Raw genomic sequence first — 54,252 nt, forward strand, 5'->3', positions numbered from 1 at the left:
TTGAACTGTTTCATATAATCATATCTTTCTTTGAAGATACTCCAATATCCGCTTCATTGATGGCTGCAAGGTGCGATATCTCTTTCTTTGTGATATATTCACAAAATTAAATGATTTGAATAAGTTATTGCAAGGAAACAGAAAGACTCTTGTTGATTGTAAATCATTTATCACTACCTTCATTTCGAAATTGGTGTTGTATAAGACTAACATTCCAAAATGTCGATTCCATCAATTTCCACGACTTGATTTTTTGAAAGATGAATTAGTTGATGAGGATTTAACTACATACCGCACCTATTTACTATCATTGCACAATAACATGGTGGAGCAATTTCAAGATGTTATTGCGCTGAATATTCCAAATTGGTATAGCAATCCGTTTGAGGTCGATGCAGTTGATTGCGAGGAAGACATTCAGGAGGAATTGATAGAATTACAAAATGACAATGATGCCACAATGCGATATCGCCGTAATGGCAAAGAAGGTTTGTGGTGCCATCAGAGTATATTGAATTCCTACCCCAGTCTGTGAAAACATCTGAAACTACTTTTGCTTGCCTTCCCTACCTCGTACCTGGTTGAATCTGGTTTTAATCATGCTGAAACTTTACTTTCCTATAAAAGAATTGGACTGGATGTGACACAACAAGGAGACTTGCAGCTAAATTTGACAAGTTTGAAACCGAATGTATCTGCACTAGCTACATCGCACCAGACACATGGTTCTCATTAAAAAGTTTTATTCTGTTCCTTTATAATACAATCATTGATTATTTTTGCATCGATAGTTCTGATCAATGGTTCATTTGAAGAAAATGAAAATCAGCATAAAAGAAAGCGCAAGTTTCCAGAAGTTAATCTGTCTGAACAAACGCATATTTAGTACAAATGGCACTAACAGGGCAAGGAGTCTACGATATAGTATGTATGTCAAATGATACAAGCGAGGTCCTGGGGGATTTTGAGGAGGTGGGGGGTGTCAGGTTTTTTTTTTACATAGGTGGGCGATGGAGCATTTTTTGGCCGATATGTGGGCGATAGTGCAATTTGCCGCAAAAAGTTTAGGAAACACTGTATTACAGTTAGTCAAAGTCCCACAACCACTAGTGAGTGCTATTAATCCTTTAGCATTCAAACCAGCCATATCTGGCCAAAATATTTAACCTGGTGAAACTAACCAGATCTAACCTCTAACCACAACCCTACAATGTCATTCTAAAACTAAACAATCACATCAGTAAAATCTCTAAACTACAAGATTATGCATAATTATTTTAAAACAATATGAATAAACAAATATTATATTTGACAGATTAATCTGAACATTAAAGGATTAAATACCTGACCAAGACTTGGTATACCACTTTGCTCCTTAGGACTAATAAAGAGCAAATTGAATTTGATAGCATTCACTACCAAAAAGGTGATGCCTGTTAGTGTTGCTCTTTATCCTCTCTCATTAAACCCACTACCACACCTGCTCACAAAAAATAGTGGCCATAGAAAGGGATCCAGAAGTATTTCCCATCTTTTTTTTGTCAATGACCTGAAACTGTATGGACCAAATATCACCATATAAAAGTAATTGAATCCCATTACTTAATTTTCTACAGATATTGGAATGAGTTTTGACAAGTCCAGACGTACATTTTTGACAATAAAATGTGGAATAATTAAGCTCTTTTCTGAAAACCTAAAAATGAATGGCTGGACAATACAATCCCTACAGTCAGGTGACAATTATAGGTATATTGGACAAGATGAGAATGTCGGATATGATGGACCCATAAATAAGGAGAGGACCAGGAATAAATGTCTCAGAAGAGTAAAGAGAATGTGGTCATCAGACTCACAGCTTACAACAAAGATATTGCCTACAACACCTTTACAGTGCCTGTCCTCACACCTACATTTGGCCTTCTGAACTAATCACTACAAGAACTTGATGAGATTGATGTTTGAACTTGCAAGCTGCTCAGTGTTACAGGAAACTTCAACATCAATGGAGATGTAGACAGGCTACACTTCTTACACAAGGATGGTGGTTATGATCTCAAATCTATTGATGTCACATGAAGTAGATATTGTAACAATAAAACATCTGCAGCAGAGAAAAGACCAGTAACTATCATTACCTAGGTTTGTGACCCTGAAATCAATAACATAATTAAGATAGCTACTGAACTTGAGGAAAGGTATGAAATAAGAGTTTATACAGATCTCTCTCCAAGGAACATTGGTAAAATCTATTTATCAGAAGAACCAAATAAAACAAATTGGACCTGTTCCCTGAGAAGATAGTACAAGGGTTGTTGTATTTGTTGTTAGCACTCCGTCGCTGGTTCCAGTCGATCCGATCAACGGAACAGCCTGCTCGTGAAATTAACGTGCAAGTAGCTGAGCACTCCACAGACACGTGTACCCTTAACGTAGTTCTCAGGGATATTCAGTGTGACATAGTGTGACAAGGCTGGCCCTTTGAAATACAGGTACAACAGAAACAGGAAGTAAGAGTGAGAGAAAGTCGTGTTGGAAAAGTACAGCAGGGTTCGCCACCATCCCCTGCCAGAGCCTCGTTGAGCTTTAGGTGTTTTCGCTCAATAAAAACTCACAACACCCGGTCTGGGAATCGAAACCGCGATCCTATGACCGCGAGTCTGCTGCCCTAACCACTGGGTCATTGCGCCTCCACAGTACATGGGTACTTGGCACTAAAAACACAAACTATAGAAGAGATTGATCATATCAAATACTCGGCATGATGTACCAACAAGATAATGACATCCCACTTTGAAGGCTACTTCTATGCAATTCAAGAACAAGAGATCCCCACCAAATACCTACAGCAAAAGAGGCAGAAAATGTTGACAGACAACAAATGTAGGCTATGCAGAACCAAGCCTAAAGGCATGAACCATATTATTGCCAGTTGTAAGAAAATGTCTTCAAGATATTATCTTCCTATGAGGTGTGATGTAGTGACCAGAATTGTCTGGAACAGGATAACAAAAAAAAAAAACACCTATAGACGAAATTGACTATATTGAGATCAATGGGTCAAAAGAATATTGGTGGAACTTGAAAATTAAACAACCACTAAATTAAAACATGACTGACCAGATATTGTTCTGTGAAACAACAAAGAAAAGCTATGTTATGTTGTGGAAATCAGTTACCTTCTGGACAGCAATGTAGTTAGAAAAATACAAGAGAAAGAGGACATCTATGGACCATAGACAAAAAGTTTGTAAATCCAGAACCCAAGATACATTTTCAGCCTCATACCTATTATTATGGGAGCAACACAACACATACCAACCAGTCTGGAGCAAAGTATGGCTGAACTTGGATTCTTGGGGAGAGAACGCAAATCCTTAATTCATACACTACAAATGATTGCGATATCTGGGGCTATAGAAATCTGCAAGACCTTCAGATTTAAAGAATGATGAACAAAACAACATGCTATCTTTCATGACCTTGCTACCGAGTATGTGGCCAGTCAAAATTTGCTCCAGATCAATAGAAAGAGAATATACATAAACCGAATCGGGGGAAAAAAAAAAGATAAGCCATTTTCAGTTTATTGAGGTGGTGTGAGTGAAGAACGAACCGCTGCGCTGAGTGGTAAAGAGGGTTTTACGGAAATTGCCAAACTAGGAGATAAAACGTGGTTTTCATTTTGACATGTGGGAGACCTTTTCCGGGGAAAAAACGTCACATAGGCGTTCATATGTCATTCTCTCTCTCTCTCTCTCTCTAATGTCTTACCAAAAAAAAAAAAAAACATACTCAAGTACAAAAACAAGAGGACACGTAAGAAGTATAATAATTATTAACAACTTCCACTTGTTGATATGACAAAGAAGGATGGCAGTTTCACCGCTCCTCTCTCCTGAATTGCTCACCCCTACATCTTTCAGCGTGTTTTGTTTGCATTGCATTCCTTTCGTTAAATGCTATTTTGTCTCTCTATCATTAATCTCATTGTAGGCCTATTCTATTTTACGGTAAAAAGCGGATGTAAAAATGATGGTGGTGGTGGTGATGGAGTTTGGGATGTATATTATCTACATTTGAGTTACTTCTGATTATTATTGTATATTATGTTGTATATTTTATAAATAATTGTGCGTTTGTTTGTGTCTTGTATCAATGCTTGTGGAGTGTTAAGAAAGACATTATTTCCGTGTAACCTTTCGAAGCGCCTCCCCCTATTGGGAGTTTTGTTTGTTATACTTTTTCTGTTTTCCTCACTGTTTACACGAACGTTTTCCTTTCGGACAAAACCCTTTGTAACCTTCGTCCTGTCTTTGTCCTTACATGTTTTTAATTTATATTATCCCTTGTGGCCAATAAAACCAGAATTAATTATTATTAGTATCTTTTTTTTTTTTAATTAAGACCCTCTATTGACATGGTCAGCTTTGCTTGGAAACTTACTACGGATTTACTTTCTCTATTCTCATATATATATAGCGAGAGAGAGCGAGAATGTTAGTTATGGCCGGTTCATAGGGTTATACGGGGTTTCGCGTCCATAACCCTTTGAACCAGCCTTAACTAGCATTCTCTAAATAGCTCTATAACTTAGAGCATGTTTCTCTTTCTGGATCTGATTTATGACAATGGGTATATATAGATTTACTGACAATGTATATTATGTGGCAGTTGGGGGTGGGGACGAAGACAAACATAAAGACCACACATATACATACATTGGGGGTTGTCTTCGTCCCCACCCCCAACTGCCAGAGAGCAATATATTGTTATCTTTTACTTGTTTCAGTCATTAGACTGCGGCCATACAGGGACGCCGGCTCAATGAGTTTTTGTCCAACGAATTGCCCCAGTACTTATTTCTTAAGTATTTATTCGATCGACCTCTTTAGAGGACCCGTCAAATTACGGAGTCATAAACTGGGGGCGATTCGTTGGACTAAAACTCATTGAGCCGGGGTCCCTGTATGACAGCAGTCTAATGACTGAAACAAGTAAAAGATAAAAATTTATTGCTCTACCTTAGTCTTAGCTAACCTTAACTATTACTAACTTTTTCTAACACTTTGCCTTCGTATCACTCTATCACTCTCTTCTCTTATCATTCTACCTGTATAACAAAGGATGGCGTTGTAATGGATCTGCCCACATTCAGTGCTTCCTGTTATTGTCATTTCTTGCTCACCGCCATTTCCTCTTATTTTACTCACACTTTTTTTAAAATTCTATAACAGTCTGTTGTTTACCTTCACCGTTGCTATCCATCATTCTCTCATATTTCTCCCTCTCTCATTTCCACTAATTCCTTTCACTATCACACTCTCATCTTCGTCACTACTATCTATCAATCTCATATTACTCTCCTCTTTATTATTCATTGTTGACACCCTTCACACATGTGTCCGGACTCAAACATACATACACTCCCACTTCTATACCTGTAACTTACCTATCATTCTCTCTTCACATGGTATTCAGTCTCATTACTAACAATCGCTATCCGTCTCTTTCATTTCCTTTACGTTCTTCTTGATCACACCTGACGCTCCTCTTACAACGTATCTCTTCCCATCACTTTCTCTCCCTTCTATCTCCTGGTGACGTGGCAACCCTCTATGCTGTTAGACAAACTATCAACGTAAGGTTGCGAGACGCTATCATAGTAGCGGTACTACAATAAAATGTACCCAGCCTTAAGTAGTTAGTCAACGAAGGGAAACAACCTTAGGTATTCTTTTCTACTCTAGGCATAAAGTCCGAAATTTTGGGGGAGGGGGCCAGTCGATTAAATTGACTCAGTACGCAACTGGTACTTAATTTATCGAACCCGAAAGGATGAACGGCAAAGTCGACTTCGGCGGAATTTGAACTCAGAACGTAAAGACAGACAAAATGCCGCTACACATTTCGCCCGGCGTGCTAACGTTTCCGCCAGCTCGCCGCCTTTGGGAAACAACCTAAGGTAGAATGAATTCATTAGTCTCGCCAGGGACTGCGCAACCTCTCTTCTTTCGGTGTCACGATAAGATGCACTCAGTACTTTCGGTAAAGTATTTACTGACAGGAACGACATCCTGTAGTAGAAACCATGCTAAAGTAGAACATTCAAGTGAGGTATGGTCCCTGACCTCTAACCTTTCTGCACAGGTCAGGAACTGACTTAGTCGGGTTTTCCATACCAGCACGAAAAAGTCAAGTTGGTAGCATTGTACTTAATCCAATAAAGGAAATTTCTAATTTTTTAATTACAGAAGTGTAACCCCCACCATGAAATTGCTTCTTCAAAACTTTCAGAAAAATGTATATTCTAAATGAAATTTTCGGCAAAAACCTTTCAGATTGTGTAGATTCCAATTATATGAGAATTTGTGAAACATTTTTTTTTTTTTTAGCCTTGTGGGAGAGACAGAGAATAATATTGTAAGCTACATTTGTAGGTATTTGTAGAAAATTTCATTTAATACATACTGCAATGCGAAGAAAACAGCTCAAATGGCTAATGTTTTTTCATTTGATTTTGGTAAGTATGGTTGATTACCTCAGACATGTTCTAACCTTATTGGATCTCATCAGTGAAGTTTAGCATTCTCCATAGTTATCAAATTAGTGATAAGAGACTTCTTGTACAATAACTTGCATGAGGAGGCATAAAAATGATCATGATGATGAATAGAAAACAACTTAATCATTAAAATAATATTTCCTTCTCCACAAGGGGAGTGAACTAGCATACCAGACAAAATACTTAGTTTCATCTCTTCCAATTTTGCATTCTGAGTTCAAATTCCTCTGATGTCTTCTTTACATTTTATCCTTTCAAGGTCAATAAAATAAGTACCAGTTGAGCACTGAGGTTGATGTGATTGACTATTCTATAATTATATTCTTTATATATATTCTTTAATTCTTCCAGAATTAAATGCCTTGTGCCCCTAGTAGAAAGAATTATTAATTAACTAGATTTTTGTCTCTCACTATATTAAGCATGATGTCTATTGTTTTTCTTATAGATCAGGTATCTACATAATTCTCTATTAACACTAACTCAATGACAGTTTGCTTATCCAGCTACCTAGGGAGTCTTAATGCAGTCGCTTAAACTGCAAGAAATAGCAGCCAAATTTCCTTCAAATCATACCTCATTGTCTAATAAAAGAATGAACACATTGAATATTATTGTCCACTGTGTGTGTGTGTCTGTGTATGTAAAAGGAGAGAGCAATAGAGAGTGAGGCTTACAGGGTCAGCAAGAATCAGAATTAGACTTTGAACAAGAAAGATCAATAATTTCAGTGAAAAAAATAACAGGCTTTGTACTTGAAAATATGTGGACAGATACATGTACAGTAGCTGTGGCCTTAAACTTTCAGTGATAACAGTTAAAATACTATTAAGTTGAAGTAATAACATATGACATGATTGCATGCCTTTGTGTTTGTTTAAAGTTGAAGATCTCTATCACTGTCACAAGTTTCTCACTACTGTTGGCTTGTTCAGACATGTATACAATCACAAGTGGTAGGCTTGAAATAAATATGGACTGATCAATCAGCTTGAGTCATCAGCATCATCAGACGCTGCTGTAGCCCACACCTCCCACATGGACCCACACTCTCAGGGTTGGCACACTTAATGTTGACACACTGAAAGGTAGATCTGGTGAGATTGTTGAGATGCTTGAACGGAGGCGTGTAGATTTGAGGTGCATCCAAGAAGTAAGATATAGAAAGGAAATTCTGCTAGGTTTCTTACAGGCAAAGAACATAGGTATAAGATTTTCTGGGTAGGGAACACTGATGGGGTCAGGGGCATGGGTATACTTCTTGCAGAGAAATGGGTTGATAAGGTAATCAGAGTCTATGATAGAATACTTAAGATTAGATTAGTACTGCAACATGGGATAGCAACCATTATCGTGGCGTGTATGGAAGTGAAGCCTTACAGCTGGGACATAAGAGATGACAGGCATAGAGAGGAATATAAATGTTGCATGGATGGTAGTTGAACCAAGAAAGAAAGGTCAGGCTTGGCCGAACACCAGTCATGTGGAGAGAGGTAGAAGCAGAGGGATAGAAGAATTAGGGAGGGACGAGAAAAAAGAAAAGGGACAGAGTGAAATCCATACATACACACATACACAACTGGCTTCTCTCAGCTTCTGTCTACCAAATCCACTCACAATATATGCATATGACAGGCTTATTTCTGTTTCCACTTACCATATCCTGCTCACAAGGTTTTGGTCACCATGGACTAAAGTAGAAGATACTTGCTCAAGGTGCTGCACAGTGGGACTGGACCCTAGCTACATAACTGGCAAGTTTATCCATCACACAGCTATACCTACGCCTTGGATGAATAAACTTTAGTGCATGTTGAGTACTTCTCTCCTCTTTACACACACATACATTATATATATTGCATTATATATTTTGCATACATATACATTATATATATTCTTTTTTTTCTGTTACTTGTTTCAGTCATTTGACTGTGGCCATGCTGGAGAACCACCTTAAAGAGTTTTAGTCAAACAAATCAACCCCAGGCCTTATTTCTTAAGCCTAGTACTTATTCTGTCAGTCTCTTTTGCTAAACCATTAAGTTATGGGGATGTGAACATGCCAACGCCAGTTGTCAAGCAGTGATGGAGGGGGAAAAACACATACATAAAGACACACACACACACACGCAGATAAATACAGATATATGTGTGTGTGTGTGTGTGTGTGTGTGTGTGTGTGTGTGTGTGTGTGTGTGTGTGTGTGTGTGTGTGTGTGTGTGTGTGTGTGTGTGTGTGTGTGTGTGTGTGTGTGTGTGTGTGTGTGTGTGTGTGTGTGTGTGTGTGTGTGTGTGTGTGTGTGTGTGTGTGTGTGTGTGTGTGTGTGTGTGTGTGTGTGTGTGTGTGTGTGTGTGTGTGTGTGTGTGTGTGTGTGTGTGTGTGTGTGTGTGTGTGTGTGTGTGTGTATATATATATATATATATATATATATATATATGACGAGCATCTTTCAGTTTCCTTCTACCAAATCCACTTACAAGGATTTGGTCAGCCTGAGGCTATAATAGAAGACACTTGCCAAAGGTATCAAGGTACCATGCAGTTGGACTAAACCTGGAACCATGTGATTTTATTCAGTGAAATAATTTCCATTATTATTAATGACCTTTGCCCATCTATCAGGCAATTCAAATATTCCATCAGCATAGAATTGACCGGTTTAGAAGAAAAAAGTTATTTAGATGCATTTTGACTCCATCTGAATGTTTTCCCTTACAATGAGTTCTGTAGAGTGAAAAACAAGTGGTAGTTGGATGGCACAATATCATAATATGGTGGATGGGGTAAGAGATCCTAGCCAAGTTCATATAACTTTGTTCGGGAAGCAGAAGACATGTGGTCAGGCATTGTCTTGTTGGAACACTATCCCTTTCCTGCTGGCAATCTCCAGCCTCAATTCTTTGAGTTTTTGGTTCAAATAAGCCAGCTGACGACAGCACACATCAGAATTAATGGTCTGGTTTTGTGGGAGAAGCTCATAATAAATAATACCTTTATGATCCCATCAAACACAAAGCATAGCTTTTTTGGCTTGGATACTTGTCTTTGAATTGCCGTTTTTGGTGATCCTTATGCAAACTCCAGGATCTTTTTTGCACTATGTTTTCGAACACAATCCATTTTTCATCTTCAGTCACAAGTTTTAAAAAAAAGCACGCTTTCATTCCATTTCAAAAGCATATCACAAACAGAATACCGGTCCAAGCAATTCTTTTCTGAGAGTTTGTGAGGGACCCATACATTATAGCGGGAAATGTATCCTAGCTTCACTAGGTGTTCATGAGCTGTCCTTTTAGAAATTTTCAACTCTTCTGCAAGTTCCCTAGTCATGGTATTTGAGTTTTCTTCAGTGTTTGCCTTCAAAACATCTTCATCCAATTTTGAAGGTCTTCCACTGTGACTGTCATCTTCCAAGCTAAACTCTCCAGTTTTAAATCTTGCAAGCCACCTTTGAACAGTTGATTCACCTACAGTTTCACAAATGTTTTTGCAAGTCTTTACATTATTTCCATTTTTTAAAAAACGAAAAGCATTGCAACACAAATATGAAATTTTTGGTTATCCACTTCAAATGTCAATAAAGGGTAACTGGAATCAAAGTTAAATCTATTTTTAGTAAGGAATGAAGAAGAGATGCACTACCACTTCAAGCAATGCCAAAGTTTTAACTATGTTACATTTCAGGTGTGTTCAATGAAGTGTTAGAAGATTTAGCTTAATAACGCTCAAAACTTTCCAGATGACCTAATAGAAATACCATACTATGTACTAATGCAAACTATGGATACATAGTTACTGGTTCGAGTGAGGGATAATATTGATTTCCTTTGTAAACACAAGCCACAAATTTGGGAGCAGAGTGAAAAGAATTATGGGGAAACTTGAATTTGGTGAGATTTTGAGCAATTCTTCTAATCTTACATAGAAAGAAATAATATTAGATGAGGAATATTAATAATTTAGTTGAAGCTTTGCAGTTCAGAGAGTAATTACCTCTGTTAGTAAGAAAAGATTTCTCTCTCAGAGTGAAAGATAAAGTGTATGACGCTTGTGTATGAATGACAATGCTAATGGTAGTGAAACGTGAGCCTGGAACGTAGAGGATTCACAAAACTAAAAAGAAATGAAGTTGACATGCTCAGCTGGATGTGCAACAACACTATGCATAACATAAATAGGCTGAGAGAAAAAGTGGGCATAAGAGATATATGATGGGTATGGATGAGAACAGCTATATATATAGAAGTGCTGATTGCTTAAAATGGATGGAATTCATGGAAGAGGGAGACCCAGAAAAACGTGATGAAGTGGTGAAAGTTGATCTCAAGATTTTCAGTCACATGGAGATGATAAATTACCAAGATGACTGGTGATATGCAGTGCCTGACTCACCCATCACAATGAAACTGAAGTTCTGGAAGCATAATGTGAATACACACAACTAAGCACCTAATCCAATTTGCAAGTCATGCATGGTACATTGGGCAAGTGTCTTCTATAGCTTTGGGCCTTGCAGGTGGATTTATGTTCCATCATGGGGAAATAATTACCTCATTTGGAAATGGGTGAAGATTGGTGACAGGAAGGCCATTGAGCTGTAGAAAATCTGCCTCAATGAATTCCATCTGACCCATGTAATCATGGAAAAGTGGATGCAAAAAACAATGGTGTAAATGATCATCCTAATCCTAAATACAGAGTGAAGAAAGCAAAGAAAAACAAATCATTATAAATCCATATAAAGGATATATTGGTAGGAATTTTACTACCAGTTTCTAATCACAGTTACTTGATGAAAATAACAAAGTTAGTTTAGATATAAATAAATCTGTACAGTTGGTGATCCAAGTAAGGAATAAAACTGATTTCCTTTGTAGGCACAAGCAACAAATTTAGGAGTGGAGTGAAAAGAATGATGAAGGGAAAACTTCAATTTGGTGAGACTTTGAGCCATTCTTCCAATCTCACAAAGAAATGATATTAGATTAGGAATATTAAAAATTTAACTGAAACTTCAGTTCTTTTGCCAAGGAGAAAAGCCAATTTCTGTCTAAGAGAGGACACCTTGGATAACAAAGTCTATTAGATGGAAAAAAAAACTGCAAAAAAGACAGAATAGTGATGACTGGAATGCTTTTGACTGTAGTTCTCAGCCAGGGCCAATCAGTGGATAAGCAACATTAGAAGTTACTTTGGCTTTCTGGTAGTAACCAAACTGGTTGAGATAATATGATTATCATGGTCTAAGTCCTGTCTTGAACTTATTGCATGTTAATCACAAAGCTTATTTACCATGCATATTTTCATCATACCTACTTATAATCAAGCTAATGAGTGGACCTTCTGTATGGTCACTTGAGGTGCTAGAAATAGAAGCCAATTGTTCTCCAAATTGCATGCTATTCTTGAAATAGGACAGGTGTATTGGATAATGTAATTCTTTAGATGCAAAGTCAAAGATAAGGTTGTGATGATCTAGACTCAATAGCTTCTGATCATACATCTTCTCTGTCAAAGTTGACTTAGGGTTTAACAACATCAACCTACAGAATAAAGTAAACTTTATAGTATATTGAGCCAGTATACTATAAGAGTTCTGCCAAGGGCACTGACTAGCAGTAGCAGTAGTAGCTGGCTAAAAATCAAGTCTTCTAGCAAATATTCTAAGGGTTTACCAACTCAGTGTTTTTTTCCATTAAATAAATGGTCAACAACACATTTGAAATAATAATAATAATATAAGATCAATCCAGAAGTATGATTTGCATCAATGTGGAAATGATATCCCAAAAAGATTTCGAGAATTAAAAAAAAAAAAAAACAAACAAGGGCATGAAGTAATTAATTTTACACTGTAAGGGAAGAAACTACTGAGAGTTCAATATTTCAGACTATAGTTTGTCAATGCATGAGAGAGAGAGGGAGAGAGAGGGAGAGAGAGAGGGAGAGAGAGAGAGAGAGAGAGAGAGAGAGAAAGAGAAAGAGAGAGAGAAGAGAAAGGAGAGAAAGAAGCAAATGTTTGGTGATGCTTCTAAAGTGGATAAATATTTAATTCCGTGTTGTTATGGAAGGAATGCAGCAGAAGCCAATCAGAAGAATTAGTCTTAGAAGAAACGATAATTGTTTTAATTTACCTCAAAAGGATGAAAAGGTAAAAGCTGGCTGTGGTGAGATTTGAACTCAGAATGTAAAAAGCCAGAACAAATACACCAAGGCATTTTATCTGATGCTCTAGCATTTCTGCAAATTTGTTTCCCTTAGGAGAAGCAATAATACATTAGCAATAATTATTTTGTTAGCTTTCCATGTTAACTTTACGAGACATAGTACTGGAGAAAGTAACAGAAATCTATTCCAAGATATTCTTGCCTTTAACACAGGTGAAACATAGATGTTTCATCTACAAGCTAATCAAGGATTATGTTGGATTCATTAGAGATGTAATTATTATTCTTTTATAATTTAATCACTTTAAAAATATCTTACACTGATTCACTTAAATATTACTGTCTGAGAAAATATATAATAATACAGTTAAGTGAAAAGATTAAAGGAGAAATTCAATAAAGTTCTTACATTAGTATAAAACATTAAATTCATGAGAAAGTATAATAGGAAATTGTGGTATTTGCACAGGTGTAGCTGCATGGTAAGAAGTTTGCTTCCCAACCACATGATTTTGGATTCAGCCTCACTGCATAGCACCTTGAGTGTCTTCTACTATAACCCAGGGTTCACCAAAGTTTGTGAATAGATTGGGTAGACAAAATTGCCCCAAATCATATATATATCATCATCATCATCGTTTAACATCTGCTTTCCATGCTAGCATGGGTTGGACGATTTGACTGAGGACTGGCGAACCAGATGGCTGCACCAGGCTCCAATCTGATTTGGCAGAGTTTCTACAGCTGGATGCCCTTCCTAACGCCAACCACACACAGATGAGAGAGAATGTAATAAATATAAATATAGAGGGGGAAGTTTACAATGAGAAAAGTGTAAATGAAAGAGATAAACAAATAGAGAGAGAGAGAGAGAGAGAGTAACATTTTTTCTGTTACTGTCACAGATTTTAAATTTTGTATATTGATGTACTTTTTTATGCTGAATCCGATTTTGTGATTCATTTATTCCAGAAAAATTTTAGAAATATGTTACAGAGGTTAAAAGTTTGATAGATAATTTTTACTCAATCAGAAAAACAGGATTTGGAAGCCAACATTTTCTCTGTGATAGCTGGCTATCATAAAATGAAAGTAAACATTACAACAATGAAGTTTTAAACAAAATGAAAGCAATTATATGTCCTATCAAAAGTGAGTGGTGAGGGGAGTATGCATGAGAGATATACATATACAGAGAGTGATAAAGAGTTTGGGTAATATATGGGAGGGGAAAAAGGCATAAGAGAGAGCCTGATGGAGACAAAGGGTGGTAGATTTGTCAATCTAAAAGTTGAGCCATTTCTCATAGCAAATGAAATCTTTTTTATTAATTACAACTGTAAACCTTGTTAAAATAGATTTCAAAAATCAAATCTGTTTTTCTTGAGGACACACTATTTCGGAGCCTTTCTGTGACATATTCACATACATACACTCATTTATATAGCAGATATGTGGATGTGTGCGTGTTACTGTTTCTTTGTCTTGACTTCAGATGATGGTTATAAATGAATGTCGCCATCATACAATCAGTGTCCTTCATTCTCAGTCTTCTGTGAAAACATGTCTGGTTCAGGAGAAATATTATCTTACTCGCAAAGAGGTAAGGGTTGTTGACAGGAAAGGCATCTAGCCATAGAAAATCTGCCTCAACAAAATTCTCTCCGACCCATATGAGCATGGAAAAATGGATGATGTCATTTTAAAGAGTGATAGTTTAGTAATGCATCTGAGATCATTATAGATAGAAATTAAAACTGAATCCAACAAACTCAAAAACACAAAAACAATCCATATCACTATAGAAACCGATGCAGAAAAAAAAAAGACAATCTTTTTTCTTTTTTTAACCCTTCTGCTACCAACCCAGCCGAGACTATTGCAGGCTCTCTGATATACATTGCCTGTTTCCAAGTGATTATAAATTAAAAGCTTACATCAAATTTTCATGTTAATTCATTTAATGTTCCAAATACTACTTTAATATTAAGTTAGTTTACCAAATTCTTTATCATTTTCACAACTGAAACAAAGGCAGTGTATTTCAATAGAAATATGGTAGCAAAAGGGTTAAATTAATAAATAAAAATAATAACAAGGATCAAGAGCAGGTGCATTGATGTAAACTTTATCTTGAAAGTCTGGAATCTGGTGCAGCATTTGTCCTTAATGTTTCCATCAGGTGATCAAAACATACAGCATGAAAATAAGCCATTCTAATAGAATCTATGACTGGGTTCTAATTCAAAACAGTCCTATCTATTTATGCTGAAGTAGAGAACACACGGTTATGATTTCAAGCCCTACTGGTGCTACTAACTGCTATTACTGCTACTAATCAGTTTGATTGAAATGGTATTGCACAAATATTTTTTTTCCTAATTTAGGCACCAGGCCACATAGTTGAAAGCAGAATATAGTCAATTAGATCAACTAGTACCTGTTCTCCTAATCACAAAGAATGAAAGGCAAAGTTAAACCTGGCAGGATATTTGAAAACAGTGTGAATGGACATTAAATAGCACAATGCTTTAAGTTCATTGCTCTACCAGTTCTGCCAGTCCTTCATAATAACAGCTACAATCAGCACCTTGTCACACAAGATTACCAAAACTCCCCTTGACTGATAAAACAGACCACAGGAGAGCCTTTACAGTCATTCAGTCTGGTTGTCACAGCAACCAAATATCTCTTATATCACATATTGCCATTTTAAAGAAAGGATGAGTCTGCAAAAATAAAACCCCAAAAAAATGAGATAGTCATGGCTGGAACGTCTTTGAACCTAGGTCTGACCAGGGTCTAAACAACAATAACCTACTTCATTACTGAATGGTTAGGATGAGGTAGGATACAAAAAATATTAAAAACTATTACAGTCTTATCTCAAGTGATTATTATTTCAGCTATTTTCAACTCTCTTCTATAAACATGTTTTCTTTTGAATTTGGACACTGTGCCGGTGAGCTCTTTGATAAACTGTAATAATTTCAACAAAATAGTTGACACCCAAACAGAGTTCTTTTTTGTGTTGAATAAACTAGCCGGAGTATTGTAACAGATACATTTAAGGTAAACACTAATGTAGGAAAATATAAAAGAGTGATGTCTAGAAGAAAAGTGATGCTGTAGAGTGTATAAGATGACAATGAGACAGTGCATACAGGCGGAAACAGTGTGGTAATATTATATACAGGGACTGAAACAGTAATGTTTAAGAAGACTAGGGCAGCAGTAATATACAAGGAGACAGTGAGATAATAGTAGTGCATAGTTAGACAGTTTGTAGAGGACAGTGAGACAGTAATGTTTCCAAGCCAGTAAGTAATATATATGTAAACAATGATAGCTATGTATGAGAAGCTAAAAGGAGAATGAATAGTCTTTTTGGGGCTTGAATCAAGCACACACTGTATCATATTTAGAGACTGCTGAAGACCATAACCATCCAACATTTGGACACCACCAGTGGTCTTTTTATCAAGTTTAAGGGCTTCAGTGCTTAGCACACTACTCCAGGTTTAAGGACACAAGTGGAGGAAACACTGTGACAAGTGTTTGCTAAAAACTGAAATGTTTATAATAACAATAATAAAAATGATTATAACAATATTATTAATAATAATCATATAATAATAATAATAATAATAATAATTGTTTCTAACATAGGCACAAGGCCAGAAATTTTGGGGAAAAGGGTTAGCCAATAAATTCTACCCCAGTACTTGACTGGTACTCTATTTTGTTGATCAGGAAGGGCAAAAGATAAAATCACCCTTGGCGAAATTTAAACTCAGAATGGAAAGAGCTGTGACTAGATACCACAATGCATAATGTTTGATGCTCCAAAAATTCTGTCAATACAATAATAATAATAATAATAATAAAAACATTAATTTCTAACAATAGTACAAAAGCCAGAAATGTTTTGACAGGGTATTCATTCATTTGATCAATTTTGGCCTTAGTATGTAAGTGGTACTTATCTTAAGGAGGAAAAATAAAAGTTCAACTTGGCAAGATTTGAACTCAGAATGTAAAGAGATGTAACTAAATATTATAAGGCATTTAATCTATCATTCTACGTTTCTGCCATCCATTGCCATTTGATGTCCAATTGATATCTTTGTGTTTCAAAAGGAATATTATTAATATAATAATACTAATTGGGCCATGATTTAGAAACTGTTTGCAGTAGATAAGTGAAATAGCTGTCAAATGGATATTTCATAGAGATAATAATACATCTGAAGAACAAACATACTTTGTAAAGTACTATGTGATATCAGTTGAAAAAAAAAGTGTAAAATAAGTATTTTGTAAAGACTGATATATCTGTAGTACTAATTACTTTGTAAAATCAATGTCATATCAACAGAATAAAGTACTTTGTAAATAAGTGATATTTTGTAAAGAATATCTTGTAGTTGTTGAATATTCTAAGGAGAACAATATCAAGGTAATGAAGTGGACGAACGAGCTGGTATATCATCTGCTTCATCAGTTTTACAATTGTCATTTGAATCACAGATTAGAGGCAAACGGTCCAAGAAAGTTAATAAAATCTCAATATATTCTTCAGGATATTTCTGCAAGTGGCTAACATGTTTGGTATCATTCCAAGACTTGTAAAGGACAGGAATTCCATCATTTTCCCACAAAGATATAGTACTCTCAATCACTTCAGGGTTTGCAATAGAATCTTTATATGAATATAATAACAGAGTAGGAATCCTTCGTGCATTTCGTATGAAAGCATGGTTGGCTTTAGAAAAATGGTCAGTCACAGATTTTTTGAAGATTTTCAAGTATTGGTTTAATAGATGGAAGATTAGTCTCTGAGAAAAATAATTTTTTCCAATATTTACCGACATACCATATGCCACTCGATCTTTATCTACTGGACTATCAAAAACCTGACCAACAATACGTTTACCGAGGGCTGCAAGTTTCTTTGGTTCATTATCCATTTTCACAAGCATTTCCCCATAAATGTAACCACCCACTGAGAATCCATGCACAATAATAGGTTTATTTATACAGTCTTCTTTTTCTAAAAGATCAAAAATCTTTTCAACAAAACTTTGTGCTCGACTAGGTACAAGAACTTGTAGAGGGTTTACACTGATTTGTAACACATCATAGCCTTTACTACAGTAAATGTTGCTGTATTTCGTTAGATGGTGACTGCGAGCAAACATCCAGCCAAGCATTAACACAAGAGGAGGCCCGGTTCCATGAGCAGTGTGGAATGCTAAAGGAACTTTTGATTTCTTAAATTCTATATTTGTGTCAACTTTGTAGCCAGATATGAAACTCACCAATGTAGGCCGACATAGAAGCAACTGGAAATAGAAAAACAAAAGTGTACATTAGTAAATTTACCATGTCATATCATAATATTCTTATTCTGACATATGATTAAGTAACAAAATCTTTATTAGTTATGACAATATATATATCTATGGAGGTGCAATGGACTCGCAGTTAAAAGATTGCAGTTTCGATTCCCAGACTGGGCGTTGTGAGTGTTTATTGAGAGAAAACACCTAAAAGCTCCACGAGGCTCCAGCAGGGGTGAACCCTGCTGTATTCTTTCACCACAACTTTCTCACACTCTTTCTTCCTGACTCTGTTGTACCTGCATTTCAAAGGGCTAACTTTGTCACACTGTGTGTCATGCTGAATCTCGCTGAGAACTATGTCAAGGGTACACATGTCTGTGGAGTGCTCAGCCACTTGCACATTAATTTCAGGAGCAGGCTGTTCCGTTGATCAGATTAACTGGAACCCTCATCACCATAACCGACAGAGTGCTACAATATATATAAACATACACACATACACATACTATGTAAAATAATAGTTTCTAACAGCTGCACAAGTTCATAAATATGTAGAAAGGATCTCATCAATTAAATTGATATCCATACTTGGATGGCACTTTATTTTATTGACCCCAGAAGGGCGAAAGACAAAGTTGACAGCAGTGGAATTTTGAACTCAGAACATACACAGCCAGAACAAATATTCAAATATTACAAGGTATTTTGTCTGTTACACTAACAATTCTGCCAGTCTCTTCCACAAAAAGTTTGGCTAGAGCTTCAAACAAAATGCTTAGCAGTATTTCTTTTGATGAAGGTAACAAGCTGGCAGAACCATTAGCATGTTCCAAGTTCAAATTCTGTCAGTCAACTTTGCTTTTCATTCTTTTCAATATTATTGTTTGCATTGTTGCATCACCAAACATTAACATTCTATTTATATGTGAAATAAACGGCTTAGAATGCATAAAAAAACATGACAAAATGACAATAAAATATTTCGTTGCACTAATTAATTACATCTTTTTAATCAAGAACAGATTAGTATCAATGAAAACATTTTCCCATTCCTTCCTCCTCCATTCAGGAGTTGACAGATGTACAACTATAACAGAAAGAGTAAGAAGAATTAAAATAAGAATATATCAAATGATTAACTGTCTTTTTAAAAAAAAACATCCTGTAAATACTATATCAAGTGTTTTTTGGAAAGATCAACGTTGCCTTCCTGGCACTTCCCACTACACAGTGTGGTTGGCGTTAGGAAGGGCATCCAGCTGTAGAAACTCTGCCAAATCAGATTGGAGCCTGGTGTAGTCTTCTGGTTCGCCAGTCCTCAGTCAAATCGTCTAACCCATGTTAGCATGGAAAGCGGACATTAAACGATGATGATGATGATGATATCTTAAACAACTTACCACCGCAACCACCATTCTCTTTTTCTCTCTCTCCATTCACTCTCTCTCTTGGTCATGTTTTCTTTGTAAAAACAGTGACAATATAGACTAGAGAAGACTTCAGTCTTATATGGAACAAGTAATAACATCTCTAGTGCTATTGCCATGATAAAATCCACTCGCTAGTTGACAATTGATTGGAGATAATGCAAGAAGTTTGCTTCCAAACCATATGGACCTGAGTTCAGCCCCAATATGTGGCACTTTATGGACCAACTGAAGCTTTGTGAGTGGATTTGGCAGATGGAGACAGAAAGAGGCCTGCAGTGTATATGTGTGTGAGTGAGAGAGAGAGAGAGATAGAAAGAAAGAGAGTGTGTGTGTGTGTGTGTTACTGTCTCCTTGCCTTGATTAACTTCATAAGATAGCTGTAACTGAATGTCACTGTCATGCAAGTGGTGCCTTTCACATCCCAATCTTCCATGAAGACACACATCTGGTCAAGTGAGGTTTGGCAACAGAAAGGGCATCCAGCTGTAGAAAATACACCTCAATAAAACTTCATCATACCTATGCAAGCATGGAAGAGTGAGTGTTAAAAGATGGCAATTAAAAATTATAATAGTGCAGACAGCTAAGACAGACAATCCAGACTGAATCCCCCACAGTACTCAGTTCAAGTGCTTTTGTAAAACCATTTTGCAATAATGCTCTTTTAAGTGTCATCATTACAAAAACAGGATTTAGGATTTTAAATCTTGATACTTGTTTGAATTGTAGCAATCATAGTCATATGACTTTTCTTTTTTTATTATTGTTATTATTTGTGGGTAGTACATTTGATCTGTCTGTGTTTAATCCCTCGATTATTCCCCTTATCAATCTGCCTCTCTTCCTTCACTTTTTAGCACTTTGCCTCTTTTCTGACATCATTCCTGTTACTTCACCTCTTCTAGCTTGTCTAATGAATTATGCTGACTGTTCTAACCATATTCATGTACTCTGCCTACCACACTACAATCACTCTACATTACCACCAATCATCATCATTCTCTTTCCCCTTCTGACTCCTTTTTGACATCTACCACTCTCATCTATCATGGATCACCTCTATTGCCATCCTCTCATTCGCTTTTACCATCATCAGCCTTTATTACTATCCCATTACATTGCTCATGCCAGTTTTGTCTGGTCTCTTTGCTAACCATCAACACAAAGCTATCATTGTCTCTCATCTATTACTTCCTGTGACCACTGTTATTATTCTGCTTACTTATCTCACTCATATTCAAACTCCTTGTATTCACATGCTTGGTCACCACCACCAACACCGCAACCACCATTCTCTTTTTCTCTCTCCCCATTCACCCTCTCTCATGGTCATGTTTTCTTTGAAAAAACAGTGACAATATAGACTAGAGAAGACTTCAATCTTATATGGAACAAGTAATACCATCTCTAGTGCTATTGCCATGATAAAATGCACTCGCTAGTTGACAAAATGATTGGAGATAATGCAAGAAGTTTGCTTCCAAACCATATGGACCTGAGTTCAGTCTGAAGCTCTGTGAGTGGATTTGGCAGATGGAGACAGAAAGAGGCCTGCAGTGTATATGTGTGTGAGTGAGAGAGAGAGAGAGAGAGAGATAGAAAGAAAGAGAGTGTGTGTGTGTGTGTTACTGTCTTCTTGCCTTGATTAACTTCATAAGATAGCTGTAACTGAATGTCACTGTCATGCAAGTGGTGCCTTTCACATCCCAATCTTCTATGAAGACATACGTCTAGTCAAGTGAGGTTTGACAACAGGAAGGGCATCCAGCTGTAGAAAATACACCTCAATAAAACTTCATCATACCTATGCAAGCATGGAAAACTGGGAGTTAAAAGATGGCGATTAAAAATTATAATAGTGTAGACAGCTAAGACAGACAATCCAGACTGAATCTCCCACAGTACTCAGTTTCCTCTTTTTAAGTTCTGAATTTTAATCCCACTGGTACTGGCTTTGTCTTTCATCCTCCTAGGGACAATAAAAATAAATTCTAGCAACACTGGTAACATACTGGGGGGTTGAACCTGTTCTCCATTTCTTACAAAAACTGACCTGATGCCTAACGAAATTAAATCAATATTTATTACAAAAGGAAATCTCATAAATGATTCTTGTCAGTGACACACTTCATAAAAACATACTTTGTAAGTATAATAACAATAATTGTGACAGACTTAAAGTGTTAGCAATCAAATCAACATGTGATAGTAATAATTACAGACAACTCCAAAGGATTTCCGGTTTTTTAAAGTCTACAATAGTTTCTGTTGCTATTTTAATAGGTCAATAGCTACAATATAGAATTTATATCTTAAAATTCAGGTCATTTGACTATTGACATGCTTGAAATTAAGTTGGAAATGTGTTTAAAGAGGTGGATAGTTTATGATGATGATGATGATGATGATGAGGATGATGACAACAGAAAAACAATCACTAGTCTGTGTTTATTTATCTTAAGTCCATGCTGGTATAGGTTGGGTTGAAACAGATACATAGTACTCAGGCCAAGGTCTGTAATAAGTTGATCTATCTTAGTATCTGTAATAAGTTGATATCATCATCATCATCATCATCATCATCGTTTAACGTCCGCTTTCCATGCTAGCATGGGTTGGACGATTTGACTGAGGACTGGTGAAACCGGATGGCAACACCAGGCTCCAGTCTGATTTGGCAGAGTTTCTACAGATGGATGCCCTTCCTAATGCCAACCACTCAGAGAGTGTAGTGGGTGCTTTTACGTGTCACCCGCACGAAAACGGCCACGCTCGAAATGGTGTCTTTTATGTGCCACCCGCACAAGCCAGTCCAGGGGCACTGGCAACGATCTCGCTCGAAAATCCTACAGGAGCCAGTCAGGCGGTACTGGCAACGGCCACGCTCAAAATGGTGCATCTCATGTGCCACCCGCACAAGAACCAGTCCAGGGGCACTGGCAACGATCTTACTTGGCTTGCCGGGTCTTCTCATGCACAGCCCATTTCCAAAGGTCTCGGTCCGTAGTCATCGCCTCGGTGAGGCCCAATGTACGAAGGTCTTGCCTCACCACCTCAGCCCAGGTCTTCCTGGGCCTACCTCTTCCACGGGTTCCCTCAACTGTTAGGGTGTGGCACTTTTTCACGCAGCTATCCTCCTCCATTCTCACCACATGTCCATACCAGCGCAATCGTCTCTCTTGCACGCCACAACTGATGCTTCTAATGTTCAGCTTTTCTCTCAAAGTCCGGTGTTCTTCAACATACACAACCCATGACTTTAATTTCTTTCTTTCATCTTTTCCTTGATGTGTATTTATGTATCATACACTGGCTCTGTTGAAACATGTAGTGCAGTAGAGGTGTTTTCCTTACATTGTATTACAACAAGGGTTGGCAAGAATTATAGTTAACTATGAAAATGTTAAACATAAGGTTTATTTGTCTCAAAATAGCATTACTACACTATGCTAACTGATACCTGTGCCAATGAAGGAGTCTTCACATGTGGTTGTGCTTAGACCACAATGTCTTAACCCTTTTGTTACCATATTTCTGCCAAAACACACAGCCTTTAAGTTTTAGAATAATGAAGAATTTAGAAAATAATTTTCATAATTAAGTTAATGTCTGGATAATAAATTGATATGAAATTTTGATGGAAGGTTTTAATTAATTTAGATCACTTTAACTCTTTAGCATTCAGATTGGTTTTAATTAATTGTGAATTATCGCATAGTTTTGAGATTGCAATGACATGATTGTTTATTTTTAGAATGACATTGTAGAGTAGGTGTAAGAGGCTGGACCTGGCCAGTTTGAACAAAAAAAACAAAAAACACATAGAATATTTGGGCTGGATATGGCTGGCTTGAATGCTAAAGGTTTAAAATAGAAAATTTCTATTATAGAATTAGGAATGGTCTTCGACAGGTTAGTATCAAAAGGGAACAACACATTGCACAGTAATGACTGAGATGCATTATATCTAAATATTAATGAAGGCTTGCCTCTGTTTATTTTTGCTTGATCATATGTTGACCTTGCGTTAAACAATAATTGGTACATATTTTATGAACCATCAACCCACATTTACTTGAAACAAGATTTTAAAAAGAAATGTAGAAGTAAAATAACAAATAATGAAGACAGAGAGCCTTGTAATAATGTGAAAAAGAAAAGTTAATTAACCTTAACACTCAAGCATTCAAATTTCTCTGTCAAATATAATGCTTATTTATTCACATTCGAATTAACCATGCATTGTCTCATAGCTTCAAGATTTTATTGATGTAATTGTTTATTTTTAGAATGATATTATAGGGTAGGTGAAAGAGGCTGGATATGGTCAGTTTGAACATAAGACAGGCAGAATATTTGTGCCAGATATGGCTGGTTTAAATGCTAATGAGTTAATATATTTCAGGCACAACGGCCCATCATCCTGCCAAGTTGATTCAAGCAGGAACTGCACAAACTTGTATTTCCAAGCTATTCACTTCTGATGATGGGCCTTTATGCCTGAAATATATAAACCCTTTAGCATTCAGGTTATTCTGTCTAATGCTTATTTATTCACACTGTTTTGAATTAATCATTCATTATCTTGCAGCTTTGAGATTCTCAAGATGAGATTGTTTATTTTTAGAATGACATTGTTGGGTTGGTGTGAGAGGCCACATCTGGGTAGTTTGAACAAAAAAGAAAGACTATTTTGGCTGGGTATGGTCAGTTTAAATGCTAAAAGGGTAAAGGTTGTTTCACAATCCCTTTTCATGAAGCTAGCTGTCATCATTATTTGCTATTTTACTTGTGTACCACAACACTTCAAGCAAACCACAACGCTCTTCTTAAAAAAATACAGTTCAATACTTAATTGACTCAACAAGCTGTGAATACAAAAGTAAATGAATGGTATTCTAATATTATTGATTTGGTTAACTGAAAAAAGTGAGTCTGAATATCTGTCCCAGCTGATGTAGCAGTAGACTATAGACCAAAGATCAGTTGTTCATATATTATTATTAGTGCTACTCTGTCTATGTGGCTAAGATGTTAACATCACAATAGCACAGATTCCTTAGCTATAAACTGATTGTCAGTCCATGAGATTAGACAATGTGAAAGTCTCCACATAGCTGCTTGACCTCCTAGAAATAACAATCAAATTTGCCTCGAACCACTGCCCATACCATAGAGCTTCCTAGATTTTTCACATTGATGACATGTTTAAAAAATGAAATTGTTTTGACACTTGAACTTTTATAGCAGTTCTTCTGTGGTAGACCCATTCCATCTCCTATTGGTCCACCTCTACTATTTAGGTCTCAAAGATACCAAGTAGTGAAGTCTACTTTGTTACAAGCACTTAAGTCAAGTCTCCCTCCCTCCCATCAGTCACAGAGGCCTGGTAAAGTTTCATATGCATTGCTCTTTACTTCAGGTTAAAAGATTAAAAAGAAAAATTAAATATGACTCATCACAAGCGCTGGTGAAAAAGAAAAACATCCAGTACACCTTGTAAAGTGGTTGGTAAAGCAGACAATGGAACATGACACAGTCCTTCAATTTGTCAGACCCTGTCAAACTGACCAACCATGCCAGCATGGAAGATGATGATGATGATGATGTTGATCACTTGTCACTAGTCAAATTTTTGTCTATCAAATCAAATTCATTCTCGAGGCTTTGGCTGGCTACAGTAGAAAACAGTAGCCTGGGATACTATGCAGTGGCACTAAACCAGAAACCAGGGATTGGGGTGGGGGTAGAAAGCAACCATAGCCATGCCTACACCATATATCTTATACAAATGTGATACTGATACATAAAAAAAAACTATCCACCCCCCCCCCCCCTGCTCACTACCAAAAAAAAAAACAGTAACAGGCTCACTGGAAAGCTGTAATGAATGGTGTTTATATTCAGAAATTGCACTGTAGGCACAGGAGTGGCTGTGTGGTAAGTAGCTTGCTTATCAACCACATGATTCCGGATTCAGTCCCACTGCATGGCACCTTGGGCAAGTGTCTTCTACTATAGCCTCGGGCCGACCAAAGCCTTGTGAGTGGATTTGGTAGATGGAAACTGAAGAAGCCCGTTGTATATATGTATATATATGTATGTGTGTGTATATGTTTGTGTGTCTGTGTTTGTCCCCCCAGCATCGCTTGACAACCGATGGTGGTGTGTTTGCATCCTCGTAACTTAGCGGTTCGGCAAAAGATGCCGATAGAATAAGTACTAGGCTTACAAAGAATAAGTCCCGGGTCGATTTGCTCGACTAAAGGTGGTGCTTCAGCATGGCCACAGTCAAATGACTGAAACAAGTAAAAGAGTAAAGGGAGTATAAAATATATAAATAAAATATATCAGCAAATCTTTTTCTAGGAACTATAATAATTTTATCACATAAGATGAGGGGAGAGGGGTTCTCATTCATTGTCATTAATTAGATTATCACATATCTGGGCTGCTTCTTCTTCATTTATATGTTAACACTGTTTCTCAAATTCGTTTTCAGTATCTTCTTAACACAGATGACAGGGGATAGAGATTTTCCAATAGGTGATAGACTTGACCTTTTTGTTACCATATTTCTATTGAAATACACTGCTTTTATTTTAATCTTGAAAATAATTGGTTGGAAAATATAATATTAAATTTTGATAGAAGGATTTAATTTAGATCTCTTTAATTCCATAATACAAACTTCCTATTTCAACTAATCTAAATTAAAGGCTTCCATCAAAATTTCACATTAATTTATGTTCCAAACACCATCCAATGGGTTATTAAATTATTCATTATTTTAAAAATTAATTAAAACAAAGGCAGAATATTTCAGCAGAAATTTAACAACAAAAGGGTTACAACAGGAATTTTTTAATCATAGAACTAAAGGGTTAACCCATCATATGTAACACCATTCAAAGCTCTTCAAGGCATCAAGAAGGTAACCTCCTTGGTGTTTAGAAGGGTGTCCAGCTCAGAACCCATACAAAAGCAGACACTGGAGATCAGCATTGTTATCTGGCTTATTGGATCCTGTCAAACCTTCCAACCCATGCCAGCATGGAAGATAGATGCTAAATGATGATGATGGTGAATCAGAAATTTGAATGGATTTAGTAAAATACGAGGTGGTATCAAAAGGTTCCTGGTCTACTTATGTTTAATAAAAAAAATAACTTATTTATCAAAGTTTTAATATCATCTCCTTTGAAATAATCACCTTGCACAGCAATACATCAGTCCCAGGATTCTTGCCACTTTTGGAATCCAGCCTGGAAGTCATTTTCCATAAGTGAGTTGAGGACCTGCAATTCGCTCTGGATCTCAACAATGGTGTTAAAATGGCAGCCTTTGAGCTGCATTTCCATTGTGCGGAAGAGATGGAAGTCCGCAGGTGCTAAATCTGGTGAATAGGGTGAGTGCGGAAGCAGTACCATGTTGTTTTTGGTAAGAAACTCAAGAGTGAGGAGAACTCGGTGAAGAAACCAATTCTTCATACACCCTAGATCTCTTTCTCTTTCTCTCTTTTACTTGTTTCAGTCATTTGACTGTGGCCATGCTGGAGCACCACCTTTAGTCGAGCAAATCGAACCCAGGATTTATTCTTTGTAAGCCTAGTACTTATTCTATCGGTCTCTTTTTGCTAAACCGCTAAGTTACGGGGACATAAACACACCACCATCGGTTGTCAAGCAATGCTAGGGGGACAAACACAGACACACAAACATATACACACATACATATATATATATACATATATACGACGGGCTTCTTTCAGTTTCCGTCTACCAAATCCACTCACAAGGCTTTGGTCGGCCCGAGGCTATAGTAGAAGACACTTGCCCAAGGTGCCACGCAGTGAGACTGAAACTGGAACCATGTGGTTGGGAAGCAAGCTATTTACCACACAGCCACTCCTGCGCCTATGATCTGGTCACTTTTGCTGAATGTCCTACCTCAGATGCTTCAAAACATTGCAGTAGAACTCTTGATTGATATTCTGGCCCTGGTGGATGAATCCTCAATGCACAATACCACATTTCTTTGTGGCAGGTTTTCCAAATCATTCATTGTCTTCCAGGGATGTTCTTCCACTTTTGAAGCACCTGAGCCACTCAAAACATTGTGTACGACCCATTGCCTTGTCGCCGTAAGCTTGCCAAAGCATGCTCAATGTCTCTGTGGCAGACTTCCTAAATTTAATTCAAAATTTCACATTGACTCTTTGTTCCTGTCCATGTCACAATCACAGACTGCAGCACACACATGATCACAAAAACACAAATTTCACAACTTGCACAGTAAACACAGCGATATCACTCAACACACTGCCTCATGAAGGTCACTGCTAGCTCTCACTAGACATTAACTGTGTGCTGCCATCTGGTGGCATGCTACAGGACAAGTCTGGGAACTTTTTGATACTACCTTGTACATGAATAAAATAAAGGTAATCAATAACATGCCAATGTATAGCACACACATTAAGAAATGTTATTTTTTGCAATGGAATGTACAAAACATCTTACTATTTTGAAAATAGGTCTGTTGCTGTGTCCAGCCTGTTTACACTGTGAGAATTTGACTTATTACAAAATGAGAGGCTAATTATAGAGATTAAAACTGTACAACATTTGCACTTTGATAATTGTCACAGCAAAGCTTAATAGAATAATTAAAGTAATTAAATTGTGCAGATATTTCCCTCCTGGTCAGCCTGGTGGGTTTCACAGCAAATAAATTTTATATCATACAGACATACTTTCAAACGGCTTGAGACCGAAGTATTTGGTCATTTAAACAATTTTGATTAACATTAGGAACATTTATATACCCACACCAGTCAGTGTTTCCTAATTTAGGTTCATCTTCGTTATCATGGTCAGTGGCCAGTAATAATGAATTGGATTCTTCCAAATTTAATTTTTCTGTTTCAAATCAATATGGTGCAATGTGTTGGACTTCATCATTGGTATCGTCAAAAGAAGACTCTTCAAAAGACAAATGAAGGCCGATATGCACTGAAGAAATGGATGACATGCTCTCATCGCTTGCATTATCCATTTTGAAACTGGTGTATTGCAACATCATGCACCAATTTTGCTATTGGTAGCAAAACCAGAAGTTGTGATGATTGTTTTGGGGCAGGTACTAGAATTGTTAACTTTGATGATGAATATCTCGCTTGTTAATGTGGGTATGATTGAAATCCTTTTAATTGATTGGTTGTCGCCTCCCTGGCACTTGTGCCAGTGGCACGTGAAAAGACATTCGAGCGAGATCATTGCCAGTGCCGATGGACTGGCTCCTGTGCAGGTGGCACGTAAAATACACAATTTCGAGCGTGGCCGTTGCCAATACCGCCTGATTGGCCCTCGTGCCGGTGGCACATAAAACACCCACTACACTCTTGGAGTGGTTGGCGTTAGGAAGGGCATTCAGCTGTAGAAACTCTGCCAAATCAGATTGGAGCCTGGTGTCGCCTCCTGGTCCACCAGTCCTCAGTCAAATCGTCCAACCCATGCTAGCATGGAAAGCAGATGTTAAACGACGATGATGATGATGACATATTATGAGTTCCCAAACACTTTAAAATATAAGTATTGGGATTGATTTATTTGACTAAACACTTCAAACTGGCCACAGTTCAAACACTGAAACAAGTAAAAGATGAAAATATATTTTCTAATTTTAATTCTGACTATTCAAGTAAATTCAGAAGAACTTTTTATCTATTTTAAATATAATTTGGCTTCTTTCATTTTCTTTTGGATATTGTCTGTCAACACTTAAATCAAATATACTGCAGACATGTTGCAACAAACAGCCTTCTGTATAGCATGAGGAAGTTGCTATCCAAGCCCTCAACACATTCTTAAAACATTATTAATTTATGTGAAATAATTTTTTACGTAATAGTTTTTTTTGTCTGTCTGGTCACTAACACTTTCCTCAACACGTTTCTTTAACACATAATCATCATCACCATTATCATCACCATTATCATCATCAGTTTAATGCCTACTTTCTGTTTGCATGTCTCAAACAAGATTACATTGAGGTAGAGTTATCTGTGGCCAGATGCCCTTCACAATGCCAACAGCCACATATTTCCAAACATGACAAATTTCCTTGTCCACTGAACAGCAAGAAACCCAGACACTGTTACACAGAGAACAAGAAACAATTGACATTGTATGAACAAACTTTTTGTTTATCAAGATCACACAACATGAAAATGAAGTGCCTTGTAACAAGAATTTGAATGCATTTTCAAACTGGAAAAAGTACATTAATTGAAAAAGCTCTTTCTTAGCTAGATTTTTATTATTAGGTTGAACATATTTCTATACAAAAACTTTGATGTATTTTAATTTAAATACAGCCAGGCATCATTTGCAAGTGAGCAAGGAATGATAAGATGTACTACACTTTCATTGTTTTTGATACCTGTGTAGTCACAGCTCCTAAAAATAGGCATAGGCACCCTCTAGGACTCCTCATCCTTAACCCCAGCATAACATCCAGGATGTGACAGATGGCAGACAAGATAAAGGACTGCCTCAGCACTTGGCTGATACTCATTATAGTTGAGTAGATTGGAATAATGTGAAATGAAGTACTTAGCTTAAGGATATAATGCATCACCTACCTGAATTGAACCTATGATCTTACAATCAAGACATGAACACCCTACCCCTTAGGCCACATGCCTTTGTTATATTCAATTAAACAGATATGATGACTGAAATTAATTGGATGGGTAAATTGCCCAAAAGCCATTATGTTGTCCCAGGAGCAAATTACAAAACTGTACCTTCACAGTTTGCCTGACTGAGAAAAGAAAGTTCTACATTTATACCCTTTGTCTTTTAGCCAATACAAGAGAACTTCAGTCAACAAATTTAATTTGTTCCTGAAAGCTATTCATCACCCAAAATGTTTGTGAACTGAAACTATTTTTCCCATAAAAAATACAGGAGAAAGCACAGTGAATTTGAGCAGGGATGTGCCAGGCATGGTCCCAGGAATTTATCAAAGGTAGGGCACAAGGTCAGAAGGGAATACAATTCCAGGCCCAAAAATTTTTGGGGAGGGAGCCAGTCGATTAGATTGACACCAGTATGCAACTGGTACTTAATTTATCGACCCCGAAAGGATGAAAGACAAAGATGACCTCAGTGGAATTCGAACTCAGACCATAAAGACAGACGAAATACCGCTAAGCATTTTGCCCCGTGTGCTAACGTTTCTGCCAGTTTGCTGCCTTATCATTGAAATCTCAAAGCTACAGCATAATGCATGATTAGACAATGTGAATAAATATACATTATATTTGATAGAAAAATCTGAATACTAAAGGGTTAAACATCATAACTAGAGGGGTCCACCAGAATAAAATAATCAAAGGGGTAAAAAATGGTTGAGAACCTCTAGGTTAGGGAATGAAACAAGACTACTATCAGCAATAGGATTACACCAAGTCAGGCTACCTTTCTAATGAGTGGTAGGTTGAACTCAGAACTTCCATACAAGAAAGTGATAAGCATGAAAACCAACACAAAAGATGTTTCTTTCCAATTCTTATTGGCAGCTCATTTTGTGAACACAGTCTGAATCAGTCATGAGACCAATCAGCAGGCATGGTACATAGATTGAAATGTGATTCATCAACAAATACAGAGTACAGCTGACTTTTTCTGAATACTACCTAAACATACCCTGGGATTGGTTAACCTAATATAATTAGCAGTGTCTCTCTATCCCCCTCCCCCTCTGTGTTTGTCTGTAACCTTGACATAAATATAAAAAGCATTATATGCTAGGGTACTTTCATTATGTCTGACTTTCACAGAAATATCAAGATTAAATTAGAAGAACTATGAGTTTCACTATGCATTTCTTGGAAAGTGCATGTCTCTAGTTAGTGTACTACTGAGCGGAAATTTATATAAGTTAAATTGGCTAATGTTTAAATGAGATATATATTCTTTTACTTGTTTCAGTCATTTGACTGTGGCCATGCTAGGGCACCACCTTAATATATATATATATATATATATATATATATATATATATATATATATATATAGGCACAAGTGTGGCTGTGTGGTAAGGAGCTTACTTCCCAACCACATGGTTTTGGGTTCAGTCCTGTGTGGCACCTTAGTCAAGTGTCTTCTACTATGGCCTCAGACCGACTGAAGTTTTGTGAGTGGATTTGGCAGACAGAAACCGAAAGAGGCCTGTTGTGTATCATCATCATCGTTTAACGTTTGCTTTCCATGCTAGCATGGGTTGGACGATTTGACTGAGGACTGGTGGACCAGGAGGCGACACCAGGCTCCAATTTGATTTGGCAGAGTTTCTACAGCTGGATGCCTTTCCTAACGCCAACCACTCCAAGAGTGTAGTGGGTGCTTTTATGTGCCACCGGCACGAGGGCCAGTCAGGCGGTACTGGCGATGGCCACGCTCGAAATGGTGTATTTTACGTGGCACCTGCACAGGAGCCAGTCCACTGGCAACGATCTCATTCGAATGTCTTTTCATGTACGAATATATATATTTATGCATGTGTTGTCCTCCTCCACCATCATCGCTTGACAACTGATGTTGGTGTGTTTATGTCCCCGAAACTTACCAGTTCGGCAAAAGAGACCAATAGAATAAGTACTAGGCTTACAAAGAATAAGTTCTTTGACTAAAGTTGGTGTTCCAGCATGGCCGCAGTCAAATGACTGAAAACATGTAAAAGAGTAAAAGGGTATATATGTATGTGTATATATATGTATGTGTATATATATATATATGTATATATCCTTACTTTACTAGCTTGAGAGTGGAGGCCATGCTACGACACTCATCATCATCATTTTAACATTTACTTTTCAACTTTCCCATGCTTGCATGGGTCAGATTGAATTCATTGAGGCTGATCTATTTCATGTACAGGAGGATACCTGTAGAAAATGCATGAATCATAAATATTTAGTTTAATTACTAAAGGTACTTAACATTGAAAGGGATTAATTGAATAAAAGACATGTTCCTTTTTATTACTTAATAATAATAACATAACCCATGCTAGCATGGAAAACAAACGTTAATCGATGATGATTATATATATATATATATATATATATATATATATATATATGGTTCCAGGTTCAGTCTCACTGATTGGCACCTTGAGCTTGGGCTAACCAAAGCCTTGTGAGTAGATTTGATAGACAGAAACTGAAAGAAGCCCATTCGGTGAGTGTATGTATGTGTATGTCGTGTATGTCTTTGAGTTAATGTTTGAACCTCACCACCACCACCACTATCACTTGACAACCAGTGTTGGTGTGTTTACATCCCTGTAACTTAGCAGTTTGGCAAAAGAGGCTGATAGAATAAGTTTCATTTGACTAAAATCCTTCAAGGCAATGTCCCAGCATGGTCACAGTTTAATGTGTGTGTGTGTATATATATATATATATATATATATATATATACACACACACACACACACACACACACACACACACACACAGTAATTCCTTGTTTATCGTGGGTGTTATATTCCCAAACCCCTGTGATAGGTGAAAATCTGTGATGTAGAAACAGTACTGTACTGCATATTTTTTAAAACTATTTTTATAATTAGTATATGTTTATTTTATTATAAATGCAAAACAACACCACGGTGAACCGTGATATGGCAAAGGATTACTGTGTGTATGTGTGTGTGTGTGGGTGAAATCGAAATCGAGTTAAATTCGACGACTGGCACCGATGCCAACGTCGTCTCCTTCATTGGACATGAAACTCAGCTTGCGAAGACATTGGGGCAAGCAAAAGCGAACCTGTGATGGCACCTGTGCCTAGCATCGCCTTTCTGGCACTTGTGCCCGCGGCATGTCTAAGGACTTTCGAGGGAGATCGTTGCCAGTGCCCCTGGACTGGCTCTTGTGCGGGTGGCACATAAAATACACCATTTTGAGCGTGGCCGTTGCCCGTGCCGGTGGCACGTAAAAGCACCCTCTACACTCTCTGAGTGGTTGGCGTTAGGAAGGGCATCCAGCTGTAGAAACTCTGCCAAATCAGATTGGAGCCTGGTGTAGCCATCTGGTTCACCAGTCCTCAGTCAAATCGTCCAACCCATGCTAGCATGGAAAGTGGATGTTAAACGATGATGATGATGATGATATATATATATATATATATATATATATATATATATATATATATATATATATACACACACACACACACACACACACATACACATGTATGTGCTTGACAACTGCTGTTGGCTTGTTTATGTCCCTGTAATTTAGCAGTGCTGCCAAAGAAACTTATAGTATAAGTAATGGTCTTTAAAAATAAGTACTGGAGTTGACTTGTTTTACTAAAACCCTTTAAGGTGATGTCCCAGCCACAGTCCAGGGACTGAAACAAGTAAAAGATATAGTCTTTTATTGAATATATCACTTACAATAATGTTTGCCTCAGGTAATCAACAATTAAACTGAACATTAATGATTTGTGCACTTTCCACAGGTACCCACTAGTAAATGAAATAAATTCTGCATACAGCTGTAGCCATGGACAGTCACTATTGATCACACAGAGGCCAGCAATTCAGAAGCCATTTAAACATGGTAATTAGTTCATAAATCATAACAATGTGATTTCTACATGTACGTTACTGAAAAGACAATATGACACAACATAATAACAGGGACATTTTATAAGAAGAAACCATAAATCCAATGCTTCAGTCCGAAGACTTGTTTATAATTTATGTAACTCCAACATTCCTGTGAAGGTGGTGGTGGTGGTGGTTATAGAGTCCACTGTGGGAACCATTTTTATCTATCTACTAACACAGCACTCCAGAACTTAATTCTAAACTCACCAAACTAATTCTTCATTGTCTATGGAAGATATACTTTGACATTTGGAAGTATACCACAATGGGTCTCATTGCAAAGAAAACAACTTCTATAGTCCAGCCAACTATCTTATCATTATTCTCACTTCAACATCTCTAAGGTCATGGAGACAACCATTGACAATGATGTTCTCTTGTCAACTTAAATCTCTCTCTCTCTCTCCAGTGACCACCAGTATAGCTTCCAAAAAACCAAATTTACTAGAGTTCTACATTCACCAGTGGGTGTTTGCTTTAACCCTTTTGATACCAATCTATCAAAAACTGCTCTACGGGCATGCTGTCTTTTCTATTGCTACTATAATGGCCTCTGTTCCTTGGAACTGGCTAGTCTCATACTTCCAACATTCAGGTACCCTTGAACTACTTGTCTCTCCACATCTTGTCACACTTGTTGCACTCAACTCCTCCCTCTGGCCCTCATCCAAACACTATGATGCAAACTTCCTGTTTTAAAGGAATATAAATTAAAACTTTCCACTAAACTTTCATATTAATTTATGTTCTAAACACCAGATAAATAATGGCAAAGTTATTTCACTAAAGTCTTCATTATTTTCAAAACTAAATGAAACAAAGGCTGTATGTTTCAACAAAAATATGGTTAACAAAAGGGTTAAGAAAAATTCAATCATGGCAATATTGTAACATCAGATAGCAAAACCCTCAACAGTGTTTGGCATGCAAATCTCTTATCAGAACTTATTACATGTGGGCTTCACTGCTCTCATATCTCAGCTAATAAACATGAGTGATGCTTTGCAAGAGATCTCACATTTGGTTTGAATGCTGGATCTCACTATTACTGTGGATCTTTCTTGATGCAAGCAGATCCAAACTAGAAAACATTTCAGTCTCCAACAGACACTGATACTACAAAACACAAGTGTGGCCCATAGTGTAGTACTGCTTCCACATGTGGGACAGTGCCTTTGCTACTATACTCTTTTACTTGTTTCAGTCATTTGACTGCGGCCATGCTGAAGCACCGCCTTTTTAGTCGACCACAAATCGACCCCAGGACTTATTCTATGTAAGCCTAGTACTTATTCTATCGGTCTCTTTTGCCAAACTGCTAAGTTACGGGGGACGTAAACACACTAGCATCGGTTGTCAGGCGATGGTGGGGGGACAAACACAGACACACAAACACACATATATATATATATATATATACATATATACGACGGGCTTCTTTCAGTTTTCCATCTACCAAATCCATTCACAAGGCTTTGGTCGGCCCGAGGCTATAGTAGAAGACACTTGCCCAAGGTGCCACGCAGTGGGACTGAACCCAGAACCATGTGGTTGGTAAGCAAGCTACTTACCACACAGCCACTCCTGCAACTATGCATACAGACATCTTGTAAAACATACAGAAAAGGGTCAATCAACTGATTAACATTCAATATGTTCCAGTCTCTGGTCTACAGGCATGCTGTCTTTTCTATTGCTAATATAATGGCCTCTGTTCCTTGGAACTGGCTAGTCTCATACCCTTGAACTACTTGTCTCCCCACATCTTGTCACACTTGTTGCACTCAACTCCTCCCTCTGGCCCTCATCCAAACTCTATATTCTATTCTTCCTCCCTAGAACATCAGTCCTCTGGAATCTTCTCATTAATGTCTTTACTGCAGGAGTTGACTTGCAACAGTTTAAACATATTAACAGCAACAAGCTCACCAGTCTTGGAGGGCCTGTAAAGTTCATGGTTTCTACCTGTTCTAAGACTGAGCAAGTAAATACACACACAAACACAAAAAAAAAAAAAAAAAATGAGATATTCCTCCCAAGCCACAGACACATAAGGCTTGTTTCCTGGATCCTGTGGCATGCATATACACCTGGATGGAATGGTAGTCTGTTGCAGGGTTACTCATTTTTGCCAGCTGAGTAGACAGGAGGAATGTGAAATGTAATGTCTTTGCCCATGAACACAATGCATGATCCAGTTCAGCAATCAAAACTACAATCTGGTAATCATAAATGCAACATCCTATCCACTAAACTATGGGTTTCCCATATATATATATATATATATATATATATATATATATATATATATATATATATATAAGAAGTTTGCTTCTCAACTACGTGAATTCAGGTTTGGCTTCACTACATGGCACCTTGGGCAAGTATCTTCTACTATAACATTGGGTCAACCAAAGCTTTGGGTATTTGAAACAGAAAGAAGCCCATTACTTTGTGTGTGTGTGAGTGCGTATGTGTGTTAGTGCATCCGCAAACTAGTTTCCCAGTCGTACAAGCGGTGTAATTCGTTTCCAATCTTCCATGAAAACGTGTCCAGTCATGGGGTATTATCACCTTGCCTGAAAACAAGTGAGGGTTTGCGACAGAGAGGGTATCCGATTTTACTAAATCTGTCTCAACGAATTCTGTCTGATCCATGCAAGCATGCAAAAGTGGAGGTTAAACCGACATATGTATGTATGTAAATAGGAATTCTAACCACGTTTCATGGTTTGCTATCTATCTATCTATATGTAGCAAACCACGAAACGTGGCTGGAATTCCTATTTACAACCACGTTACATGGTTTGCTACCTATATATACACACACACACACATATACATATATATATATATATATATATATATATATATATATATATATATATATCAGTGGCCGGTTTATACGTTTCAGGTGTCAATATAGTATCTAGTTCCACTCTCACGTTGTTCCTAATGGAATTAGAAACCTAAGTCGCTGATGTAACAGTTTCGATCTGCTTCATCTTTAGTCCCACTGATTTGAACTCTCTTCTTTGTGTCCTATAAATCTATTCGTGTCCTTGAGGGTTACTCAGTTCTGAATTCTGTAGTTAAGATTTTCAATAATTAAGATAGAAATAGACACTGAAAGTTAGCTCCCTCATTCACGAATCTATAAATAAGTACCATAAAACGAGACAATATGGAATGCTCGAAAGCTGTCCTCTGATTTACTAGAAACAATAGCCAACTTTAGTCAACTGCCAGTCATCGTCTTAAAAAGTGAAGGAGACTTTCGATAATGTAGTTCAAGAGAGCCCCCTCCCCCCCAAAAAACGGAATGTAAGTTACAATGAACAAATTCTACACAATGCTAGTATATAATTATCGAGTGTTTCCTTGGTTAATCGTATGAATTTATTATCTTGCCAATATGTATTTTTTTTAGAAACAGATGGGTTCCCTTGGGTTTACTTGCTCCACATATATAAGAAAAACTAACATACATTTTACTAATAAGCAAGACATACGTTTTTTGATTATCATCAATGGAATTATTATTATCGATCTTAAATTAATATTTATAAATGTGTGGAGGTTATATTGAAATCTTAGGCGTTATATACATATGTGTGTATATAAATGTACGTATGTAAATACACACACACACACACACACACACTCATATATATATGAGATATCAGTATATATCATATATTATGAGATATCAGTATAAACGGCAATCACTCGTATACAAGTGATTGTCGTATGAACCGTATCACGTATTTTAAAAATTATGTTACCATTCGGGATTTCCCTCCCATGGGATCAATAATCATAAACATGATACAATTTTATAAGGTAATAGTGTTACAAAACCGACAGAACATTCACAATTATTTATTACCCAAGTGTTCGCCGATTGATGTAAAAATACAAAAATAAATTTGACTTCAGAAAAAAACAAAGTATTGTGAAAAGATAGAATATTTTTTTCTTTAATAAATAATAAATCCGTAACCTAATAAGGTTATGGATAAACCGTTTCTATTTGAAGTTCATTCATAAACTACGAACGCAGTTTATAACTGCATACATATAAAGTAAGTATAAAGAGAGAAATTATATAATTAATATTCAACAAGTGAATTTAGCATTAAAATAAAATATTAAAAAAAATATATTTACAATTGATTAACTGATCGAAAGTATAAAATATCAGTGTGAAAGAACGAAAAAAAAAAAAAAAACGACAGCTGTCTGGTTTAGTTATCTTATATGACTATATTTGGAATAGTACCTCCCGGTCAATTACAGGGAAAAGGAAATTGAAACATAAATGAATGAATGAATAAGAATTACATGCTCACCTTTGAACGTGTTGATAATATCTGGTTGAATACTCGAAGGGTGAATAGTGCCATAATGTGTGTACTTTAAAAAGAAATTCTGAATAAATGTTCACTCTCGAAGTCCTAATATCATAATAAATAATTCATTCGGATAGAAACTCGATCACTGCTGTCTTTATTAAAATTCTTCAACAGAATTTATGGATGTAAAGAATACAGTTGTTCCCGTCATTAACAGAAAACATCTATCTGGTGTATATATCTATACACAGAAATCTTGCATATAGTAAAACCGGTGCAACAGCTGAACATCAGTTTGTGAGTGCATATAAAATGAATAATAGGTTATAAAGATAGCGATAGTGAGAGAAAGAGATGTTACCGGGTTGGTAAGGAAATTTTAATTGAAAGTCAAACACTTTACATATGTGTTTATATATATATATATTCATCTAAATAAAGAGGAAGAAATAATGAAGGGAAATAACCTTTGGCCTTTACAGGATGTCTCATCATATCAGAAAGTGGTCTGATGACAAACCACAATCAAGTGATCGCATGGACTGTCTGACTACCATATCATGTAATACTACGTAGGAGGTAACGCGTAACTGCGGTAAGCGCTCCCGACCAACCAAGTTCAATACACGATTTCGATTCCCGCTTCATTTAAAATATGTATAATAGGTTTTCACTATTTCATCGTTAAATAATATATTTTTTCTTCTTTGATAAGGCTGTCACAAAAAGTACAGTAATGTACAATTCTTTTTATGCATCTAAAGATTTGAACGTAAATAACTATGACAAATAACTTCACTTACTTTCGTGTTTCGATACGTTGATTGCATTTGAATAACAAGAAAGTAGTTCGAAAAATGAAATGCACACACACACACACACACACATGTAGGCATTCCTACAGATGCGTGCCCCACACCGACTTTGTTACCTCATAACTTCCATAAAAATGAATATTTTTAAATGAAATTTTCGGCAAATATGCTTCAGATGATGTAAATTCTGATTATATGGGAACATGTGAAAAAACTTTTCCGCTAGCGGGGTGAGGAGTTTTGGAAAATTCACACGAGACGGCTTTCTTTACTCATAACTTTAAAAAAAAAAAAAAACCGGGTAATTATTAATGAAATTTTCTGTAAATGCCTTCCAGGGTGTGTAGATTACGGTTAGATCGGAATTTAATATATAAAAAAATAAATTTGGTGGGCTCGTACACATGCATACTGATACACGTCACATATATTCAAAAATAAAACTTGAAATTTCGAAGAAAATTGTGACGCGTGTCAGTATGTATGTGTGTTCACACTGCTTTTCTTTTCACATCAAATTCCAATATAATCGCAATTTACACACTAGGAAAAATATTTGTAGAAAGTTTCATTAAAAAATACCCATTTTACCAAAAGTTATGAGGTAACAAAGCCGACTCGTGTAAATTTTCTGAGACATTCCCATCCACAAATAAAGATTTTTTCAACAACATACGATATAATTACAATCTACACCATCTGAAGCGTATTTGTAGAAAATTTCATTAAAAAATATCCATTTTTCTGGATGTTTTGAGGAAACAAAAGTCGGGGAGGAGACACACATCTGTAAGAATTTCTATATGGCATTCCTAAATATATATATATATATATATATATATATATGTATATATATATATATATGTATATATATATATATATGTATATATATATATATATGTATATATATATATATATGTACATATATATATATGTACATATATATATATGTGTACACATATATATATGTACATATATATATGTATATATATATACATATATATATATATATACATATATATACATACATATATATATACATACATATATATATATATATATACATATATATATATACATATATATATATACACATATATATATACATCATCATCATCATTTAACGTCCGCTTTCCATGCTAGCATGGGTTGGACGATTTGACTGAGGACTGGTGAAACCGGATGGCAACACCAGGCTCATATATATATACATATATATATATATGCATATATATATATACATACATATATATATATACATACATATATAGATACATACATATATATATAAATATATATAAATTGTAAATGCAAAAATAAAAACAAAAACACAAAGGAATCTGCAGTACACGTGTTCCAAGCTTTATAGTTTTATAGTTGTTACATCAGTGTATAATTGACAATATAAAGCTATCTTCAGCCCCGCAGAATCCTTTGTGTTTTTGTTTTTATTTTTGCATTTACAATTTATTCATTCACCTCAACCACGAGCTGGCATACACTGGTGCTTACAATTGTCAAGTATTACCTCTTGGCTTGTGCGGGTGGCACATAAAAGACACCATTTCGAGCGTGGCCGTTTTCGTGCAGGTGACACGTAAAAGCACCCACTACACTCTCTGAGTGGTTGGCGTTAGGAAGGGCATCCAGCTGTAGAAACTCTGCCAAATCAGACTGGAGCCTGGTGTTGCCATCCGGTTTCACCAGTCCTCAGTCAAATCGTCCAACCCATGCTAGCATGGAAAGCGGACGTTAAACGATGATGATGATGATGATGATATATATATATATATATCCCATTGTGAGATTTAAAAATAGTAATTTTCTAAAATACAATTTTATTAAAAATATATGTAAATATATGAAATATGACAGTTTAAAAGTTTGGTAATTAATGTATTTTACGATTGTTTCGCGAACGTTTTGTCATTATAATGGAATCCATTATTGATGTGCATTGATAGACAATACTTCCGCTCATCAGAGATGGAGAAGGTAAACTTTCTATAATATACTGAATGTTATTTTAAAAATCAAAAAACATGAAAAAGTATTTTTGAAAAATAAATTAAAATCTTAAAAACCAGTAAATTTTAATTTATTCTTCAAAATACTTTATCATATATTTTTTTGATTTTTAAAATAACATTCAATATATTATACGGGAAGTATTGTCTATCAATGTGTATCAATAATGGATTCCATTATAATAACAAAACGTTCACGAAACGATCATAAAATGCATTAATTTACCAAACTTTTAAACTGCCATATTTCATATATTTACATACATTTTTAATAAAATTGTATTTTAGAAAATTACTATTTTTAAGTCTCACAATGAGAAATATTCAGCAACAGTACTTTGGAGTAAAGTTTGTTTGCCAGCATAACATGGCAGTCCTGGTTTAGGATGAATGTTGCTGTAATTTAACCCCAGGAGACATCATCTCCAGCTGGCTACACGACACGATCTGTGTCCTCATATTTTTGTACAAGGGAATCTAGCACCCCCACTCAGCTCAGAAATCGCATTACACAGATATTGTTTTGAGCTGAGTGGGGGTCCTAGATTCCCTTGCTCGTAAATATAAGGACACAGATCTTGTCGTATAGCCAGCTGGAGACGATGTCTCCTGGAGCTAAATTACAGCAACATTCGTCCTAAACCAGGACTGCCATGTTATGTTGGCAAACAATCTTTACTCCAATACTATTTTAGACACATATCTTCATAAGGAATTTTTTTGATATTAAATTTCATGCTATTATTTCAAAATACAGTATATATAATCGCTTGTATTAAATGTCTAAATACTTATTAGTATTAATATTTTTGACACTTTTTACAAAAACAACTCATTATAAATTCAGTGTATAATATTCTCACAGAATATATTTCATTAATGATATATATATATATATATATATATATGTATGTGTGTGTATATATACATATACATATATATATATATTATATATATATATATGTATATATATATATATATATATATATATATATATATATATATATATATATATGTATATGTATATATACACACATACATACATATATATATATATATATATGTATGTATGTATGTGTGTATATATACATATACATATATATATATACATATATATATATTTATATATATATACATGTGTATATATATATATATGTATATATATATACATACTAGCAGAGATACCCAGCATTGCCCATGTTACATGCAATGGAAGAATTAGATTTTTCTCTGTTATATTTTCTCTAATGAACTGGAATACCTATGATTCAAATTTCATCAAAATTGCAGATGAGGGTTCTTTCCCTCTTTATACACCCTAAAAAAATTGTAATCATGACACATGCATCCCATACTACTGATCTTTATGCACAGATTTCAAAATTCCAGTCTTATGGAACCTGTTAAAAGGATTTTGCTCCTGAAAAATGGAGGTTATGGATCTCTAAACTGTGGGAATTAAGGCCCCTATTGGGGGTGGGTGTCTTAATGTCAACCAGAGAAGTTGAATTGTTGAGAATCTTTTTGACTTGGGTGTTATATCTATTGTTCGAATTTCATTAAAATAGGAAATATATGTATGTTCACTGGGTTTGTAAAAGAGAGCAAATTTACAGGAAACTAAAAGACGAATGATGACAATAAGCAGTCAGCTACCCTACCCTAGTTGTTACTACTCTCCAATGTAGAACTCGTCACCATACAGGTGACAGGCACAGCCGTAAGATGCATTGCCAATCTATAGCAATTGGAAGGGCATGACCCAATTAAAATAAACATTAACAACTGTGTGACCTGGGGGCTAAGGGGAAATGAAAGTGTCACCTCTGGAGTTTGCAACTGACCAGTATACCGATAGGTAACTGGACAGAATAAATTTACAATCTATTACAATTTACAGTCTTTGAATAGCCAGTCACTCATCTGGGAAGGCCTTGAAATCAGTGTTACCATCTGGGGACTATATGTCACCCAGTGATAATAAAAAGACTCAAAGGAGGTCTGCAACGAAATAACTTTACTCAACACTTTGCAACTGAATCAGTGGAGGCAAAGATGCCTCTCATTTACTTGACAATTTATGCACCACATTGCAGAAATCACAATGTAAGTATATCTCAAAGCAAACTCTTACACTGTTGTACCATTGAATTACAAATAACGCTCATCTCTTATGCTCGGGTGACCTACAGCTTCCAAGAGTACAACTGTATTTGTTTTTGCTTAGATAAAATGACTAAATTGTGGGTGTTAAGTCCCCAAGAAGAGGCCTTTCTAACTTCTAAGAAGATGAAATTTCAGAAATCTCACTTCATTTGTGTCTAATATCTATGGTTAAAATTTCATGAGCAGCAAAATATATGAATTTTCATGGGGGTTATGGCCCTTATGCATAGAATATAATTTCCAAATTTCATAAAGATCCATTCAGTACTTTTGACCTAGTTTTGGATCATAAAAAATGACTAAAATTTGGAATCCTCATGAGAAGTGGAAAGTTTGAGAATACTTCTTGATGTGTGTCAATTACACATGGTTGAAATTTCATCAACATCGAAAATTTATGAATTTTCATGGGGGTTCTGCCTCCTTTAAGCCATCTCAAATTCAAACCAAACATACTGCATTATACCCACCTTTATGCATTGAATCTAAGTTCCAAATGTCATAAGGATCCATTCAGTAATTTTGTTCCTTGAAATTGTATGAAACACACAGCATTACCCTTCTCCCTAGGCTTGGATTTTGTGTTCCAAATTTCATTAGGATTGATGCAGTAGTTTTTTAATGTATAACTAACACACGAACACACATAAAGACATTGACTTTTATGTAATAGATATGAATATGCACATAGACATACATGTATATGTGTGTGTGTGTATGTGTGTATTATATATATATATATCCTTTCCTTTTTCGAAGCGCCTCACCCTTTGGGAGTTCTATTTATTCATTTATTTATCTATTTATTTGTTATATCTTTCTTCGTTTTCTTCCTCTGTTTAGACGAAGCCGGCCACTCCTTGCGGCAACACCTGTCGGTGTTTGGATTGTCCATGCACAGGGGCCATCCGGACTCCCGTTTGCGCCGTGAACAGGGGTTAATCTTCTATCTTCGCTCCTTTGCGCCACATGGGCTCAACTCCCCTCCACTCTTCATCTAATCCCCTCCTCCTGTCTCTCTCCCCCACCCTCCCTCCTACCACCCATCTCTCCCCTCCCCCACCTCCTGCTCCGACTCCTACTTCTTTGTACCTCTCTTCATACTTCTCTCCACTCCCACTTCTCTTCACCCCTACTCTTTCTCTCCTCTCTCTTACTCTCTCTCACTCTCTCTCACTCTCTTCTCTCGTACTCCCCCCTCCCCCCTCTCCCGTACTCCCCCCTCTCTCACTCTTACTCTCTACACTCTTACTCTCCTACTCTCTACACTCTTACTCTCTTACTCTCTCACCCTTACTCTCTCACCCTTACTCTCTCACTCTCTTCCCCTCTCTCTCACTCTCTTTCTCTTCCTTTCTTCTTCCCCCCCATACCCCTCTTCCCTCTCTCTCACTCTCTTTCTCTTCCTCTCTTTCTCTTCCTCTCTTTCTCCCCCATACCCACCTTCCCCTCTTTCTCCCCCCATACCCACCTTCCCCCTCTCTCAATCCCCCTTCCCTCTCTTATACCCACCCTCTCTCCTCTCTTCCTCTCCCCTCCCATACCCATCTTCCCCCTCTCTTACATCCACCTTCCCCTTCTCCCTCCTCGTCAACACCCCCTCATAAGCTCATCCCACCACACCCCAACTCACTCCTACTCTACCTTCCCACTCCACCCCATCCAATTCCTTACACCCACCACCCACCCCTACCCACATACCCCACCCTACCCACATACCCCTACCTCTACCCCACACTCCACCCATGTCTTCCCCACCTCCCAACACCCTCACATCACACCACACCAATACCCTTGCATCACACCACGCACACCACACCAATACCCTCGCATCACACCACGCACACACTACAACTGACCAACTACTTTCTTCCTTTCTCCCTTCCCCCATTTTCACACTACATACGTCAAGATCACCAGCAGTCCACCTCCCACACACAGCCCCTCGTTCCCGATCACCGTTTGTTATCTCCCCCTTTCTTAGCTCTCCTGAAATAAGAATTTCTAACTTCCGGTCAGTCATTGTTATGATCGGCCATTATTATGATTGACCGTTGACTGAACACTATTCAATTTTTTTTCTCCGTGTTTTTCTCCTTGTCTCCGTATTCTTTCTGTTGAAGAGCGTAGCTCGAAACGTCAAAGACTTTCCGTATTCCCGAGCGTCATACTAATATATACTTTTGTTATTTACACCACCTGTCCTCGTCTGTTGTTATTTTTTGTATATTCTCCCACATATAATACACGCTCACGTGGTCGCACCAGCTAATCCTGTCTCCTCTCATCACACACTACCAACTTTTGGATTCTACCTTCTTTCCTTCTGGATCTGGACTGTTTGATTCTGAACTTTATACCCTCCGGCTGCACCTCTCCTACCCACGGATTTACACTGGACCCATCTTCTGATTGGAAATCGCTTCAATATACCACGACGTCTAAAAAACTTTTGAACTTTTCCACTTTTGTAAACCTCCTTTATCATCCTTTTTTACCTTACTTTCCTTCACCTACCGTCTCTTCGTACTCTGGATGTTCCTAATCTGTCTTCTCTAATCTGCACCTATTACTTTGTATTCTTCTCCCTCCCTTTCTTTTCTCCTCTCCCTGTCACCCCATTTCTCCCTATTGTCCCATCTTCCTTTTTGCTTTGTTTTTTTCTCCCATCTCGCATATATTTTCTTCTCACAACCCCTTTTTCGTTTTTTCTCCTCATGCCTTTATTTTTTTCCCCCACACCTGTTAAAAAAGTTTTTTTTCCAGTTTTTTTCCCCCCCTTTTTTTCTTTTTTTCCTTTTTTCCACGTCCAATTTTCTCATCACGCGTGTTTTTTTTCCACCACACCTTTTGTAATTCTCCTTCCCACGTCTAATTTTCTTTTCTCTCTCGTTCCATCATGCCTGACTACAAATCTTTCCAACTCACTCTCCACAACCGCCTAAAACTATACCTCCGCACACTTCCCTCTCTATACTTTCAACCTACTATACGACTCTCCTTACTCATATTCAAGAAGACTCGTTTCTCTAGTCATATTACGTTTCTCAGTCGCTGCTTACATCACCGCCTCATCCCTAAGGGTTTCCGCCTCCATTTCCACCCCACTCTCCACTCCTCTACCACCATTCTACCCATACTCCGCACCACATCCTACCGCCTTATGCGGGCCACCATTCGCTCCAATCTCTCTAAAATCCACACTATCGACCGCCTTCTTCCTCCAGCCTTTTCCATATTTTTCTCCTCTCTGTCACCCTCCCATGCTCACAATACATTGCGCTTTATCATTCAACTTAATCATCTCTTTCATGCATTTCTTACCGACACTAAGCTCCGCAAACTTCACTCACTCCTCCATTCCTCTACACCCGATGCCACTACCCCAACCCCTCCACCACCCTTCTACCTCCCTGATGTGCATTCCCCACCCACACCCAACCACCCTGCCTCTCCCACACACACTCCACCCCCTCCCTCCCAGCCCTCCACCATCCCGACCGCCCCTCCTAACCCTACTTCATCCCCTCCTACTTCTATTCCACCCACCCCTTCTCCACTTCAGCCTGTCGTTACCATTCCCCCAGATCTTCCTCTCTCTGAGGCGGAGCGCTCCGTCCTCAATAGGGGTCTGCGCTTCATCCCACTCACTCCATCCTGCAAGGAATTTCAAACCCGTGCTGATGTCCACAGCTTTGTGCGCCGCGTTAGGTTGGGTGCGCTTTTCCATAACACACCACCCGCACCCAACGAGGACTGCTTCACTGACCTGGGCCGACGACCATCCCAGTGGACGCCTGCTCCTGGCCAGTTCCAGGCAGTTGATCTTTTCGCGGGCGCCTGCCAACGCGCTGTGGGCCGGTTTAACTTTTCCAGGCGTCCATCTCGACTCAACATCTCCCCAGCCGAACTCTCGGCCCTTCGATCCCTCCGACGCCGCACGGACATCATCATAAAACCGGCTGATAAGGGTGGAGCCGTGGTAGTATGGCGCGTGGACCTCTACGAGGCCGAAGCTCTCCGTCAACTTCGAGATACCTCATTCTACCGCCCTCTGCCCTCCGACCCCACGCCCAGCTACCAACAGACTGTGTCCTCCACTATCCATGACCTCATCCTCTCCTCCCATCTCCCCGCCACCGCCTCCAACCTTATTGTTCGCACCCCACGCACCCCCACCATTTACTTCCTCCCCAAGATCCATAAACCGAACAACCCTGGCCGCCCCATCGTCTCCGCCTGCAACTGCCCCACCGAGCTTATCTCAAAATACCTAGACCGGGTCCTCGCCCCCCTAGTGGCTTCTCTCCCTTCCCACATTCATGACACTAACCACGCGCTTCGTCTATTCAACTCTTTCTCTTTCCCTCCCGGCCCTTCTAAGCTTCTCTTCACTCTAGACATCCAGAGCCTCTATACAGTGATCCCCCACGACGAGGGGCTGTGTGCCCTGAAGTTTTTTCTAGACCAACGCCCCAACCCACAACCCGACACCTCCACACTCATTCGTCTGGCCGAACTTGTCCTATCTCTCAACTGCTTCTCGTTCGCGGGAGATATCTACCAGCAGGTCTCGGGAGTGGCCATGGGGACGAGAATGGGCCCCAACTACGCGAACCTCTTCGTTGGTTATGTTGAGGCCCAAATATTCTCCAGTTTCACTGGTCCCACTCCCGAACTATACGGTCGGTATATCGACGACTGTATCGGTGCCACCTCTCTCTCCCGCGAACATCTTGACTCGTTCCTCTCTTTCGTTCAATCTTTCCATCCTGCCCTCCACTTCTCCTGTACTGTCTCTGACACCTCTGTCCCCTTTCTCGACATTTCGGTCAGCATCCTCCACTCCGCCCTTAGCACCTCCATCCACTACAAACACACAGACTCACACTCCTATCTCAACTTCTCCTCCTCCCACCCTAGACACACAAAACTTTCCATCCCCTATTCCCAATTCCTCCGTCTACGCAGACTTTGTAGCGACAGCCATGACTTTGAGACTCAGTCTCAACTCATGGCTCACCACTTTAGCCTGCGTGGATATCCACCCACCACCATCCACACCGCCCTTGCCAGAGCACGTTCTGTGGACCGTGCATCTGCTCTCTCCCCCCGAACCCGCCCTGCCGTTTCCCGCCTCCCTTTTCCCCTCACCTACCATCCCACCACCCTACCCCTCCAACGCTCCATTCTCCGAGCTTTTCGGCGCCTCCAGTCCGACCCCTCCACCTCCCACATCTTCCCTAATCGACCCCTCCCCTCCTTCAAACGAGCCCACAACCTACGGGACCTCTTGGTCCACAGCTTCTTCCCCAACCCAACCTCCCAACCTGGCTCTTTCCCCTGCTCCCGTCCACGCTGCCGCACTTGCCCTTACCTCTCCAACACCACCCTCCTCACCAGCACCCATCACCGACCCTATCGCATCACCGACTCCTTCACCTGCACGTCTACCAACATCATATATTGCCTCTCCTGCTCTCTCTGCCAATCCCTGTACATCGGACAAACGGGGCGGCGCCTGGCCGACCGATTCGCGGAACACCTCCGAGATATCAACGTCGGCAATGACACCCCGGTGTCACGCCACTTCCGTTCTGCCGGCCACTCCTTGCGGCAACACCTGTCGGTGTTTGGATTGTCCATGCACAGGGGCCATCCGGACTCCCGTTTGCGCCGTGAACAGGGGTTAATCTTCTATCTTCGCTCCTTTGCGCCACATGGGCTCAACTCCCCTCCACTCTTCATCTAACCCCCTCCTCCTGTCTCTCTCCCCCACCCTCCCTCCTACCACCCATCTCTCCCCTCCCCCACCTCCTGCTCCGACTCCTACTTCTTTGTACCTCTCTTCATACTTCTCTCCACTCCCACTTCTCTTCACCCCTACTCTTTCTCTCCTCTCTCTTACTCTCTCTCACTCTCTCTCACTCTCTTCTCTCGTACTCCCCCCTCCCCCCTCTCCCGTACTCCCCCCTCTCTCACTCTTACTCTCTACACTCTTACTCTCCTACTCTCTACACTCTTACTCTCTTACTCTCTCACCCTTACTCTCTCACCCTTACTCTCTCACTCTCTTCCCCTCTCTCTCACTCTCTTTCTCTTCCTTTCTTCTTCCCCCCCATACCCCTCTTCCCTCTCTCTCACTCTCTTTCTCTTCCTCTCTTTCTCTTCCTCTCTTTCTCCCCCATACCCACCTTCCCCTCTTTCTCCCCCCATACCCACCTTCCCCCTCTCTCAATCCCCCTTCCCTCTCTTATACCCACCCTCTCTCCTCTCTTCCTCTCCCCTCCCATACCCATCTTCCCCCTCTCTTACATCCACCTTCCCCTTCTCCCTCCTCGTCAACACCCCCTCATAAGCTCATCCCACCACACCCCAACTCACTCCTACTCTACCTTCCCACTCCACCCCATCCAATTCCTTACACCCACCACCCACCCCTACCCACATACCCCACCCTACCCACATACCCCTACCTCTACCCCACACTCCACCCATGTCTTCCCCACCTCCCAACACCCTCACATCACACCACACCAATGCCCTTGCATCACACCACGCACACCACACCAATACCCTCGCATCACACCACGCACACACTACAACTGACCAACTACTTTCTTCCTTTCTCCCTTCCCCCATTTTCACACTACATACGTCAAGATCACCAGCAGTCCACCTCCCACACACAGCCCCTCGTTCCCGATCACCGTTTGTTATCTCCCCCTTTCTTAGCTCTCCTGAAATAAGAATTTCTAACTTCCGGTCAGTCATTGTTATGATCGGCCATTATTATGATTGACCGTTGACTGAACACTATTCAATTTTTTTTCTCCGTGTTTTTCTCCTTGTCTCCGTATTCTTTCTGTTGAAGAGCGTAGCTCGAAACGTCAAAGACTTTCCGTATTCCCGAGCGTCATACTAATATATACTTTTGTTATTTACACCACCTGTCCTCGTCTGTTGTTATTTTTTGTATATTCTCCCATATATATATACAAGACCAACGCAACAACTAAAACATAAGGCTCTATTTACCTATCACCACTATCACACCACCACATATATTACACCCAATAATTACTTCTCCTACATTTCGCACACCACAAACTTCGAATATACCCTTCAACGCTCTGAAGAGATTGGCCAAACTACTGGCTGGATCGAAACGTACGTAAGTGACTATGACATAATATACAAAATGACTCATTACATAACCTAAACCTCCACACTGACTCATTTCACAAGCTCCACATAATAAAACAACGGCTATCTAGTCCAACGAAAATGCTTTTTCTTGTATTTGTTGCTCCATTCTCCAAGTAAATACATAAACTACGGTTTAAGCAACATATTACCTGCCTCTGGACGCCCTCTTCCCAAGACGGTACCCATACAGGTCATCCCCAGGAGTGCCTCCGGATTTAAACATCCCCTGGTTGCTTGGATGCTTCAGACTACCCCTGAAGGATCGAGGCAAACCTACCACTTACCTATATATATATATATATATATATATATATATATATATATATATATATATATATATATATATATGGGAGAATATACAAAAAATAACAACAGACGAGGACAGGTGGTGTAAATAACAAAAGTATATATTAGTATGACGCTCGGGAATACGGAAAGTCTTTGACGTTTCGAGCTACGCTCTTCAACAGAAAGAATACGGAGACAAGGAGAAAAACACGGAGAAAAAAAATTGAATAGTGTTCAGTCAACGGTCAATCATAATAATGGCCGATCATAACAATGACTGACCGGAAGTTAGAAATTCTTATTTCAGGAGAGCTAAGAAAGGGGGAGATAACAAACGGTGATCGGGAACGAGGGGCTGTGTGTGGGAGGTAGACTGCTGGTGATCTTGACGTATGTAGTGTGAAAATGGGGGAAGGGAGAAAGGGAGAAAGTAGTTGGTCAGTTGTAGTGTGTGCGTGGTGTGATGCGAGGGTATTGGTGTGGTGTGCGTGGTGTGATGCAAGGGTATTGGTGTGGTGTGATGTGAGGGTGTTGGGAGGTGGGGAAGGCATGGGTGGAGTGTGGGGTAGAGGTAGGGGTATGTGGGTAGGGTGGGGTATGTGGGTAGGGGTGGGTGGTGGGTGTAAGGAATTGGATGGGGTGGAGTGGGAAGGTAGAGTAGGAGTGTGTTGGGGTGTGGTGGGATGAGCTTATGAGGGGGTGTTGACGAGGAGGGAGAAGGGGAAGGTGGATGTAAGAGAGGGGGAAGATGGGTATGGGAGGGGAGAGGAGAGAGGGTGGGTATAAGAGAGGGAAGGGGGATTGAGAGAGGGGGAAGGTGGGTATGGGGGGAGAAAGAGAGGAAGAGAAAGAGAGGAAGAGAGAGAGAGTGAGAGAGAGGGAAGAGGGGTATGGGGGGGAAGAAGAAAGGAAGAGAAAGAGTGAGAGAGAGGGGAAGAGAGTGAGAGAGTAAGAGTGTAGAGAGTAGGAGAGTAAGAGTGTAGAGAGTAAGAGTGGGAGAGGGGGGAGGGGGAGTACGAGAGAAGAGAGTGAGAGAGAGTAAGAGAGAGGAGAGAAAGAGTAGGAGAGTAAGAGTGTAGAGAGTAAGAGTGAGAGAGGGGGGAGTACGAGAGAAGAGAGTGAGAGAGAGTAAGAGAGAGGAGAGAAAGAGTAGGGGTGAAGAGAAGTGGGAGTGGAGAGAAGTATGAAGAGAAGTGGGAGTGGAGAGAAGTATGAAGAGAGGTGAAGAGACGTACAAAGAAGTAGGAGTCGGAGCAGGAGGTGGGGGAGGGGAGAGATGGGTGGTAGGAGGGAGGGTGGGGGAGAGAGACAGGAGGAGGGGGTTAGATGAAGAGTGGAGGGGAGTTGAGCCCATGTGGCGCAAAGGAGCGAAGATAGAAGATTAATCCCTGTTCACGGCGCAAACGGGAGTCCGGATGTCCCCTGTGCATGGACAATCCAAACACAGACAGGTGTTGCCGCAAGGAGTGGCCGGCAGAACGGAAGTGGCGTGACACCGGGGTGTCACTGCCGACGTTGATATCTCGGAGGTGTTCCGCGAATCGGTCGGCCAGGCGCCGCCCCGTTTGTCCGATGTACAGGGATTGGCAGAGAGAGCAGGAGAGGCAATATATGATGTTGGTAGACGTGCAGGTGAAGGAGTCGGTGATGCGATAGGGTCGGTGATGGGTGCTGGTGAGGAGGGTGGTGTTGGAGAGGTAAGGGCAAGTGCGGCAGCGTGGGCGGGAGCAGGGGAACGAGCCAGGTTGGGAGGTTGGGTTGGGGAAGAAGCTGTGGACCAAGAGGTCCCGTAGGTTGTGGGCTCGTTTGAAGGAGGGGAGGGGTCGATTAGGGAAGATGTGGGAGGTGGAGGGGTCGGACTGGAGGCGCCGAAAAGCTCGGAGAATGGAGCGTTGGAGGGGTAGGGTGGTGGGATGGTAGGTGAGGGGAAAAGGGAGGCGGGAAACGGCAGGGCGGGTTCGGGGGGAGAGAGCAGATGCACGGTCCACAGAACGTGCTCTGGCAAGGGCGGTGTGGATGGTGGTGGGTGGATATCCACGCAGGCTAAAGTGGTGAGCCACACACACACAAAAAGATAGATTGATAGCTACAACTGAGTGGGCAAAGAAAAATGAGACACTGCCTAGTGCTTTTCTTTTATTTTGATAAGCCTAGTACTTATTCTAACAGCTTCTTCTTGTCAAACCAGTAAGTTATGGGAGTGTAAATAAATGAACAGCAGTTGTGAAGCAGTGATGAGGGAGAAACACAAATACAAAGACACACACATACACTCACATGTATACATACACATATATATGATTGATATCTTTCACTTTCTGTCTACAAAATCCACTCACAAGGCTTTGGTTGGTCTCACAATAATGACTTTTATTACCTTTATTCCTACCTCAGTTCATCTAATTGTATATATCTATCGTTACTTTTCATAAAAAGCCTTTACTTTTTTTGATTTCCAATGTGCATTTTCGCTTATATATATATATATATATATATATATATATATATATATATATATATATATATATAAAGATATATTTACACATATATATATACATACATGTATATACATATATATATATATATACATATATATAGATATATATATGTAGGAGAATATACAAATAATAACAACAGACGAGGACAGGTGGTGTAAATAACAAAAGTATATATTAGTATGACGCTCGGGAATACGGAAAGTCTTTGACGTTTCGAGCTACGCTCTTCAACAGAAAGAATACGGAGACAAGGAGAAAAACACGGAGAAAAAAATTGAATAGTGTTCAGTCAACGGTCAATGTAATGCCAATGTGAATACCCGTCAGAGTGTAAGTATCTTGAGAGAAAAGCTGAACATTAGAAGCATCAGTTGTGGTGTGCAAGAGAGACGATTGCGCTGGTATGGACATGTGGTGAGAATGGATGAGGATAGCTGCGTGAAAAAGTGCCACACCCTAACAGTTGAGGGAACCCGTGGAAGAGGTAGGCCCAGGAAGACCTGGGCTGAGGTGGTGAGGCAAGACCTTCGTACATTGGGCCTCACCGAGGCGATGACTACTGACCGAGACCTTTGGAAATGTGCTGTGCGTGAGAAGACCCGGCAAGCCAAGTAAGATCGTTGCCAGTGGCCCTGGACTAGCACTTGTGCGGGTGGCACATGAGATGCACTATTTTGAGCGTGGCCGTTGCCAGTA

At 38.7% G+C, this 54,252-nt stretch overlaps 1 protein-coding gene across 1 annotated transcript; it reads right to left on the bottom strand.

The window, feature by feature from the left end:
- Nucleotides 1–13,677: 13,677 nt before the first annotated feature.
- LOC106873893 (transmembrane protein 53) lies at nucleotides 13,678–39,096 on the bottom strand. Its single transcript, XM_014921419.3, has 2 exons — nucleotides 38,551–39,096; nucleotides 13,678–18,077 (listed from the first exon to the last, which is right to left on the bottom strand). Exons 1-2 carry the CDS (start codon nucleotides 38,602–38,604, stop codon nucleotides 17,187–17,189), a joined length of 945 nt encoding a protein of 314 aa, XP_014776905.1. The 5' UTR covers nucleotides 38,605–39,096; the 3' UTR covers nucleotides 13,678–17,186.
- Nucleotides 39,097–54,252: the final 15,156 nt, after the last annotated feature.

The sequence above is a fragment of the Octopus bimaculoides genome, chromosome 7 (genome assembly GCF_046866305.1).
Source record: "Octopus bimaculoides isolate indiv1 chromosome 7, ASM4686630v1, whole genome shotgun sequence".
In the NCBI taxonomy this organism is placed as follows: domain Eukaryota; kingdom Metazoa; phylum Mollusca; class Cephalopoda; order Octopoda; family Octopodidae; genus Octopus; species Octopus bimaculoides.

Excerpts from the sequence above, each read along its gene's own strand:
- LOC106873893 (XM_014921419.3), bottom strand. The coding sequence starts at position 38,604 with ATGGCACTATTCACCCTTCGAGTATTCAACCAGATATTATCAACACGT. Across the intron at positions 18,078-38,550 it reads TATTATCAACACGTTCAAAG|TTGCTTCTATGTCGGCCTAC; the intron begins GTGAGCATGTAA and ends TTCTATTTCCAG.